The 71,126-nt window shown below is 39.7% G+C and overlaps 5 protein-coding genes across 7 annotated transcripts in view; 1 reads left to right on the forward strand and 4 right to left on the reverse strand.

The window, feature by feature from the left end:
* Positions 1-1,945: 1,945 nt before the first annotated feature.
* drd4a (dopamine receptor D4a) lies at positions 1,946-8,923 on the forward strand. The gene is made up of 4 exons (XM_053514307.1): positions 1,946-2,353; positions 3,565-3,677; positions 4,125-4,717; positions 7,726-8,923. Exons 1-4 carry the CDS (start codon positions 2,105-2,107, stop codon positions 7,926-7,928), a joined length of 1,158 nt encoding a protein of 385 aa, XP_053370282.1. The 5' UTR covers positions 1,946-2,104; the 3' UTR covers positions 7,929-8,923.
* A 3,453-nt stretch (positions 8,924-12,376) lies between these two features.
* On the reverse strand, positions 12,377-28,671 carry deaf1 (DEAF1 transcription factor). 2 transcript variants are annotated; one of them, XR_008356425.1, is made up of 13 exons: positions 27,325-28,671; positions 26,654-26,751; positions 25,289-25,418; positions 24,934-25,080; positions 21,999-22,138; positions 21,482-21,547; positions 20,224-20,262; positions 20,007-20,130; positions 19,438-19,566; positions 16,435-16,673; positions 14,805-14,874; positions 13,381-13,470; positions 12,377-13,108 (listed from the first exon to the last, which is right to left on the reverse strand). XR_008356425.1 is itself a non-coding variant. In XM_053487559.1 (13 exons), the coding sequence occupies exons 1-13, from the start codon at positions 27,578-27,580 to the stop codon at positions 13,004-13,006; spliced, it is 1,629 nt and encodes a 542-aa protein (XP_053343534.1). In that variant the 5' UTR covers positions 27,581-28,469; the 3' UTR covers positions 12,377-13,003. The 2 variants fall into 2 exon arrangements, 1 of the variants encoding a protein (XP_053343534.1); XM_053487559.1 differs by having other exon boundaries at positions 14,809-14,874; positions 27,325-28,469.
* Positions 28,672-29,288: 617 nt separating this feature from the next.
* Positions 29,289-34,449, reverse strand: pgghg (protein-glucosylgalactosylhydroxylysine glucosidase). Its single transcript, XM_053513751.1, has 15 exons — positions 34,320-34,449; positions 34,145-34,203; positions 33,683-33,928; positions 33,343-33,553; positions 32,695-33,136; positions 32,049-32,168; positions 31,797-31,928; positions 31,597-31,708; positions 31,436-31,508; positions 31,220-31,356; positions 30,996-31,129; positions 30,791-30,886; positions 30,224-30,321; positions 29,853-30,076; positions 29,289-29,646 (listed from the first exon to the last, which is right to left on the reverse strand). The coding sequence occupies exons 3-15, from the start codon at positions 33,924-33,926 to the stop codon at positions 29,570-29,572; spliced, it is 2,100 nt and encodes a 699-aa protein (XP_053369726.1). The 5' UTR covers positions 33,927-33,928; positions 34,145-34,203; positions 34,320-34,449; the 3' UTR covers positions 29,289-29,569.
* Positions 34,450-40,055: 5,606 nt separating this feature from the next.
* On the reverse strand, positions 40,056-66,936 carry zmp:0000001167 (protein phosphatase 1 regulatory subunit 12A). Of its 2 annotated transcripts, none has more exons than XM_053482674.1 (25): positions 66,552-66,936; positions 52,493-52,623; positions 51,452-51,570; positions 50,801-50,957; positions 50,572-50,716; positions 50,419-50,493; positions 49,807-49,895; positions 49,087-49,265; positions 48,424-48,533; positions 47,810-48,013; positions 47,106-47,200; positions 46,935-47,024; positions 46,751-46,849; positions 45,530-45,619; positions 45,290-45,380; positions 44,877-44,996; positions 44,551-44,647; positions 44,376-44,461; positions 44,234-44,290; positions 44,114-44,136; positions 43,962-44,025; positions 43,760-43,864; positions 43,614-43,664; positions 42,058-42,108; positions 40,056-41,930 (listed from the first exon to the last, which is right to left on the reverse strand). In XM_053482674.1, exons 1-25 carry the CDS (start codon positions 66,813-66,815, stop codon positions 41,844-41,846), a joined length of 2,679 nt encoding a protein of 892 aa, XP_053338649.1. In that variant the 5' UTR covers positions 66,816-66,936; the 3' UTR covers positions 40,056-41,843. The 2 variants fall into 2 exon arrangements, with proteins under 2 accessions (XP_053338649.1, XP_053338640.1); XM_053482665.1 differs by having other exon boundaries at positions 49,087-49,289.
* A 3,954-nt stretch (positions 66,937-70,890) lies between these two features.
* The window catches only part of pnpla2 (patatin-like phospholipase domain containing 2), a 6,307-nt gene continuing 6,071 nt past the window's right edge, over positions 70,891-71,126 (reverse strand). Inside the window, exon 9 of the mRNA XM_053491084.1 lies at positions 70,891-71,126. This exon is cut by the window's right edge and continues 242 nt beyond it. Within this exon, the coding sequence (XP_053347059.1) occupies positions 71,044-71,126 (83 nt within the window). The 3' untranslated portion in view covers positions 70,891-71,043.

Here is a 71,126-nt window from a genome sequence, read left to right on the forward strand (position 1 = left end):
CAAAACATATCCATGTGTTAGAATGGCCCAGTCAAAGTCCAGATCTAAATCCAATCGAGAATCAGTGGCAAGATCTGAAAACTGCTGTTCACAAACGCTGTCCATCTAATTTGACTAAGCTGAAGCTGTTTTGCAAAGAAGAATGGGCAAGGATTTCAGTCTTTAGATGTCCAAAGCTGTTAGAGACATACCCTAAAAAACTGACAGCTGTAATTGCAGCAAAAGGTGGTTCTACAAAATATTGACTCAGGGGGCTGAACAATTACGCACACCCCACCCCTACAATGTTTGAAATCATGTATGATTTTCGTTCTACTTCTCACGTGTACACCACTTTGTATTGGTCTTTCACATGGAATTCCAATAAAATTGATTCATGTTTGTGGCTGTACTAGACTGAACTAGTCAGAACTAACAGGCGTTATTGGGGATTATCAGTAGTTCTTGCTAACTTCCTGCAAGTATTGCATCCAAACCTTTCTCCAAATTTTTTGTCCCTGAAAACAAGATCATGTAAACACACACCTGATTGTGATCGGATTCACTAGTGGCATGTCATGTTTAAAGACAATTTTTTTTTTACCCAGATAAGACATTTATTTTAACATGTGATTTGTACTAATACATTTTCACTCTTATTTTTACATAATACTGTAAATGTATTTTTACTATATGATTCCTGACATGGTGAGACAGTGGTGTAGGGTTTAGCACCGTGACCTTACATCTCCGGGGTCAAGGGGTTTGATTTCTGCCTCCTGTGTGCATAGAGTAGGCATGTTCTTCCCATTCTTGGTGGGCTTCCTCCGGGTACTCCGGTTTCCTCCCATAGTTCAAAGACATGCAGATAAGGCTGATTGGTGCTCTTAAATTGCCAGTAGTGGGTATGTGTGTGCTCTGTGATGGACTGGCACCCCGTCCAGGTTTACCCAGGCTCCATGCCCCTGTATACTGGATGAAGCAGAATAGACGATGACTGAGTGAGTGAATGATTCATGATGATTTATTTTTCATATGTGATTTGGTTACTATTATTTTATTTCCACATGTGATTTACGTATGATTCATTAATTGTGATATAATAAGTGGTTCACATTATGAATTCATTTTTTTTCATGTGCTTTTTAACACTTTATTAACTTTTACCATATATATTTTGTCATTCATGTATATACATGCTTTTTGCACTATTTCTTTCCTTTTTTAATTTGCCATGCAATGTTTGTTATTTCCAAAATGATGTTTCATAATCAATTTACATGATTTTTGTCCACTTTTTTTTTCAAGTGAATTTTATGATTCACATATTTACTTTGATTTCATTTGACATTTATTTTTATTTTATTAGGGATTGAGGGCATAAACATTTTTTAAGCTTCTTTTCTTACAGCATAAAGCCAGCATTGTGAAGAGTGAAGAAAGGATGTGTGAACCTCTTGGTGCCTAAATAGTCTCCTCGTTAGCACCATCACCTGTGAGCACAGGCTGTGGACTAGTAAAGTACATTCAAATAACACAAAAACAAACCAAATAACCCGCAAGAATCCAGCTAGATGTTAGAATTATATCTTAACCTCCAATGACATAAGGAGGTTAAGAGAGTCTTCTCATGGTGTGTTGGATAAAAACTCCCACACACACCCCCACACACACACTCACCAGGAGCAAAAAGCAGCACCCTGGTGTGAGTGAGTCCTATCGTGGGAGAACAGAGTATGAGCAACTCTGGAGAGAACGAAAAAAGTTCTGCCTGGAGTGTGAAGCTGTGTGTGTGTGTGTGTGTGTGTGTTTGTTTAAAGGCAGATTTTGGACTCTGGGTTTGTGCGTAAGGCGCGCGCTAATGCGCTTAAAAGAACGTCACGCGCGTCAGGCTCAAGCGCAGGTGTGTGTGTGTGTGTGTGTGTGTGAGAGAGAGAGAGAGAGAGAGAGAGTCCCGGTGGGTTGTGTGAGCATGGCGCAGAGGACAGTGTTACGGGACGGGTGCGGGTTCCGGCGGCAGGCGGATGAGAGGGCGGCCCTCAGGCGGAGCTGTGCCCGCGGCGGGGGCTCGTGCTGAAACGGGGACGCGCGCGGCGCTCTGGAGACGCGCCGGATTATTCCAGAAATGCCCCCCAACCTCAGTGCTTCTGCCAACAACCACAGCGCGCAGCTCTCAGCCGCGGACCACAACTTTCCCGCACTCATCTTCGGGATTCTGCTCATCGTCGTGATCATCTGCGGGAACCTGCTCGTGTGTCTCAGCGTATACAGAGAGAAGGCTTTAAAAACCACCACCAATTACTTTATAGTAAGTTTAGCCGTCGCCGACCTGCTCCTCGCCGTGCTGGTCCTGCCCCTGTTCGTCTACACTGAGGTGAGTGAGTGAGTGCAAGAACCCCGGGAATCACCCTGCATCTTACTGTCTGTTATTCTGCACATCTCTCTTTACTGCTAGAATATCCAATCTCCAGTCTGCCTTGAAGCCTTTCCACTAGATGTTGGAGGGATTTGTGTTCATTCAGCCAAAAGGTAAGATTAGTGAGATCAGGCACTGGATGTCGGATGAGGAGGTCAGGTACAGGTACAGAAGTGTTCAATAGGGGTTGAGGTCAGGATTTCTACTGCAGGTCTACTCGAGTGAAGGAAAACAAATGCATCGTACTGAGACATTCTACACAACCTTTCTGAATGCATGTAATGGTACAGAGTCTTTCGCAGATGTAGGGTAGTTCGTTTACTGTATATTACAGGTCCTTTGTTATAGTTTTTTTTTTTGTTGTTGTTGCTTCTGAGCTGTAATCCAATTATCCGTTAACATAAAAGCGTGAGCTTGGGTTCCCTTGGCATGGTTGACGAGAGCAACACCTCCTGCAGAGTGCACCCGAGTCAATTTATTCCCCTTTCCCACCAGTGTTCGGTCAGCATAGCCATCAGTGCACAATGGACGTTGTGTCCAACGTGGTAGGGGTCGAGTGCAGAGCCCAGCAAAACAGATTCGTAACAACAGGCGCGTCCCTCATCCATGGTCGTATACGAGTCTGTATATTTTACACTATACCACTTTGGTTACTTGGTTACTTCTGGTCAAGGTCTTGAATGACATTCTTATTGTGCAATCCACCAGCGTTTGCTCATTATCATACTCCACACTCTGTTGCCAGGAGCTCATGCATTCCACTTGTAGGGCAAATATTGGTCATTGGCATAAGAAAGGAGCGATTACCAATAAAACAATTGAGCCTCTCCATTCCTCATCATTAAAATGCCATTAAACCCTCTGATCTGAGTTTAAAAAAAAACACCCCCCACACCCCCGCTTTTGACGCTGGGGTGTGTATCAGATCCAGAATAGCGCATCAATTTAAGGGGCACGGTGTGTATGTGTGTGTGATTTGTTTGGGATAAAAACATAAAAAATCTAATAAGTATCATAAGATGATTTCAGACACAGTTCTGAAATCATCACAGGGAGAGGAGAAAGGAATAAGGATGGAGTTAGACAAAAGAAGGGATGTGCATCAGCGTAATAGAGGCTGGAGAGGGAGAGAGAGAGAGAGAGAGAAACATTGCTTTTCTGTATTTCAGTTCCAGGATGGAGTTTGGTCCCTGAACATGACCATGTGTGATGGCCTGATGACCATGGACGTGATGCTGTGTACTGCCTCCATATTCAACCTTTGCGCAATTAGCATTGACAGGTAGGCTTGAAAGAGAGACAGAGAGAGAGAGAGAGAGTGACAGAGAGAGGATGAATTTGTAACGTCTCACTTGGTCTTACTCAGTAACTTGGATCAAACAGGTCCAGGCATATGAGGGACATAAATATAACATCAAGACACCCACAAAAATCCTTATAGGGTAGGTTAATGTATTTGTAGAGTGACAGACATTGACTTCGTAGCATGCAGGGGTTACCTGTGGGTGTCTCATTTTAAATCTTTTTGATATTGGCCTTGCTGATGGCTGCAGAGTTAATGTCGTCTGGCCACCGTGCTTGCAAAAAGGCGCCGAAACCAAATAATGTACACAGGTCAAAAGGAACAAAAGCACTGAAATAAAATCCTTTGATGTATTCCTTTTAGAAGAGTTTACCTTTCAGTGCACAAACAGAACTGCTAATACAATCTCTGTTTGGATCCATGCAGGTTTATTGCTGTGTCCATCCCACTCAATTACAACCGCAAACATGTAGACCAGAGGCAGATTGTCCTTCTGTCTGCCACGTGGATCTTGGCGCTAGCCGTGGCCTCGCCTGTGCTGTTTGGCATCAACGATGTGCCAAATCGGGACCACAGCGAGTGCAAGCTTGAGAACAACAACTACGTGATCTATTCCTCTGTCTGCTCTTTCTTCGTGCCCTGCCCCATTATGCTGCTGCTCTACTGCGGAATTTTTCAGGGCCTCCGTAGATGGGAGGAGACAAGGAAATTCAAGTTGAAAAGTAGCGCGCAGGCCTGTCAAACACCTGTGGAAGCACCAGCATCTCTTCCACCACTGGCTTCTCTACCACCACCTCTACCCCCAGTTATACAAAATGACTTCACAGACCTTAATCTGAAAGAGATGGACCAAGACATTGTCCCAGATAGTCCTTATACAATAGAGTGTAAGAATGGGCCTATAGCTTCACTGACTTTCTCGGATAGTGGTTACAATCAAGATCAGAACCAGGAGAAGAAGAGGACGAAGATTAACGGAAGGGAGAGGAAAGCCATGAGGGTGCTTCCTGTTGTGGTGGGTGAGTACAGTAGAATTTTTTCAAATTTATTTTTACCTTAACATTCAGCATGCTGAAAAGAAATTAAGATGACAAATTATAGAACAAAACTAATATCAAGTGTCTTTGTACATGAGGAAAACTTTATTGAGCTTTGGTACAGACTTTTACAAAACCCTGCGTCTGTACTGATAAATAAACACCATTCCGTCAAAAGAAGTTTTTTTAGTTGTGGTCACCTGCCATACATAAATTCCCAAGTCAGTATGGTAGTCCTCGATTCTAGTCAAAGAGCACCTGCAAATTTTTGTACTTTTACACTTATTCATTTAGTTAATAGTGATTGAAATGGATAACTATAGAAACCATAGTTCTATATAGCATGACAATATAATTTAATATCACAATATGTTTTTCTGATGTATCCAGGATATCCTTATACAACTTTATTAAATAATATAATTTTTATATAATTACATACCGACTCACTTCATTTAGCCAGAACATTAACCAGATGAATATAATAACATTGATTATCAATTATATACTAGTAAACTGGTGATAGAGTAATCACGGCTACGCAAGACTCATCCATGCCTGTAGGGACGTAAGTCTGACATGCCTGCCAACCTGGAGAGAAATCCCCACACACAGGTATATGAATGTTCTCTGTAGTTACTGTAACTCACAGAGAAAGAGATACAGTATATAAACACTAATCCACTTCCTGAGTCTACTACATCAAATCCATTTGCATGTTCAATAGTAATAAAAAAAAAACATAGAAAGCTGGGAAATTTAACACTGTCTAGGGGAAATGTAAGAAGACACCGACAAAAAACACTAACAACACTTTCTGAATTCTTGTAGAGTCATGCCTCAAGGGGTCAGAGCTGTTAGGGTGGCACAAGGGGAACCGAAAACCTAGGTGGATTTCATGCTAATGGGTTTAATGTTATGGCTGATTGGTATAGCTTTTTAACTGTAAAATGTAAAAATAAAATGTTATAGATGTTTTATTTATCTATTAAATATTTTTTAAATGAACATGAACAGATCATTATTTTTATTTAATTATAAATAAAGTCTCATCAAATAGTCTTATACAAACCAAAAGTGTATTGCCAAAATGCCTTCGAGAATCATAATATAAAATTTCATCTCTCCCACACCTAATATCAAGTTACATTTTTAAAAGTTTGTGTGACACTTGTCAGAAAAACATTAATAGTCCTTTTTGGTAAGCCACTAATTCACTGAGTATTCTCTTTTATTGTTTATCAGTAATAATTCTTTTTTGCAATATTGGGAAATTAAAGTGGTTCTAGGCAAGTAGTGAGATTGAATTGTTGTGCAGAATTATAAACTCCATTAAAGTTTTGACATAAACCGATCAGCCAAAACACTAAAATCAGTGATTGGCTTTGTGAATAACTGCATATTTCCTTATATTGACACTGGTCAAGGCTTGGGATAAATTTGGTAGCAAGTCAATAGTCAGTTGATGATTTGGCCAATGTTCTGCTGAAAAACTCTGGGTCCTGGAGTCCAACCCTAGCCCTTCCAAAAATGTTTCAGACAAAGTATTCCCTGATGGCAGTAGCCTCTTTCAGCAGGATAATGCACCCCACCGCACTACTGGTTTGAGGAACATGACAAAGAATTCAAGGTGTTGACTTGGCCTCCAATTCTGATTTGGGATCTGCTGCTAACACATTGGTGCCAGATGTCACATCACACTTTCAGAGGTCTTGTGGAGTTCATGCCTTAATGGATCAAGGATGTTTTGGTGACACAAGAGGGACCTACACTATAGTGTATTAGGCAGATGATTTTATTACTATGGCTGATCGGTGTATAATTATCACATGTAAATGTGTACCTAAAGTGTAAGCACTGATGTTGGGTAAGAAGACCCAAGGTGAACTTTGCATGCAAATATGTTCTATAATGCAATTATACTGTACAACATTTTTGTGGCACCTTAAGGGAAGGACCACAAACTGTGTCACAAATGGCCATACAGTACACAAGCTCAGCATAAAATAGCTAGCTAACTCATCTAGGGAAGTTTAATGTGTCGCAGCATGGTAGGTTGTGTCAGAGATCAGCTTAAAAAATTATCAATAAACAACTAGATGTTGGGGAAAGATTTTTGCAAAATCGAAAATCACCCTTAATCCGTTATTGTTTTTAAGCTTGTCTAAAAGTTTCTGATTGCAAAAACAAGACCGCATGCTGTGAAACTGAGTGACTCGTCTGAGCCATGTTGGCTAATCATGTTACTTAAATCCTTCAATCCTATTATGACATAACCTTTGTCCTAGGCTCCACAGAGCCATACGAGGCCAGGACACTCACATTAACAGTAGTTTACACACACACACACACACACAAACACACACACACAAAAGTGTTAAAACACATGATTAAACACATTACTATATTAGTAAGTCAATCTGTATTTCTGTACATTGCCACAGGACAGGAGTAATCCCTTGGACAAGCTCATTTGCAGAAGTACATTTAACAGCCTTCAAAAGGGAATTGGAAAAAAGCGTATTTTCTGAATAGTTTTAATATTGTATTTTTATAAAGAATACTTCTCTTTATGTAAAGCATTGCTCCTGCTGATCCTTCTCCCATCTCCTGACTCTCATCCACCCTCCCCTTTCACTTTAACCTGTCCCTCGTGATGGAGTGATGATGGTCTTCAGCACTTGACAACAAGGACAGTGACAGAGAGCTGGTCCATAATTCATAAACCGAGGACAGATGAGTCACTCTCAGCCACACCCACTTACTAAGAACAACTCTGAAAGAATACAAATCAATTCAGCTTGCTGGAGAATTCTTCAGCCCGACCACCTCATGGAGATGATCTGTAACTATTATGTGATATTAATTTAGCTGTTTCATGGGTAAAGGTTTCCTCCTCCTGTAGAGAACATCTTGTTATGCCTTTAACATGACACGTAATCACAGGCTGTTCTGGCAGCTAAGCTGACGTTCTCTGCTTTTCTTTCCAGGTGCCTTCCTGTTCTGCTGGACTCCGTTCTTCGTGGTGCACACAATGCGTGCTCTGTGTGAGGACTGCAACATTCCCGGCAGTGTCATTAGCATTGTGACATGGTTGGGTTATGTTAACAGTGCCATCAACCCCATCATCTATACTGTTTTCAACACAGAGTTCAGGAAGTTCTTCAGAAATTTTTTACCAAAATGCTACTAGATACATTGCATGATATTGTTCATTTGACCAGCAAGCTCGGGGGCAAGGCCGTGATTGTAAAATAAGACAATGCTTACATCCTGTATATAGTTGAATGTGTACTGTATTTTGTGATCATGTTGCTGTTATATGGTTTTTCTTTACACTTGGACTGAATGGGTGTAACAGCAGAGCTTCACTGGGATACATGGCTACTTTTAATGGCCTTCTTCATTGGCTCATATTGCATGATAAACAAGACCTAATTTTGTTTTATTTCTCAAAATTTTGGCATTTAAATCAAAGCACCCCTCACGAAGAAGATAAATAATTTACTTAAGATAAATAAACAAATGCAGTAAACACAAAATGAGGTAAGCACATTCCTATGTTCACTACGCTCCAGTGTTATAGCTCTTGGCATTTCATTGTCCCCAGACCACCATCTGCCTGCATGAGGCATCAGCTCACATTTTTCTTGGTTCTTGTGAGACCTTTGAACCTGTATTGTCTGGGAGCCGTATACAGAGGTTTGTGGCAATACTCCCATCAATTGAACTCCTATCCTGAAATGTGCAAGTGGTGTGTTGTTGAAAGATTTTGTGTAGAGTTCTCACAGAAAGAGTTGTCGGTTCCTGCAAGTTATCTGCTAACTTTAAGAATCAGTCATTTCACTCTGTGAATGTTCACAGAAATGACTGCAGTGGGTTCTGAGCCACCTCTGCCGGGATCAGAATCGTCATTTACGGACATTTTGGTTCTTTAAAACATGAGCACTATTCACGTTTCACTGCAGCAAAGAGACTCATTTTGTGCTTGAAGTCTTCTGTAAATGTCAATCAGTTTCACGCCTTCATTCACAAGAAATTTTATCACTAGTCTAGACTTCGTTTGAGCGCCCCTTTCAGAAACTTTATCCACCATAGGTGTGGTTGTTTGACTGCATATTTCTATTCAAACCAAGTAACAAAGGTTCCTAATTCTCGCATACACTAATGAACAGCTACTTTTTATTATTTGCAATAAAAATTACACAGAGGTTCACAAAAAGGTTTTCCTGATGTTATTCTTTTCTTATTTTCTCATTATGTCTTCCACTGTCCAGTGTTGCTATTTTAAAAACAGCTATAATGTCTGCAGGGATAAGGTCACCCATTAAACAATGTGAACAGTTTGTGCTGCTTTTAGGTTTTGGATGCTTTTAATGTGAGCAGGACGTCAGTTCTTATTATATCCAGACTAAAACACAACCAAATAAACCTATCTCATATAACCTTGACATAAAAATCTAAGTCAAACAATGACAATTGATATTTAGGTGGCACTTAAAGTGACCAGTCTATTAAACATCATCAAACATCTGGCTTCTGTGTAAACTTGCATACCCCATGGAACAGGATATTGTTCATTTTTACTGGTGTATTTAACAAACCAAAGTGCCGCGATCACTTCCCTGCATGGCGATCATTTATGTAATCGCAGTCAGTGTCACTTGTCTTCTGTGATTTTTCTTTTTTTTTTTAAGTCAAGGAAAATTCAATCAATGAAATCTGCCAGGAAACCAGTCAGTTGCCTTATTCGGAGGCACTGCTACTTTCACTTCAAAAGAAAAGCCCATGTTTCAGGAATCTCCAAAGGACAAAAGTAAACCTTCTGCTCAAAGGCACTGAAGCGTGGATTCAGAGCAGGAAAAAAAAACAGCTTTTTCTCTTGAGAAGTCTGGTATTATAAAAGCACTAAACCACTTGACTTTAATAGCAGAAGGACTAGAAGAATACAAGGCAACAGGAAATGCACTGTGTTACAGTTTAGCATGAAACGATGCATCACACTAAAGCTACAGAGGCTCCCTGGAGCTGGATGAATTTCTAGATGAAGCTGGATGAATTTCTGTCCCTCCTCTTGGATGATTGAACCCATGAAACATCATGTATAGCACTGAACACCAAAGCAGCGAATTCAGTTTCTTTTTTTTTTCTTTTCTTTTTTTTACCCAGAATGTATTGTTTACCCCTCATTCCTAAAAAAATGTGTCCTGGAAAATAACATAAAGCAAGCTAACCTTAGAATTTGCAAATGAAGAACAAAGAGGTAATAAATTATAGCAGGTTCACACTAGTCTCGAGTAAGATTTGACTGGACAACCCTACAGAGTCCCCTGCCACCTAAAGACACTTCCCATCAGTGACTCCTAATGCAGTGACTTTTAAAGCTACAGTATTACACAAGGCAAGGACTGAACTGAAGACGGCACTCCGACAGCATGACCTTGAAATTTACAGTTTCAGTGGTAAATATTTAATTGATAAATAAAAATGCGAGTTGCAGGAAAAGGCTGGTGATATACCAAGCAACTCAATAGAACTTCATATTGAATTAAAACTACTTTCTTAAAAAAAATATTAGTTTTACTTACATGTTATGGCACATGAACTAAACTTGTATTCCGAATGCATTATAGCTAAACATTTATTGTAATAAACTACATTGCTAGAGACATACATCTATCAATCTGTATTTTGGGTCATATAACTCCTCATCGGAAATGTCTCAACACTCCATTTTTTTTTAATTCAGGCTGCATGACGTGGTGAATCTGTCCATTCGAGCGTGTGGCGTTCAACAGCTCTGGATTAATATGGATGAAGCCAGCTGTGTGCCAGTGGATGACACCTCAGAGAAAAGCCCAGCTAATCTTTGCTACGTGCCAGTCTTTAAATAATGACCGTTTCGGTAGGGCTCACATGTAATCACCAGTCATTTTAATAGGAACACCTGTACCCATGCTCGTTCACGCAATTATCCAATCTGCTGATCGTGTGGCAGCAGCACAATGCCTTAAAATCGAGGCAGATGCGGGTCAGGAGCTTCAGTTAATTTTCACATCAAACATCAGAAAAAAAGAAAAGAAATATTTATATCAGTGATTTTCACTATAGCATTACTGTTGGTTTGATGATTTCATGAACTGGAGATCTCTTCGGATTTTTCACATATAAAAGTCACAACAGCTGCTTGAAATAAAGCGGAAATCTGCGTCACTGTACAAATACTTATGGACCTGACTGACTGTGTATCATATTTATTTTTTTATTTCAGGTGAAAAATGAAGAACATACCACTGAACGCTGGAAGCTAAAGGTTAATCGGACATCCAGAAATTTATCAATCCAGCCAGCTTGAAAAAGCAAAACTGATGTTTGCTCAAACAAGTCAGGACTTGGTATAACATTTTGCATGCAATCCCTGACTGGACTTCAGCTTTAATATAAAACATTTTCTATGTTTGAAAACTAGTTTCCCAGCCTCCAAAATGAAATCCATAAATCTATAAAATCTTGTTGTCTAAAACACATTTCGATTTGCCATAAACCATAAGGTCGTGGCAATAAGTAACGTGTATGTGCTGATTTGTTGTTTGATTTCCTCTGTTGTAGACAATCATAGTCATTTGTATGTGTCAAGAGTGTGGAAATGTGTGAAGCTTCACTACCAGAGCTCTGTAAAACAGTGTGCTGGTTCCTATTCATATCAATAATATAATTATTAAAAAGTTTATGTACCCCCACAGAATTTCACTCAAAGAAAAAAAAACCTGCTGCTGTGAACAATAAGAGAAAGCTACTACTGATGTGTTCGAAGATTTTTCCCTCATCTTCAGTGATAATTATGGGTAAATTTGAAGGTCACTATAAAATCTAATATTATACTCAAAGTACTAAACAATGCTTTTAAACTCTTCAAACTTTGCATTTTTTAAACCGATTAAAAAAGATAGATGCCCATTCAACCTATTTCAGCATGAAGATCGCCATATAAGACCTCATGGTGAATTGTGTAGCCTGGTGTAGAGCCAGGTTCCACTTCATTTAGTCACTATCATACTTTAATAATGTATGAACTGGAGTAATCAGAGCAGCCCTAAATGGAGCTTTGAATTTGTTTATATAATTTATATTTGGTTATTTAATTTCAGCAGAGTGAGGAGATTTTTTACAAAAAGCCATATAAGGATAGCAACCAATATATGAGGCACAGCATAATATAACAAATCCACACACACACGCAGTAAATTATCCTTATAAAGTCCTTTCTCTCCCCATCTGATGACTCTTGGTTTTGTGAGGTAGTTTGTAGCTAGTTCTGTTCATCTGTATTGATAGCTTAATTAAACCTGTTATTGTGGCTCAAATGGTTAAGGCTGTGGGGTAGTGATTGGAATGTCAAAGCACCACCGAGTTGCCCTTGCTGGGCCCTTGTGCAAAGCCCTGTATAACCCTATCTGCTTCAGCAGCGCTGTAAGTCGACTGACCCTGCTCTCTGACCCCAGTTTTTTAACTGGGATATTTTTAAACATTCACTGTGCTGTAAAGTACATGTGACATACAATTGAATATTAGTTATTATTATAACTTGTAAAAAGGCGAAATCAATTTACTAAATACTATTCAAATACAGGAGAATTACACTTTCACATATTATACATTTAATTTAAATGCTATCAAATATGCATGATATAAACAAGGTCACATATTCATCATCATCATGTCTCTTCATTAACTACTTCAATATATTTAATCACAGTTGTGTGTGTGTTACATCATGCCTTAAAGACTGATCAGAAATGCAGAAAATGTGCCATGGTCTACAAGACCAGCTCTATCATTTTTAACTCGTCTTGCATAGATGTTTCATTTCAGTCTCTGGCATTTTACTTCTCCAGCCAGGTCTTTGAAAAAATGTGTGCTGCATTATATTGACAAAGGTTTGTTGACAAACACATGTGTTCCAGTTCATCTCAAAGGGATTGAGGTCTGGGTTCTGTGCAGGATACTCACATTCTTTCACACAAACCTTGGCAAACTATGTCTTCACTGCTGGAACAGGTTTGGACCTTTGGATCCAATGAAGGGAAAACTGGAAGCATACATCGCACACACTGCTGTGCGCTTACAAACTTGTGGAAGCAGTTTGTGGAAGAACCACATATAAGCATGATGGTCCACATACTTTTGGCCGTATAGTGTATTTCCACCTTACAGAAGGTAAAGGTGGGCTTATTCCAAGGCGACAGCACATGTCCATCTGTATCAGGGCTAGGCCTTTACTTTCTCTACCTCCATGCTGGCTATGTGAGCCTCATCATGAACTCCCACAGTTACACTGGGCTGAGAGCAACTGTGCTGGTGATCCTTCCAGTCCTACAAAAAACAAAAACAAACAAAAGAAAAACATTATTTTTGCGACAATGTTTTCAATTCCCAAAATTAAGTGAAAAATGAATAAGACACATTGGGAACAGATGTGCTCATTAGATACTGACTGAAGAGCCGAAGCCATATACTGAACAGTAATATGTTTCCTATATCAATTTTAAAAAACTGCAAACAATATAAAAAACTGCAACCTTATCTAAACTTAGTGTGTGTTATGTTGAACTTGATTTATGGATAGGATTAAAGAGGCAAGTTACTTTTTTCTGGCAGAAGTTAGAACAGTAATACACTTTGTGACAGCCTGCGCATTCGTTAGATGCCTCACGTCCACAGTTCACACAGGTATGCTGCAAAAAACAAGGAAAAAATGCAATGACGATAGATTAATTAAATAAGGTCCTAATCAATTTATGATTATGTAATAATACTTGGATATTAAAGGCCTTATATTGTGTATGTTATTTATTATAACACAGGTCAAAGCTTGTCTAAAATGTTAAAGCCACGCCCCTGCAAAGAACAGCAGAGCTGAGAAACAAGCTGGGGGACAGTTTCCCTTATAAGAGATTTGAGGCATGTTTGAGGCTCTGTCAATACAAAAAAGGATAAAAAATAAGTAGCATAGAATGTACTTATGGACATGCACCCTGGAGACCCATCTGAATGTCTTAAATGACTAAAAAGGTGCTTTTGCTTAATACTGTAGTTCCCTCTTAAATTACTGTATCGTGCACCTGATATGGGTTGAGAATACAGCGTTTGACTAGCTAGTAACTCCTTCCTTCCAACCGGGAAAAAAACTAAAGAAAAACACCCTAAACAATTTCTATTCAGAAACTCTTGAAAAAGTGTCTTCACATTTACATGGCTGCACACAGAATAAAAGTAAACAAAGCAGCTACCTTCAATCAGATAATATACAGTACAGATATATTCTCTTATAAAAATAAGCAACACTCATCAAAATTAAGTGGCTAGTGTCTTGTGTTTTTCTCCAGTGTATAGCTTCACACTTGTTCAGTATAACCCTTTACTTACTGACCCTCCACACACACACACACACACACTCTCTAAATGAACTCGCACAACTGTTACAGCTGACAGAACCACATCATGCTCCATAGATCATCTCCCTTCAAGTGGCTTACCTCCAGGCTCCATCTGCAGAAAGAGCAGCAGCACAGACAGAGGAGTTACGCGGCTACCAGGCCATTACATGATTTCATTTTCACACCTACCGAGTCCACAGATTTAAGAAAAAAATTCTTTCACAAGTGAAACATAAGAAGCGAAACGAAGGAGAAATACCAACGTCTAAATTGTCACTCAAGCAATAAAATATTTCTGTACAGACAAATATTTGGGTTTTGAAGCAACCACTCAGTTTTGTAAAGAGTCTCAAACATGCTAGTGTTTTAAAGTGTCAACCCAGTTTTCATGTCTAAAAATTCTTGTCATGAATGCATTTTATCTGTTATGCAGATGTGTAATGCAGCTGTTTTCATAGGTACCTTTCATATGATCAAACACTCAATTTTTCACCCTTTTACAAGTTTCTTAACTAGTCTTGTCCAAACTGGAGTTCGAAAGAAATTAAGCCGAGACAGACCGAGCGAGAAAGATAGTGATAGATTGAGACAGAGAGAGAGAGAGAAAGAGAGAGAGACAGCAGCACACCCACTTGCCTTGATGATAATTTCAGTAATCTTCCCCTCTGTGTCATCAGTAAGCGACAGTTCACTGGAAAAAGACTGAAGGAGAACACTTATGATTGATCTACTTAATGATGATAGAGAGATAAAAAGATGAGTAAAACAGTAAGTAAAGTAAATTAAAGATGATCATATCTAGTGAAATGGTCTTAGAATAGATTATTTGTGACCATCACACCCATACAGTATGTGCCAAAAAATTGGAAGCACACGATAGTCAAGAACGTCCTTGCATGTGGAAGCATTTTAAATTTTCCTTCACTGAACCTAAGAGGCCCAAACCTGTTCTTTAATTCCCGTGCACAAATACATGGCTTTATAAAGACGTGGTTTACCAGTTTTGAACTCCTGCATGGGACCCTGACCTCAAACCCACAGAACATTTTGAATTGAAACTCGAATCAGTGTCTATTCCCTCTTATGCTCTTGTACCTGAAACAACACAAATCCCGACAGGCACGCTCCAAAATCTAGTGAAAAGCCATCCCTTAAGAGTAAAAGTTATTAGAATAGCAAAGAGACAGCTATATCTGGAATGTAATGTTCAGGGACATAGGGGTTTGATGGTCACACTTTTTACTCCTTGTCTGTTGAGCTCCACACATAGCAAGTTGTGGTTTGCTGACTGTTTGAATACCGTTCTATCACAGCTAGCATCCCATGGCTTTTTTATTGGATCAGACCAGACAGACCAGTGTTTTGGCCCCACAGCTAGAGATGAATCTTGCATGTCAATGGTTCGGTTGCCAGTTTACTCCTATATAATTCATAATCAATGTGATTCAATTCACCTGGTGGCGGTGTTGGTGTTGTGAAATGCTGTTAAATATGAAAGAAACTGGTCTATGTAAAAAATCCTGGTTTCGAAACTTGGGTCTGAAATTAAAAGAGATTTTTTTTTTTTAATTCCTATGGATCCAGACTTCTGGGCCACACTGTATCTAGTGACATTGTAGATTATGCATAAATTATTGTTAAATATCATTATATTATTACTTAAAAATACTTACTGTTTGATTTTACATTACAGCTGCAATAAAGACAAATTATTATTGGTCTCAGCCAGCACAGATCATCATAGACATAATCTAAATAAATCAGATTACAGCATGCTTTGCACCTAAGGCCTGTTTGTCAAGTTGTCTCGAGCACTTCTCAACAGTTTCTGTATATAATTGAAACGATGGTGATTGTTCTGCACCAGTTTAGTACAATAAGTACACCACAGAATAACTCCTGAATACTTTGTGACTCTCACTAAGGTAAAATAAGACTCTAGTAAAGTGAGACAGCTACTTAGCCTGTGGTGTGTGGGCAGGAGGTGTAACATTTCTGCTGCTATGTTTAAGCTGCTTTGTAAAGAGAGAAGGAGTTATTTTAGGGTAGAATTAAAGCCCTTGTTCAAACAATATGTTCTAAAGAAATAGCTAGCTGCTGAAATACTCCATTTTATCGCTATTACTTTCCTACTGCCTTAAATGAATCATGCATCAATGATGATTAACGTGTAAACTATGATGATGTCATTTCACTGATCTGGGACCAGTTTTGCTCTTATACTGTCTGCAACATAACCAATCAAAGTTTTGGTCGACTCACATCCTTCCCGCTGCAGTTGCTTTTCTCCAGGTTGGTTAGACTGGCCTGTTTGGCCTGGGCGATAAATGCTTTGAGCTGCTGGACGGTGTTGTGTAGCGTGTTGGCCATCTCTTCTAGGTACAGCCAGGTGCGCTGCTCGCTCATCTCCAAGCCGTTAGACACCCCAGCTGCAGCGGGAGCTTTAGCCTGTAGTATCGGCTGCTGAGGGATGACAGTCAGAGCCGGCAATGTGGTCAGCACTGACAAACAAAAGCAGGAGCAAAGAAGAAAAAAATTAGGCATGGGAACTAGCACTAAGAATTAAGGTGCTCCACTGTCCATTTAACAGTGAAATGTAGGCTGGATAAGACAACAAATAGAACTGTCATGCCAGTGAAGGCTCTAGTAAAGCACTCTGGTTGAAAAAGTGCAAAAGCCTAGCTAGCTTGACCTTGGTACCACCTGTCCCAGCTTCCACCAGTGATTAATGGCAACCATGGCATAATGTTACTTTAGCTTTTTGTATTTAAGCTTGTATGTTCTTATATGTGTATGTGCAACCTTGTACAGTGTAAAAATGGCCACAGAGACATCTAAACCGACATGAGTTTATAATAATTAGTGCTCATTAAGGACACAGGTGTCCTGGAGTTATGATCAAACGACTTTATACGCCAGAGATCTCAAAACCCACTTCATCTTCCAGAACCAGAGCTGGCCACGCATAACTAATGTACAGGGCTTAAACTGCCAGGGTAACAGAGGACGCTCTAACAGATCCCCATCTTCACACACTACATTACAACTAAATTGTGACAAAAAATGAATTAAAGTTATAGGTCGTAAGGTTTAATCCTCTATACTTCTTTGTTTCTGACAGTTTTGTAATAGTAACTCAGACAGAGTGTAGCATTAGAACTGATTGGACCTCATACATACTGTGCACTTTATTAGGAACACCTACTCATTTCATTCAATGATCTGATTTAGTGCCCGACGTCACTAATGCTCCTGTGGCAGAATGAACACAAATCTCCACAGCCATGATTAAAAACCAAGTGAAAACTTATATCACCTGCAAATGTTAATGTAATACAGAAGATCTCGCTAAGGGGGTTTAGTTCTAGCCAGAAGAGTATCATATGTCTGATCTCTTGGCAGGTCCCAAAGATTGCATTTTATCACCTATCTCGGCAAGTATAAGTGCCAAGTTTTTTTTTTTCTCTGAATACTCTCAAAGCAACAGGTTGCCACAGGGAACCATATTATGGACTGACGTTGGGTTTGAAGACCTTTTCTTGTGTAAGGACACCTAAAAATACCACATCCTCATCAATATGTGACAAAAAGAAGAAAAAGGACAGAATTTCTGTGCTCAAAGAAGGACTGAGAGGGAGTGTCTGTCAGTGGGGGAAAGAAATAAAGCACACAATCTCCAGAGGAGGTATGCTGTTCGAAATGCCCTTGGCTTATCTGTCTAATGGACTGTTAAGAGCTCAAGGCACAGATGGCTGCACTGGTATAAAAATGATGGACAGAAAACAAAACCAACAAATACTCTATCCACGTAGTGTCCTATTAAAATATCAAGACAGTACAATCAATAAAAAAGAATATATTATTATTTATTTGCCATTTAATTTAAACCACTTGCTTTTGACAACCGAATTAAATCAGAGTCCCCCTGTTTGTTGTGCTATTTAAATACAAATAGCCATTATTACCCAGTTAATACAAAAGAAAATTGTATAATAGTGACCAATTGTGCTTGTCTAATAATCTCAAGGACCCATCAATGACAACTTAACATAATTTAGAATTTGCATCACTTATATCATCAGTTACACTAATAAAACTAGACACAATACCTGGAGAAATTGTGAAGTAGGGGCTGAAAGACTTTTTCTGGGTAAAAAGGTAAAAACGGTTTAATCTTTCTCTACACAGTTTCCAAGATATATGAATTTATACATGCTGCGAATTCAGTAAGTGTGTGTAAACATGGTTTAAAAATCTTAATATGGCTTTAATGTGAATAAAGTAAAACCTCCAGCACATAACACTCAGATTTCTGCGAACGCATATTTAGGGGTTTCTCACTCTGAGTGGTTCGATGATTAAAGGTCCAGGTCTGAGCCTAATAGAGCAGGAGAGAGCTTCATGGTTTCATCACCCCTTACAGTGTTCCGGCTTTCAGAGGAACTCTACACTTGGCACTGATGAGGCACCTGCCTCAAGAGCCACTCTCTTTGACCAAGTCGAGCCTCCAGCCACTCTGATCTTAGAGACGAGGATGAGTAGAGGAAGGAGAAATATGAATGTGTGTTAAGAGAATATTTGAATGTTTGGATGATCTGCAAACTTTAGGCTGGTCACTAGGACGTGACAACAGCTTGAAAATAGTAAATTAAATGTGACAAACAGGTTCCCTTTGGTTACCAAAGTAAAGGTAAGGGTTGAGTTTAAGTCTAGCATAGGTTTAAGTTTTTTTATCAATAATAATTTACCTACTTGCTGTTAAAAAAACAACAACTACAGACTATTAAAGAATGTCTTTTAGTTGAATGATGTTCTTTTACTCTGCAGATGTTTTTTCAACAGACTATAAGTGAAAGCTACACTGTAGTGAGAAAACACCACATCAATCCCTTAAAAAATCGACAAAGACTGAAATATGTCACATCCGACCAGCTGAGTAAAAAATCCAAAAAGAGACTTGTTATGAATGACGGGGAAATTGCTGCCATGTTCTGCAGCTAAACGTAACCTGCAATTACAGCTATCAGGATGTGACCAGGCACTTTATTTTCCCTGCCAGCGTTAGACGTCAAACCAGGACAGCTGGAGTCAAAGCATATCTCAGCTCTAATGACAGACGGGTACTTGTGCACATTACCCCTGACTGCCCTCGTCTGGTCTGAGGAATACCACGTTCCTGCACACTCTATTAGGAGAACTAGTTTATAGAGAAAATAATAAGAGAAGGTGTGAGTGGTAGTGTGTATGAAAATGTCAGTGACCAACCTGCTGTGCTGCTGAAGACATCTGAAGTGGCAGGGCAGTCGGAAATGAGGGTCGTCGCGTCTCCAGTTGCCGTTCGATCAAAGGTTAAGGTGCCAGCAGTGGTGAGCTGACCTGATGGGGTCACTGTGACTGGGGAGACAACCTTTCACTTTAACTAGAAAGCAGTGTGTCTGTACCTAACGAAAAAATGCTTAGATGGCTAATATTCTAGTATAATCATTATCTTTACTGTATACAGCTACTGAACTAGAGCATGACCGTTGCTGATTTAATTAATATCACATGAGAGAGAGTTTTGTTTGGTTGATTATCAGCATGGCTGTGATGCAGTCGTAGACAAGGTGGCCCAGCCTTACTTATATCTAGCACAAAAGCATGCCTTCGAGTGTGAAATTGCCTTCATACAATATTAAAAGCAAACACCATTAATAATAACAATTTTAATTAGATATATAATTATATATGATGCGCATCAAATATGAAGCAATAGTCACACAATATTTGTGTACCTGAACTATGTGAACTAATACATTAAATATAAGGAAGACGTTTTCTATTAAAACACGTACATGCTGCCCCAGGTGCTAGAGTAAGGTTCTTGGTTGGCGGTGCGTCCTTTTTCTCTGGAGTTGTTGGACGCTCACTTTCTTTCTTCCTCCTTTTGTAAGGGACAAAGAGTCGCACAGGTCCAGTCTAAAGTAGAGAATATAGATACACAATTAACTCTGGTAACAAAGCACAGCATTAAAGCAACATGGTCTAAATCAGCCAGTGTTTTGACGTTACCATAGATATGCTTTCACCTCCGAATGATCCATCCTTGTTCTGAAGACAGAGAGAGAGTGAAAACACAAAACTGAGATCTCAATCGATGCCTTACCATTGTTACATTGAAATAAATCACTACACGGAAGAGATTGGCCTATCAACTGCATCATAATTTATGATTTAAAAAAAAAAAACAGCAAGCTGTGTCACTTTCAAAATATATCTAATCATGCATTTGTAATACTCTACATCACATTCTACAGCATCTTTGGGCTATACTACAAAGTGTTCCAAAAAAGGAATAATAAACAGCACAAAGTCACAATCTCTTTACACTTGCATCCAATCTTAATTGTAAGAAAACAACACAAGTGTCAGTAAATAATAAAATAAATATAAAATACAGAATTGTGCATGATCATGTGTAGTCAAATGGAAGTTGCCGCTGCAGAAAGGTAAACTTATAGTCCTGCATTATGCAAAGAAAACAACTACAAAAAATTTTAATTAGTAGAATTGGGTTAAGAACTATCCAACACTTGTTTAAACCTGGCAACAAAAAAAATCACTGTAGAGTTCATGTTAATTCTTGGTAAAACATCAGCAGTAGAAATCATAGCTAAAAAGTGAGACCATTTCCACACACACACAGCTGGGACTAAAACAGCTGTGTGGATAAATGATAAATCACTTGTTAATGGGACTAATTGGCAATAAAAAATTTTTAAAAATTTAGTTTGCTAGGAAGCATAAAGATTGAACTTTCTAACAACGAAAAATGTTCATGTGTTCTGATAAGTCCATCCTATTCCAGTGTGATGGCTGTGTCAGGGTAAGAAAGGAAGCGCATGAAGCGATGCACACATAGTGTACCCACTGTACTGTACAAGCCTCTGGAGGCAGTGTTATGATCTAGGGTTGTTCAGTTACTCAGGTGTAGGCTCAGCAGCGTTATGTGGCAATAAAATAAAGTCAGCTGATGATCTAAATGTACTGAATGAGCAGGCTATCGCATCTTCTGTATGGGGGGTTTTCTTTCTTGATGGCACAGGGATATTTTAAGACTCAATCTGGGATCATAAAAAATTATTTTCACACATGACCTGACCATCATACTGTGCACCAATTTTATTTTTATTTATTTTAAGCAGGCGGTGTAGTTTAACTCCCACTGACATTGCGAACCCAGAGCTTCAGCATCTTTAAAACAAAACTGTATGATTTATTATTTTTTTTTATAAATGGACAGAGGATAAAAAAATGTGGTGCTACTAACCACAGCTAGATCATCACAGCAGGCCACACATGTACATGAGGCAGCATGGGGGTTAAGGATGTGCTCCTGTAAAAACAATGAACACGTCATTTCAAAAATATATTACATTACTGTATATTATACTGATTTACTATAGGTGTCACATTCTGTCAAATAATATTATTACACAGAATCATGATTTCTGGGACAAGAAAAACATTCCATAGCATTTTGTAAGTATTTTGTGTATTTTAAGAGATGAGGTTTATAACAGGAGGAAGATTATCAGAAGATTCTCTCACTGTTTGACATTACTTAGCCTTTTTTACCTCTTATAATGTTTAAATTAGTCCTAAAAGCACACCTATTAATTTTGCAGAAGTCATCCACACAAACCTACATGAACATTTACAGACTAAAGACTGATATGTGAGGTAAGTTTCTTCACTAATATCATAGTCATACATTACTAATGAATTATAGTGTACTAGACAGTGAATAAGTCAAGGATTCAGACTAGTTTCTGTAAGGATCTGACCTGTATAAGGCATTGCAAGGGTCTCCCAGCATAACGAATGCTCCTCTTCCAGTCCTTACTGCTGGCTCTTCCAGCCAACCCTTCAAACTCGGTTGGTGTGTACCAGCTATTGTTGTATTTAATGCACCGTCCTTTGCCACCTGAGAACAGGGTGTGCATTTAAAAACACATGTGTGAATCACAACCAGAGCTATAGGGTGTGCTGCGACGTGTCCGCAAGTGTGAGACGCCATTTCAAGACTACTTTCAGCAGGTCCCTGTAGATTTCACCTGATGACTCAGAAGTGTAAATGGTCAAGGTCACACAAGTGGCCATTTGCTGTAAAGAGGGAAAAAGGTGTGGGGAAATTTTCAATAAGAACACAGTTTTCTTTGGATGAGGGGCGTTCAAGACAAACCGGTCATCTCGTAAGTGCACTCTAAGTATGGAGAGCGGCACAGAAGATTGCTAATCTGCGGTGAGTTAAAAAAAACAACAACATTTTGACATGGAAAGCCAGGATTTTCTTGATTGCACTGTCACCTGTGACCAAACTTGGGTGCATAATGTCACCCCGAATAGAAATGTGTGCCAAAACAGTCGAAGTGTACAGACTCACAGCCTCCCAAAAAATTCTGAGCAATTGCATCTGCAGGTAAAGTTATGGCTAGTATTTGTCTTTGGGAAAATGTAGCATTATTATTCATGTGAAGTTTCTGCCCCATAGTAATTCAGTTCAATTACAGTGCATCCGGAAAATATGGAGTTTGCCTAAAGGCACCTAAAGAACACGCAGACCCTGAGAAACAAAATTCTCAGGTCTAATGAGACTCTTTGGTCATACCATATAGGCCTGATTGGTGGATTGCTGCAGAGATTGTTGTCCTTCCGTAAGTTTCTTCTCCCTCTGGACCTCTGGAGCTCTGACAGAGTGACCATCGGGTTCTTGGTCACCTCCCTGACTAAGGCTCTTCTCCCCCGATCACTCAGTTTAGATGGCCAGCCAGCTCTAGGAAGAGTCCTGGTGGTTTCAAACTTCTTCCACTTATGGATGATGGAGGCCACTGTGCTCATTCGGACCTTTAAAGCAGTAAAAATTTCTCTGTAACCTTCCCCAGATTTGTGCCTCGAGACAATCCTGTCTCATAGTTCTACAGACAATTCCTTTGACTTCATGCTTGGTTTGTGCTCTGACATGAACTGTCAACTGTGGGACCTTATATAGACAGGTATGTGCCTTTCCAAATCAGGTCCAATCAACTGAATTTACCACAGGTGGACTCCAATCAAGCTGCAGAAACATCTCAAGGATGATCAGGGGAAACAGGATGCACCTGAGCTCAATTTTGCAAATGCTGTGAATACTTATGTACATGTGCTTTCTCAATTTTTTTTTTTTATTAATTTGCAAAAATCTCAAGTAAACTTTTTTATGTTGTCATTATGGAGTGTTGTGTGTAGAATTCTGAGAATTTAGAATAAGGCTGTGACAAAAGTGATGTGCTGTGAATACTTTCCGGATGCACTGTATATTAAATTTTATTTGTATAGCGCTTTTAACAATTGACACTGTCACAAAGCAGCTTTACATAATCAAAAGAATTATTGATGTTTGTATGAAACGTGAATGTGTATTAATAAAAATGATAAGATTGTCCCTGGTGAGCAAGCCGAGGACGGCGACAGTGGCAAGGAAAAACTCCCTGAGATGGCAATAGAAAGAAACCTTGAGAGGAATTGGACTCAACAGGGAGCCCATCCTCATTTGGGTGAAAAAAGATAGCAGGGATTGATCTGCATCATACTGTGTGTTAAAAGGCTGTAAGTTCAGTATAACAGGAGATATCGTTAAGTTAATAGGGAGTCCAGTTCGTTATTGGAGGCTCAGATAAAAACTGTAGGAAAAAAAAACTGTAGTCCTGAACTAGCGAGTGACTGCAGTCACAAGTCCTCAGAGAACAGCTGTCAGCATCAGTCGAAGCGAGGACCGTCTTTATGGAAAAGTGGGACCGTCCCCAGTCACCACACACCAAGCAGATATGAACAGTAAATAAAACTGTCAAGTTCCACAAGATGTGCATAACACATTAGGGGGGAAAATGGCATAAATTGATCACCAAAGGCATTCACAAACTCATACTGCCCACCGCACATTACAGAAACTCGGCTGGGAGTTAATGCCACATCTCTGACCTTACTCCAAGCTATTGTCACATGTTTGGGCCAAACAAGTTCCTGGGAGGCCAGCATTTCAGATGTGAAGCAGGCGGTCCAGTTATGGCATACTGAGAAAACTTTTTACCTTGATGGTATCCAAGCACTAGTAAAACACTGGCATAAGTGGGATTATATAGAGAAATAAAGATAGTTTTTACTTTCATAACTGTGTTCTGTTATTCTGCACAATCAAAAGTCCCAGTTTGACTTGAATGACCCTTGTAGAATATTATATGCGAATATGCAGTATGCTTTATAAGAAAAACCTAACTAGCATAGCAATGTGAAAGATTCTTGTTCTATTTTTTGTTATATAAGGGAGAAATTGTAACTAATATATTTCACTATATATCCTGAACACTCTCCGGTATGGGAAAACCTAAAGTTACAGCTGTTCCAAAGCCTGTTGGAGACTACTTCTGCTCAATCATAGCATAAATTACACCATGTAATTGTGTAAATTGTTAGTAGAGAAATGATGTATTGTATTCAAATGAGTGCATGAAAACAAACCTGTGGTTTGCCTTACAGCCTGTTACAGTTGTCCCTAATCTGACCAATCAGATTTGAGAATTTAACAGTAACGTTATATGAAGTAACAAAACAGTCCTTTAAAGTATAACGCTAAATATAAAAATACATTAGATACAGTAATGAGCTGATGTTGGAGGTATGGAGGTTATTAGACTGTCAGAGAAGATTGTAATGCTTTGGTTCCCCCTTGTGGCCAGAACCTACCTGATCCTAATCTGTTCTTGTAGAGGACACCACTGGTGTTCCTGCAGCGCACGGGCAGCTCGTTGTCATACACAGAAGGATCCCAGTTATACTTGTTCAAATCTTTCTCATGGCTCGGAGTCAGTGGTGTGGAGGGAGTCTGAGACCCTAGAATAGAGCATAAAATAATTTTAAGCTTGGTGCCTTAATTTCAAAAGCAAAAAATATGCAGAGTTCATCTATGACTACAATGTCAGCATGACATTTACTGTGGCAGATTTTAATTAATCTGTAATATAAAATGGCATCAGTGAGTTACCACATTTTACAGGACAGGATTTTCCTGGAATAGGTGATCAGGCCGACAAACACACACCTGGCGTCATGGGTGTCGTTGTGGCTTTTAAGCCGGTGGCGTCCACTATACTCCCATCCGTGTGCACAACAATTAGAGTTGCCTTCTGAGTGCTTAGACTGTCCCCAATTTGCAAAGTGGTTCTACCGGTCTGCATCCACAAAACACAGCGGAGACACAATGAACATCTTATACTTTCAGAGACTTCACAACAGCAGCATTCAACCAATAACAATATCATTCAATTGGTGACAGCATGCAATTGCATTAGCAGTTTTGCCTTTTATCTTTTATTTTGTGAAACTAAAATGTGCATTTACTCTGACACCACTGACACATCTGAGCAGTAGTTATTAACAGTAGACTCAACAATGAGGTGTGAATGTGGCCCTTTAAAAGTTATTACCACAGCCACATGCATAGTTTGTAGGAGGGGCGTTCAAGTCAAACCGGGACATGTGATGAAATTTATCGTGAATGAAGGCATGAAATTGATTGACATTTACAAAAATTTTCAAGGACAACATAGTGATAAGATACATAGCTGCAGCAAAACATTTAAATGGTGCAAACGTTTTAAAAACAGCTCTGGTGTACTGAAAAAACTTTGGTGATGTTCAAACACTAGTGAAATACTGGGATAAGTTTTTTGGTATAGTAGGGGATTATATAGAGAAATATGCCACCTATTTATTAGAATGATTTATTCTTGAAATGTGCACCAACAGAACACATTAAGCCCGTGTTGGCATTATTTATGCCAATCAAACAGGGTTATAACTAAATATAAGATATTTGGATAATTACATCAAAGTTATCTGGAATTATTATATACAAAAAATATAAACATATTAAAATATGTTATTAATTATAATGATTGACTTGTACAATAGTCAGCCACTACTGTAGGAAAATCGTAAATATTACAGATCCCTGGAGAATCATTTCTGGGAATAACTAAAGCCTACGGTAGAAACTACCCCAGCAAACATGCTCACATCTGTCCACTAAGACCCCACTGTAAACAACCCCACTGTGAACAACCGCACTGAGCCACTGGGGATTTGTTCACTGGCACAACATGGACAATGATATACTGTGGATATCCTACAATGGGCCAATATGGATAAAGAATGAAATTAAAAAAAAATAAATTGGGTGTGTATAGCTGCTTTGCGACAATGACAATTGTTAAAAGCGCTATACAAATAAAATTGAATTGAAAATTGAATAAAGAAAGGCCACAAATGGGATTCATAGTGTGGCCATGCCCATAGAACCCGCACGTTTGGGGTATTTTGGGATTTGTACACGTAACCGGTCACCATGCTGGCCCTATAAGGGCATGTTTATCTGAAATTGCTTTAAATCTGATGAAACACACACAAGCACATGTTCAGGGATGGAAGCTGCCGTGGCAACGGATGTTGAGAAGACGTTGTCATCTGTAGTCTGGACATCTCCGACTGTAACAGTTGTGACCTCTGTGAAGACAAGGAGGAAAGGAATTATTCCTAGCTGTTTTTTTTTTTTTGTTTGTTTGTTGTTGTTGTTTTTTTTTTTTTTTTTTGGGGGGGGGGTATTTTTTGAAGGTATAAAAAAAATAAATAAATAAAAATAGCTAAATTAATTGCCATCCATACTGACAAGTTCATAGTAAATGGGGTAGAATATAAACAAGACTAAAGTTTATATTAAACTTGGCATGAAGTTTGATACTTTTTAGAGGAGGGGGATTGATTCACATTCATTAATCAGTCCTAAGTTTTAGGGTAGGTGAGACACTTTTTCACCTTCTTTCACTGAACTTGTGTGTGTGTGTGTGAGAGAGAGAGATAGTTGAGGCGCTCAGTGGCTGCTGTTTCAAAGGTGGCTGATAAAAAAAAAAAAAAAAAAAACAACTCCAAGCTAGTAAACATGCCTAGCTCGGTTGCTAGGTGTGTTTAGTGCTAGCATAGTGCTAGCTTGCTAAACAAAGCCAGTGTTGTGGATGAGTGTCTGTATTTGCTCTCTTAGAGTCGTTGTTAACGGGACACTCGCACTGTATGTAAACCAACCCGCATACGGCGCTTCGGCCTCGTCAGTGTTCGGCAGGGACTCGGCTATGGCGATGTTGGCTGCTTCCGCCATGCCAGGCATCGTGCTCACTTCGGCTTCGTCCGGCTCGCTTTCGGAGCGCTCCCCCTCCTCCTCCTCCTCCTCCTCCTCTTCGTCCTCCTCCTCCTCCTCCTCTACTTCCTCTAGTCCCCCGGCCTTCTCCTCCTCCGCTGCGGCTAACCCGAGCCGTTTCACCGCCGCCTCGCTTGCGTCCATCTCATTCAGCACAGCGGCGCCCGACTGTAGCCGAACACAGCCGAAGACTCGGGCCCAACTCGGCCGCCGGCTCCGCCTCGCGCACTGCACTACTGCAACACAATGAGCAGCTCCGTGATGCCACACTACACGCTACACTCCGCTCACCTACTCAGGTCAATGCTTTGACACGACTGAAAAGGATAAATAAAGGGAAATGGCTGCCAACTTTCTTTATACGGGACGCTCGTCAGGACAGGAAGGAGACGCGGCGGAAATGCACGAAAAAACACGAAGTGACGCGAGTAACGTCGAACAGGCCGAGCATCTGTTTACAGCCCAGTGTGAAGAAAGTGTGTGTGTGTGTGAGAGAGAGAGAGAGAAAGATGTACTGTATATTATTTATTTATTTTACACACATAATACGTATGTATATACACGTGTTTATATATATGCACTGTGGTATAGCAATTAGCACTGTGGCCTTTCCAGGTTTGAGTTTGTATGTTCTCCCTGTGCTTGGTGGGTTTCCTCTGGGTACACAAGTTTCCTCCCACAGTCCAAAGGCATGTAGATTAGGCTAACTGGCATTTCCAAATTGCCCATAGTGTCTGACTGCACACGTGTGCTTGTAAAAATTCAAATCAAATTCAAATTTTATTTGTCACATACACAGTACGATATTTATACGACCGCCCATGACCTCAAGAAATAAGAGCTTTTAGATAAGAAATAAATATAAATACATTTAACTAGGAAAAATAAAAATATTCTATACAAATAAGGACATTCTGTACAATATAGCAAAATATAAAAATTTAGTGTAAATAAATAAAAAAAATACGAAAAATGACTGGGGGTGGGCAAATATGCATGAAAAGTGTCTTATTATAGTGACCTTTGCAATGATCCAAAAATAAAAATATAAATATGGAAGTATAAGTGTGCATCATAAAAATCATAAAAATAGGAATAAATACAATGTCACTACCATTGGCATCCACAGATGGTCGACATTTGGACTACAAAGGTTTCTAGATTGATGGATATAGTCATGTTTAAAAGTTATTTTAGAAGATAAGCCAGTTACATCATAAAGATTTGTACACTAGTTGTAGCACTAATAGGGGTATTGTAGATATGTTATTGTATGTAGCTGCTTTGGACAATCTAGAATGTGTATAAAATCAATATATAATGAATTAATTAAATTTTATTTGTATAGCACTTTTAACAATTGTCATTGTCGCAAAGCAGCTTTACACAATCATAAGAATTATGGAAGTTTGTATGAAATTTTGGTGTATGAATCAAAATGATCAAATTGTGAGACCTGATGAGCAAACCAAGGGGTGACGGCGACAGTGGCAAAGAAAAACTCCCTGAGATGGCAACAGGAAGAAAACCTTGAGAGGAACCAGACTCAACAGGGAACCCATCCTCATTGGGTGAGAACGGAAAGCAGGGATTGTTCTTAAGTCATACTGAACATATTCTTTGTTGTTCAATACATCCTGTGCCATTAAAATGCTATCTATTGTAGATTACAGTATCAGCCCAGTTATTCTTTGTGCATACACTTCCTTGTATGACAACCATAATGTGCATGGGGCCAATAGTTCATTAAATGATTGGATTAATTCTAAAATTTATGTGATTGTTGAATTAAACACCAAAAGGGGCAACTACAAACTTGTGACCTGTGTTTCATGCACAGGGAATGTGAAGTAAAACCTGTCTCATGACACTAACTAATGCCTGACAGAACAGGAGCTGTTTTTAACACAAGGCGATGATCATCACTCACGATTTTGCAATTTCTTTTTAATAGCTCACCACTGATCAAATACATTAAGAAAATGAAACAATTTATTTTATTTCCAGAAGGCTTCACAAACAAAACAAAAAAAATACAGGAAATAAACAATTACAAAATGTAAAAAAAAAAGCATATCTAGCAGCATAATTATATTATAAAGATAATATCCCTTCTGGCTCCTTAATTCTGGATCAAAATGGCCAGCAGTATGAGGTAGTGCTTTGTTTTTGGATCTTGCCAGGTTGCCATGGAAATACCACAGATTGTCCTGCAGTTAAAATATAAAAACATATTTTGTGCATAATAAATAAATGCAAATGGCATCCTTATACAGTAGGTATACACAAAATGGAACAATCGCACATAAAGCATATTTGTTGATATTGAAACAGCACAAGTAACTTTAGTTAGAACAGATTGTCTTTTATTATTACTGTTGTTGTTTACCTGATATAAGTGATTATCTTCACTGACCTGGATTAAGAGGGATTATGTCTCCAGAGTTCTGCAGCACAATCTCCAGAGGACAAGGCTGATCATTGCCAGAATCCTTTGCCTGCTCCTTCACAACAACACTGACTTCCTGTTTATGTAGCACCCAGTCCAGCTTATTTCCAATGTAACTGATGCCTTTCAGAGTGAGCATAGACACTTCATTAGGTAGTAGTGGAGAAAAAGTCAGACAATCCTGTTGGACCCTGCGAAGGGCAAGAAAGAAATATCAGTCACCACAACACCTCAGACATTAATGTGAATGCACACAACACTCATGTGGAGGACATTTGCATGTTCAAGAGTTAGTATTCTGTACACATGTATGCGTTTCTGTGTATTTATGCACTCACCTGAAACCAGTATACCCAAACAACACAGCCTGCAGAAATCCTCCCATGCCTGTGAGGAAGTTGACTGCTCCAGAACCATCAGATGATTCACTCCACACCTGCAAACACAACTACTTATGAAAATGCATCTGAAAATTATGCAATAAAAATCATTTTAACTCCAGAAAATATTTGCACCCCGCAGTTCTGGTTGGTGGTAGTTTAATTATTTAAGACCTCTGTATATCTCAGAAAAATGTTTGCCTTTATACCCTTATCCCGTTTCTATAGTGTATTCAGAATATTGCGTGCATGAAAAATCCCATTGTAATCAGTCACAATTATGGGGAAAACCAAATAGCTCTCAGAAAGAAAGATGTTTGCTGGCTGCACAAGCTGTGTACTGTATTGTGTATAAAATAAATAAATAGGGCAATATGAAAAACAAAATATAGTAAGAAGATAAAGAAAAATGATATGACATGAAGTGACAGGAACATGCAGGGTGGCTTCTGAGGTCGTTTTGGGTGTTAAAATCCATTAGACGGCACCTCTGTAACAACTTTGTACAATAATTCTTTAACGTACCTGGAAGGGGCCCTGTATGTTTTTGTAGCACTTTTGCAGAAGCTCTTGTGCTTTTTCAGCTTCACCAAGCTCCAACCATCCCACTGTAAACATACTCTATTGGTTGCAAACACAATTACACACATTTTCAATGATGCCATATCAAAACAACTAATATCTGTTTTACAAATCCTAATAAAAAATGTATATATCGAGACATTCTTACCCAAGTCATAGCAGGACCGAGCGGGTCTGTGACAGCCTCATAATATTCCAGATCATTCCGCCTGACCTCTAGGCTCATGGGCAATCCAAGTGGGAATCCTATCAGAATTGTATCTGCCTGCTTCACTTCACTTCCTGTAAGGTAAATATGCAGAACATGTCTTATTAATATTCGAATATCAATATAGCAATTCCAAATGAGGAAGAAAGAGCTTAATTGCTCACCCTTTTTGTACCCTTCAAATTCTGGGTGAAATTTAAGACCAGGGTCGAAAGGAATTTTTATCTTATCAGCTACTTCCTGCCATTCCGTGGGTGCAGAATGCTGGAGCAATCTAGCCAGGTGCACAGCAAACTGCAGACTGAAGGACAGATATAACATGAGAAACCCTTAAAGCAGTTATATCTATCATAGTAGAACAAACCATGTACCACACTTACCTGTACTTGGCAATAGTGTTAGTATACACCGAGTTGTTTACGTTATTGTTGTACTCATCAGGAGGCATCACTCCTAAATGACACATGCAAACGAATAACCATCTCTCTTTTCAAGAAATCTCTCAAGCAAAAATGTATGCACCTTATGTCACTGCACATACCTTTGAGGTGATAGTGCTGGTCATCGGGGTCCCAGACAACTCGAGACACCCAGTAATCAGCTATACCCCACAACACTTTACTGGCACCTCCCTCTTTAAACAATTTAATGTCCTTTCAAAAGACGAGAACAATGACTGATTTTGAAGATGTTTGTCTAGCATGCACTTTTGGGGTTATTTACCGTGAGAGATATGAGCACCTGGGTTAGATAGAGGTACTGACGGAAGGCAAGAGCTACAGCTCCATTAATATGGATCTCCTGCTTTCCGTAACTGTCCATCGGACACACCTCTTGACCGGATACTGCACTCTCCCACGGGAACTTCAAACCCTGGTAAGAGATTCAGAATAAAATCATGTACAAACATATGATACATCGAATCCTGTGCAATCACAATAATATAAAGCCAAGCAAATGGCTAAGTGGGTTTACACCAACTCTAATTCCTACCTTGTAGCCCTGCTCCTTGGCATTGACCTGGGCACCTTCTAGTGTTCGTATTCTGTACTCCAAGACAGCTCTGGCCAGGTTTGGGTGAAAGAGAGCAATGTTAGGATACATCCATGTGTCCTAGACACAGATAGTCAACAATCAGTTATATAGAATTAGCTCATATTAGCACAAACAATGAACTATTTTGGTACTGGGATTTTACTAAATCATTAAAATATACAGCTTTAGAAGAATTAAAGCATATGTTGGAAGGATTTTCAGTATGAATAATTAGAAAACCGTCTTTCTTCATTAACATTAACACGTCTTTATGATTAATGCAGCAGTTCTTAGATACAAATTAACAGTGTCCAAGTGATTATCCTCAGAAGAAATGATAAATTCTGGACATTTTTTAGAAATGTAGATTATTAGGATATCCATTCCATTGGTGCACTTTATGCCCAAAACATGTGTGATGTCTCAAAAAGAGGTTCAAGTGAACGGTAACTACCACTCTTTACCAATATCTGTATGACCTTCTGAACTGAATTGCGTTGATGTCATAGTATTGGCTGATTTGCATGTTAATAATACAATGTTACTAAAAGCAGTCAGTCAGTTAACACCATTACTGACTTTTACTATATTTTAAGTACCATACCTGATCCCAGAAAATATGTCCCCAGTAGTCCTGTCCTTGTCCATGTCCCCCGTTAGATAGTCCCCCAGGACTAATTCCCCCAAATGGTGTAGGTGTCTCCGTCAGAGACGGGAGTGCGCTGAGAAGGTAGAACATGCAACCAATCACAGCCCGACTCAAAGTCTCTGGTCCGGCCACCTCCACACTGCTGGCCTGCCATAGCTTCGCCCACGCCCTTACATGGGAAGCCTGCAGGTCGGCGTTTTCGATGAGCTCCAAACCAGTGTCGAAACAAGACTGGGCCATCTCACTGCTTTCTGCTACTGCAACCAGGAAGCTCCAACTAGACTGGCTCTGGTCAGGATGCAACGTGACACTGGAGATTACTGGGGTCCAGATAAGATGCACAAATGGACGAATTACTCCAGGGACTTCTGCTGAGAAGGTTTGCCCAAATATGTGCCTGTTGTTAAGAAACAGAGCTTGTCTGTCATAAACTGAAGCAGTAATCAACAATACTGAAACTCTACTGTGAAGACGAATTGTTGCTGTGGTGTATTAATGTGTGTATTTAGGATTTTGTAAGGATTTCAAATCAATGCTCTGGGTCTAAAACTGTTTGTGCTTCAGATACCAAAATACACATCTCTAAGTTTTGCATAAACATACCTTCCTCCTCTATAGTCAGGAGCCGCCTCAAAGGCAATGTCTTGACTTTGAGGAGTGAAAGAATCATCAAGCTTGACGGTGATTGCTTCCTTAGAGCTCACCAGGCGCTTCAGCAGCACTTCCATGACCAGCAGGTTGGGATATTGTCGATGAGCATAGAACACCTGAGTCGCTTCTACGTAAGTGGTAACTACTGAGTGAGTGAATATACCTTCAAGAGAAGAAAAGACATTATCCACAGTCATTATAATAGTTTTTATAGCTGTTGCATGTTATCTAAACTAACAAGAAGGCAATTACAGCAAGGTTGACATAAGCGGGTACAACATTCCGACTATACCAGCGTGGGTGTCCAAACTGTACGTATGCTTCCCCTTCTCCACGTACATCCTGACTGCAAGCGGGCATGGTAGATCAGCTCGGTGACAGGCTCCAACTTCTCCATTATAGACTCCACCCTTATGCATAATTTTCCCAAAAACTCTCCATCCCAGAGTCCCGTTAGTCAAAGGCGGCAGAAAACGATGGTCAGAGGGTAACAAGTCAGATGAAAATACATAAGGGTCATCAGAGTCAGGGTTCATGTCTGGAAAGCAGAAGTACAGAGTGTGAATACATACGCTTTAGCTGTGCGTAAATATTCACCCCCCTTGAACTTTTCATCATTTTGTATTATTACGACCAAATACGATTATAAATCGTGACTGTACACAAAATAGCCGTTAACAACAAAGTGCCTTTTTATGAACAGCAAACATGAGGCTGAAATCAGATGAGCCAAAATAAGAGATCAAATAATTACTTGAATGACGTTGTGAATGACGTGTCACGTGACCTCAGTGCAAACACACCAAGCTGAAACTTTACAAAGTAAAAAAGTTTTGATTAAGTACTAACAACTGTTTTGCTGAGAAAATGTATTTAATTAAACAATATGTACACTTTACTAAAGTAAGTGATAAAATTTGTATACATACCGTTTCAGAGTAACACGTCTAATGGCATGGCCACGTATTTAAACAATAATAATAATAATACATAAATAAGGTGGCGTAATTTAGCGAACTAGTGGAGCTTGAAAGCGACTATTCACTCAACCAAAAAAGTGAGATACCAAACTAGAGATAAATGTTATAAAAGCAAAACCCTTTCTTAGTAAATCGTTCACGTCTGTGTGTCACGTCTGTGAAGAGGAAGTTAAACTTACTACAGAACTGCGGCTCAGCGGGGGCGGGGCGGGGGCGGGGCCTCGCCTCTTCAGTCACTGATCTGGGATCAGCTCCTGAGTCTGATGTTTCTATCTTCGTCAGCATCAGGAAAACTTCAAAAACTGTTTTAAAATCAGTTAAGCGGTAACGGCTGTCAAGACAGTCAGCTGTCCTGCAGTGAATAATCAGATGACACTCAGGTGACAAGGGTATAAGTCGTTTTGTTTGTTTTTTGCTAATGTAAGTTAAATCCTAAATCACACGACCCAAAAAAGTGATTCATTTGTGATAAATGAGTTTTGAAGAAAAGCTATTACTTACAGCATTAGACGACCAAGATAAAAAAAAGTCATATTACAGTTTATTATAATTTGTTTTAAAAAGTGTATTAAAACAATGGTCTCAGTGGTCAGCACTGTCGCCTTGCACCGCCTGGATCTGGGTTTGATGCCCACCTTGTTTCTGTGTGCATGTAGTTTGCATGTTCTCCTTGTGCTTTGTGGGTTTCCTCTGGGTGGTTCCGTTTCCTCCGACAAAGACATGCAGTCTAGGCTAATTGGTGTTCCTAAACTGCCTGAGTATGTGCTTGTGCCTTACAATGGATTGGTACCCTGTTCCCTGGCACCCTGGTACCCTGGTACCCTGGCCTTTGACCCTGCCCTAAAGTGCTAATTGACAGCAGGACAGTGCAAATGAAAATACAATCTCTTCATGCATTGTCCAAGAAAATAAGTGCTGTGATTGTGTTTAAGGCTAACACAGTCTATGCGGGTAAGTACTGCCTCGGCGGGCAAATACATATAAAGGAAAGATCTTTTCATATTCATATCTTGCATTACTTGATAAACCCTACCCATGCAGGTTAATTCATTAATTTTTCATACTACTTATCACTTGGATGGGGTTCCAACCATCAACCTGTCACAAGGCACAAGCACGCACTCACTCATACACCATATAATAAACTATATATAGACATACAGTAGTAAATTTTTACATATTTATATATAAGCATATAGAGTATGTCTTTGGAACTCACAGGAAACTCATTAGCATGTGAAGAACATGCAAACTCCAAGCACATAGACCAAAGGTAACCTTCAAACTCACAGCCCTGGAAGTGTGAGAAAACAATTTCTGCCACTGAGCCATCCAGTTGAGAAAGTTTTCCAAGTTTAAATTTTATTTAAATGAAGCTTACCATGATGCAGTCAAATCTCCATGTACCTCAATGTAAAGTGCATTATTATGAATCTCAAATTAAAGCTTAGTACAGTAAGGTTATTGTAGAAAGTAAGGATCCCTCATGGAACAATTAAAAAAAGAAAAGAAACAGATGCTGTTATCTGTTTTTTTTTTTTTTTTAAAGTATTAATCTGTGTAACACTGTGATTTTTGAGGTCAGTTACATAAAAAGTTCAGGTAGACGTTGTTCAAGACTAAAATTCTACACTAACATTTAAGTGTTATTGTGTGTAGCAGTTTCCTTAAATGTTAAATACACACTGATGAGAACATGATTTGTTTTCTTTCACAATCCAACGGTGTGATAGCATCTACTTGTAAATTTCCCAAATGGTCTTGCACTTGGCCTTGAGATTTTAGCTTGAAGCCCGTTTCTTTATATGAAGGGGGAAAAGAGGCAACATTTTTGATTTTATGAGTTGATGTAATAGGTGGTATGACTGATGCTAGGTATCACAATATACACAATGTATTGTATTATTGTCAGGATTGTATTTCTTTTCTTGTTTAACAGGAAAATGAACACTCAAACAAGAAAATAAATACAAACCCGACAATAATACAATATATTGTATGTGCATATACTGTACATTTCAACAATGTAGTAAAAATGCATTGCTAACTACACTTCCTGGCCAAAAAAGTCACCACTTGAATTTACTAAGCAAATAGCAAATAGTTAATAGCCTTCCATTGGGTAATTACTGCAGTGATTAATATGGATTAGTTGCTACAAGTTATTTATTTCTAACTGATGCAATGAATAACTTCTCATGTAATAACATTCATGTCAGACAAATATATATTGTGGTCAAATTATTCAAATTATTGGTCTGCATCAAGAAAAGAAAATAACTAAGGAGTTGCTGAAACTTCTAAAATTAGGTTACGGAAAATGCATTAATAAAACCTTGGGAGGATAGCGGTGAACCATCTACCTTTGAAAAAGAAATGTGGTTGGTGAAACATCTTGAATGAGCGTGATGGGTATCACTTAAACAACTGGCGAAATCAAATTGTTAAAAAGAAACAAATCATGGCTATGTTAAATTGTGAATGTAAGAGAATTTTAACATGCACAGTGTGAAGAGAACTTAAGGGATTGGGACTAAACAGCTGTGCAGCCTACTGTACAATCCTGTGGGGGTAGTGTTATGATCTGGGGTTGTTTCAGATGGTCATGTTTAGGTTCATCACAGTGGTTTAGGGAGCATGAGACAACGTTTTCACACATGGATTGGAAACCAAAGAGTCAAAACCTTAACTGAACTGAGAATCTTTGGGATTCATTAATCATCAATACAAGAGCTTGCAGAGAAATGAATGTGACTCTGGACAAATATTGCATAAGCTCATCAGACTGACACAAAGCCATAATTCAAGCCAAAGGCTGTCCAATGAAATATTAGATTGTGCAACATTTTATTGTGAGGCAGTATACAGTATGCTTTATAGAATATATTACATTTGGTCCCCTGTTTGTATACTCACAAAGTCTATTAAAACAGGAATCCTTAACTTCAAGTTCTACCAAGGGTGGCATGGTGATGTAGTGGTTAGCACTGTTGCCTTGCACATCCATGGTCCGGGTTCGATTCCCAACCAGGCTCGATTCCCGTCTCTGCGTGCATGGAGTTTGCACATTCTCCCTGTGCTTGGTGGGTTTCCTCTCACATTGGCGTTCCCAAATTGCCTCTAATGTGTGTGTGTGTGTGTGTGCCCTGCGATGGACTGTCCAGGGTGTCCAATAAAATATTAGATTGTGCAACATTTTATTGCAAAGCAGTATACAGTATGCTTTATAGAATATATTACATTTGGTATACAGCCCCTCTCTGTATACTTATGAAGTCTATTAAAACAGGAATCCTTAACTTCAAGTTTCTGAATAACCTACTGTAAATAAGTTCTACCCCTGCCTCGTGTCCTTAGCCTCCTGGGATGGGCTCCAGAGGTAAATTGGGCATTAGTCATGTCCAGATAGGCTTTGAGAAAGTCTCTGGTTAAAGCCGTCGTACTTACTGTTGATGGCACTCGTGTGTCACATGGTCCCAACACACTGGTGGAGGTAAAAATCAATGCACTGCCTTAAATTCTATTAAAACCTAAAGCACCGCTATGCTGATTGTTCCTCAGTAAGTGATAAAGTGGTACCGGCTGTGTAATGGATTTCACACTTTTCCATGGTGCAACTAATTTTCTTGCACTGAATATTATCTATAATTAAAGAGAACTGTGAGAAAAGGTTATGAGTAAATACAGCCCCAGCTGTGTTAAGACTGCAGGCAACACAAAACTACACACTGCTATACTGTACAGCCCTAAACCAACAGAACTTCTTGAGGTCACCAGATTCAATGGACCTGATTTCTGTAGCAGTGTAAAGCTTAAAGAACTATGTGAATGACCACGGCCCTTACACTTGTAGACCTCTAGATGGGGTTACAGCACAGTTTGGTTCGGCCTGGAAGCATGCCAGAGGTCGGAACTCCAAACCCTGGGAAAAGAGCAGCTTTGCCCTTATAAGGCTGCAATCCGTCCCCTCTGCTTTTTCCTTTATTGCTCTCTTCCTCTCCTTTCCTCCCTCCCTCTCTTTCCTTCTCAGACCTTAGAGATATTTACAGCAAGTCCAGCTCGGCGTACCTTATTAGGAACTGCGCTTGCTGTCAGCAGCTACATTGTGTCCTTGTAGGACAGTGGGCAGACTACCAGCGTGTGAATAGATGGGACAAACAGATGATGGTAGAGAAGATGAAGGTAGCATTCTCCCAAAGGTCATTCAGTTTTTTAGGCACGTCTATAAACATCCACATGCATGTAAAATCGATCAGAGGTAGTGCTCCTCTTTGGTGAAACAAAAGACACATTGACACGAGTCAACAGCAAAAGTGAAAATTGGCCGCTTAAGAAGATTCACAAGAACCGAAAGAAAAGACTGGTTCACTTTTCTTTTCCATTTCTAGTCAATCAGAAGCCTGGACACATTAGTGCCTGCACTGAGTTCATCTACATTCCACTTTATGCCTTGCTCTTTTGAAAGACACACTCTCTCACACACACTATGGGAATGTTGCGCCCATTACCCCAGCTGTTCCTTCCCTAAGGATGCAGGACATCTGTGGGCAGGCAAGCAGCAAGTAAACAATTGGAAGAGATGAACTAATAGATCCAATGACTAACACTCATACAGACAGATAAGGAGCAATCAATGGTTGTCCATTTGGCTTATGCAAGGTTTCTTCAAATCCAACTGTGCATCAGAGGAAGAAGAAGAAAAAAAAAGGGGTAACTCTCAGTCCTGAAAACCTCATACTATGCAGAATTTGACTTTTTCCTTACCACCCACATCCAGCTATTCATCAGCTAATTAAGAAGCCCTTAATGAGTAGGTTCAGGTATTGAGCGTTGGGAAAATGTCAAACCGAACAGGGCTGGAGGTCTCACAGCCTAAAAACACAATGAAGAAGAAATTGGAATTACACTAAAGGAGGCCTTTTAATGTACTTTAAGTTATTTTTAAATATTTAAATTGATCTCTGATGTGCAAGCAAAAAATTAAGTAAAAATAAAATATTCCCTCCATTCTATCATTGAACAAGACAATTAAATATTCCTTCTTATGTGAACCCACTTATTTTAAAAAGTCCCTAATACTGTATGTCGTTTGTTTGCTCCGTCCACCCGTGCTCAGCTCTGCTGGTGCGGACGGGGTTAGGCAGTACTGCATTAACATAGAAACTGAAACAGCATGTTTGGAAAAAGAGTGAAACAGAGGGAGTATGAGGCATGACAAAATGCAAGCATATGAGGGGTACAGTATATCGGCTGGAACATTAGTGAGATTCGTCGGATTTTATCAAGTCGAAATCAAAATTGTGGTCGATATTACAATAGGTCTTGGTCGTTATAATTTTTTCTGCTCTTTACACTGACTGTAAGGTTTGTCACCTGAAATGTCAGTATAATGTAGGTAATCGAGGAAAAATTCCACAACCCTGTGCAAAAATGCATTCCACAGTTTAGCTGAGCCTCGTATGAAGCTTCTGCAGGAAGAATTAAACATAAGTCTTTTAATATAGATTCAACAAATTTAGTAGCAAAAAATTTCCATCTTAAAAACTTTTTTATTTACTTACAGTAAAAGTAATCAGGCTGCACTGACTGGCTCCTTGTTTTTATTCCCAAACAGACTAAGATGAGGGAGAAGGGCAAGCGAAGGTGCATGAGGGCATGGCTATAAAAAGTCTGACATGAAGCTCATTAGGCCTTTATCTCTATATTGGTGTGAAATTAACAACACACATAATGGTTTCTTCCATTTTCAGCATTAAAAGCAGCATATTAGCAGCACACATCAGTCTTAATTGATGAAGTGTGCGGTTATACAAGTACATACTGATATACTTCTTACTAGCTCTTCACGTGAGCAGGTATGGGTCTCTAGTAGGTCTTAACTTTAACACGAGCCAGGGAGCATTGGATTTGACCAATTCTAGCCTTGGAAGTTGCAAAGTACAGCTTAGAATCACAAGACTGGTTGCTTGTAATTCTAGAAAAGTTATTGTTTGCGCATCTATGACTTGCAGAGCTTAAATCTGTCCAATCAGGTGTGGCCTGCATCACATTGAGGAAGTTCGAGGAATCTAAATATGTTTATTTGTTTAATTTTTTTTAAAGATTTTGTATTAATGGTCAGCATTAAAGTGTTTATACTAAACACAATCAGTCCGGCTCAGACCAAAGCTTTCTAAAAGGCCTTTTACTCTGTGTCTTTATGCTATTGCATCAAAGATTTTAAATATGTTCGCTATAATTTCCAGGTCAATTGTATCACTAAGAAAAAAATGCCTATTGCACTTGGAACGAAAATAAGAGCAATCAGTGAAGGCTTTGATTTGTAGTATGCAATATTTCCACGGATAAAAAGCTAAACTTATTGTTCAATATTTCATTCTTAAGACGTACTGTAAGACCATCCTGTCACCACTCCTAAACAACCAAACACAGGAATTTAAGAACTATTGAGAGGAAAAACAGAAAGACAAAATGAAGAATCACATCTTAAAATACTTCACACTAAGCTAGAAATACACACAACCTTTTATTAAGTGCTGGAAAATCATTTTATATATATTAAAAACACATGGTTATCATGTTACTTTCGGCATTATTATTTTAAGGGAGTAATATTTGTCCATTTATATAATAAACAAAGTTACCATCCTCATCGCCGCACGACAGGTGTGAGGAACTGATGCAAACGAAAAACACATGAAAAACAATATTCTATTTCTTCACCTTTATAACAACGTGTAGGAAAATACACAATGCATAGCATGACAGGCTTTGTGCACAACAGGAAAGTGGGCTTACACCACTGTCGTTGTCTGTGTGCACATGTGTGTGTGTGGGTGTGTGAAGTGTACTGGTCTCGTTATTGACCGTAGTGCTGTGTGGCTGTACTTTCAGCCATGTTGGGTAACAAAGTGGTCATAGAATTGGCAACTCGTATAAGAAGACACTAAATCGGCATGTGTGTTTGTGAAGTGTATGCAAAGTGCAAAACTACTGCAGACCTGAAGGAGCCTGAGAGGTGTGGAATGTCTGTGGCACTCGTGCGAATGCTGTGTACGCCTTCTGTGTGTGTCTGTGCGTGTGCGCCAAGTGTGTGCATACAACATTTCCAACTCGTCTCCGGAACATGGGGCAAACAGAGTTCATAATGATCATGCATGTGCCGAGGGGCAGCTTACAGTTCATGCATGCACACACACACACACACACATACATACACACACACATACTCAGACAGGTAGGGATCAGGTCAAAATGCAGTTTGCTTAAACGGTGCACATTTCAAAACAAAACAAAAAAGTGACGTGCTCTATCATCTTTTCGTTCTCTTTCTCACACACGACTAATTCTTTGGCACAGGATGTGAGGATGGGGTGGTAGGGGGAGGGGTGGATTGTCTCTCTCTGAGCCTCTGTATGTTTTCTGTTCTCCCTCTCGTTCCTTCGTTCACTTGCTCTCTCTCTCTCTTATTGTCTATTTCGAGAGCTTGCTGATCACTCGGATGAGCGCTCCGTTTTCGTCCTTCAGCCTCTGGTTATCCGCTTTAAGGTCCCCCAACACCTAAAAACAAAAATACACACACACAGATGTTGGATCTCATGTGGAAAGTGACTGCAGGAGGTAAAGTAATAAGAATAATAATAATAATAATAATAAAAGTTATACTATATTATTATAATATTCCTACTTTCAGCTCTTCCTCTAACTCTGCCGCACGTCTTTCCAACATCACTTTCTCCTGAGAGAGACGGGAAAAATTTTTAAATGAGAGATCATTCATTAAAACTCGATCATAGGAACTGATTTACCAAAGATTATCTCTTTACCAGGTGCATTATCTCTTTACCAAACTGCAAAGGTGATGAGAGATTAAAAAAAAAGAAAGAAGAAAAGACTAGCTCTGATCACATGGCTGCTACAGTATTTGTTACAGTATTTTCACTGCAACATCAGTAATAGAAAAAAAGCACACAAGTCTGGTTTGAAAACAAATTCAGACTAATGACTATGCCCGGACCATGTGATCATAAAGCTGTTACCAGAATCTTTCACGCTCATGACTCACTGCCAGATGGTTAAATTAATTTCGGCTCTTAAAACAAGGTATTAAAAATTTCAAACACTATATGTATGTTTTTTAAACTATTAAACGACTCTGCTGTGTTTAGTTAGCATATCTATTGATTCATCGTCCTGCGTTTTTAATGTATAGTTTACCATGACTGTCGTCAAGAATGTAAAACGCTTCCAGGAAAGCACTATCTGGCCTCTTCGCAATGAAAAATAAGGAAGCTGCTGAAATTACTGGGATTGATTTAAGAACTTCTTAACACCATATTAACACCTGGAACACACTGGGAATTTTGGTTGGAAATATTTCAAACAATAAAAAATAATATTAATTATAATAATAAATTCAAAAAAGAGACAGTAGAAATCAGAGCTATAATTAATAATGACAATAAGCATTTCCATACACACACACACACACAATGAAATGAGAAATCACAGATGTGTGGACATAAAAAAATAAAAAATAAAAAATGGGTTGCTTCAGTTGCTCAGGTCTAGGCTCAGCAACATTACGTGATCATTATATGAAGTTAGCTGATGACCTGTATGTACTGAATGACCTGGTTATCACATCTACAGAGTTCTTCTTCCTTGATGGCACATGGATAGTCCAGATAAACTTAATGTGTCACTATATTGCACATCATACTGCTAAAGACGGCTGAACACAACCAAATAAAAATGTCAAAGTCTATACAGAAACAGATAAGCCTTGGTCCTATCATTAGAACATCACAGTGATGCTGCAGTGATCTGGAGCCGGTAGTCCAAGAGAACACGACTGTCAGGAATAGGTTGAATACTTTCTCTCAACTACTAATTAAAACAGAATGAGCTCATAATGGGCATCATGTGCATCATGTACCACCCTGAAACTGCATGAGCAACATCTTAAAAAAGTATAGTCGGATGGCTTATGACACTCGCACAAAGCATGTGATAGTTGGTTCTGGGAACTAAATATGAGGGGAAACAAAAAAGAAAAAAAAAAAGAAAAAAAAAGAGACTGGACTCAAGTACTATTACCCTTAATCTATGTCATGTAATTTTGTGCTAAATTATCCGTGGCACCAGGGTTTCAAAACAAAACCAACATTTTGTTCCAATGTACATACGGAGCAATGATAACACGACTGACTTGATCAGAGAGCAGAATAAACAAATACGCACCTTTTTCTCCAACTCCAAAAGAGCGGAGCAGTCACTGAACCTCTCCTGCCTCTGTACAACACAAACACACTTAATCTTACAAATTCCTGAGACATGGATACAACATGAGGATTAGAAATGTGCAGTGTATCCAAGCGCTTGTTTACCTGAGTCGCTTTCTCCAGCTCCATCCTAGTCAGAGATACAGTCCTAAGTGTGTCCTGGAGTTGAGACTGCAGGTGAGTGTTCTCCCTGGACAACTTCTCAAACAACTAACACACACACAAACAAAAAGACACCAAAGAGTTATTCATAAATCCAATAAAATAAAAGGCTTAATTTCCCTGAAGAAAAAAAACAAAGCTATACCCTTTTATAATCTTTAACGTCTTGTCCTCCTGCCACGAGACAGTCATTGAGAGCTAAATGAGACCTGAGAGAGTCAGACCAAAAAGTATATAAATGTCAGACTGACCGTTGTTCATGCAAATATATCAAAAGGTTAAATGTCAAAGGCATACCTGCTGCTTAAATATCTGTTTGTCTGGAAGAGTGAGAGAAAGAGATCAGCGTGTGACATACACATATCAACAGTGAAGAAGAAAAGTTAAACAGTGATTTAGAGATCCTATCACTCAAACCTGTGGGTCCGGCCCACCGCTGCTCTCCTCCTCTGCGCCCGCCTCGTTATCTTCGCTCTACGCAAAGAGGTCAAACTGTCACACCTCCATCACGGCACTCATTCATTTAAAACATCAACACAAAACTCTCTCTCTCTCTCACCTCTCCTAATCTTTCTCTCCTCCGAGCTCTCGCTCTCCTCCTCTCCCTTGCTCGTTCCTCAATATCGGCCAAAGTGTCCTCTGCATCTATATCACACACACACACAATGTAAAAGAAGGTAAATGTAAATCTGGATTACTCAGAGGCGCAAGAGTCAGTAGGCGGTAAAGGTCACCTTTCCTGTCGGCAGGACGAGGCGCCCCGGGAGGGTGAGTGAGTCCCAGCAGGTCTGACTTCTGCAGGTTTGCAATACGAGATCTCCAACTCACCTCCTATATAAAGAAACACAAATATACACCGAAAAATGCACACGTGTACACACACATATACAAGAGATATTAGAAGAAAATTTACCAATACAAAACGTACTGAAAATATCATGAGGCATAGTAAAAAACAAACAAACAAATAAGAATCTGGATCTGGCATCATTGTCATGCATTTAGGCCCAACATGCCCTGAGCTATCTTAGATCTCAGGTCAACAATCTCAACCTCTCACCCCTTCCTCTGCCTTCTTCTGCTTCGCCTCTTTTTCCTCTTCCTCCTTAGTCTTTTCTTTTCCCTTGCTTTCCGTCTTTATTGTCTTCTCTGCTTCCTGGAGGTCGGTAAGTGTAACACCCTGGAGACAAAACATAATCATCATCACACATGCAAATATTAACACTTACCTTCTATCTTTCTGTCTATTTATCAACTTCACACTTGAGTGCTTGAGTGTGATCAGTGAAAAAAAAAAAAAATCTGTTGAAGCCTTTCCCCTTTAGATGGTCTGTGTGTGTGTGTGAATTTATATGCAGACACACACATACACACACTGTGTGTGTGTGTGTGCATATATATATATATATATATATATATATAGGGAGAGAGAGAGGGGTTAGGTCATAGGTCACCAGTTTAACAGCAACGAACCTGAGTAGAGCGCCTGGACTGACGTGCATGTCTGGAACGAGCTTTCCTCTGAGCCTCGGCCTCTTCGTCACGTACTGGGGTCAGATATGATCTGCACCCACGCAAACACACACAAACAAAAGGCCTTAATAAGACGGCGTACACAGAAAGTGTGTTTACAGTTCTGTTAAATGAGGTTGAAAATGCAGACAAAAATGTATTCCTTAGACAGATTAGGAACTCCAGCTCTATTCTGCTGACCTCCGCCTCTGCTTGTTCTCCTGCTCGCCTGTTGTTGTAGTTGTTGTCGTGGAGACCGGGTCCTTCTTTTCGGACTCTTCCTGAGCTAACCTGTATGACGTCAAGAACGTGCTGTTAGTGAAATAAACACTGTACAGTTTATTCCACAGTAACTCTATGGTGTTCAAGTGACTACATAGAAACATTTCCTGTACATGTAGGCATTCAGTAGAAACCCTTAGCAGTGCCCCCGACCCCTTCCAATAAAAAAACTACTTTTTTGAAATTAAAGCTGGCCAGTTATTAAGAAAAAAAGAAAAACAAACAACAAACAGGGTTTCAAGTTTGCCATTCTGCAAAAAACAAATGTATGGGGTGAGTCAGAAATTATCCGCACTCCAGTTATATTACAGTAAAACGTCTGTCTCATCAGCGCTTTCTGTTGAAGGCTACTGTCTCCCCAGTCGCTGCTGTGCTGGTGTAAACATGTTCAAAATTTCATTAATCATCATTACTGGTAATGAGACATACAAGCTTGTGGGTAAACAGCAGAGTGAGTACGGAACATCCTCAATCGCCGACCAAGAAAAAGTTCAAATATTAACCATCATCTGGAAAATTAATGCTTACACAGTTTTCAGAGATTCTCAAGGGCCAGTATTGGAACATGATGGAAAAAAAAGTTTATCAATCAGCAATGCTTGTTACAGAGAGATGCTTATTGAAGAGCTGCAGCCTAAACTTCAGATTAAACACAGAGGACTGCTATCCAAGGACGTTGTGATCTTGCATGTCAATGCATTACCACACAAAACTTAGGTTTGAGATGATATAGCATCCTCCCTATAGTACTGATCTTTCTCCATCCTTTCACCTGTTTGGTCCATTGAAAGCAGCCCTACGAGGAGAAATATTCACCTCTGGTGAAGAGGTGAAGACAGCGGTGCATAGCCGCATGCAGCTCAGTCTAAAACATTCTTTAATGCAGGAATATGAAAACTTGTTGGAAGATGGACAAAGTGTTGAAAATCAAGGAGAATACGTAATATATATATATATATATATATATATATATATATATATATATATGTATTTGTCTTTTCCAACCGCTAATTAAAATAAATTCTACAGTAGTGCGGATAACTTTCGACCTACAATAATAAAATATTTCCCCAAACTGACAAACTGCTGTTGCATTTATACCCAAATATTGCTAGTGTACACATACACGCTCGAACACACCTCTGAGCCACTATATTGTTGAGGCGGCTGAGTCCAGATGTTCCCTGTGTGGTGACGGAGGTCACTGAAGAGTCATCGAGTTTCCTTCCATAAGATGAGCTAAAGTCAGAGTTATACACAGAGTTATAAGCAGATCATACATGTGCTCATGGTGTGTGTGTGTGTGTGTGTGTGTGTTACTAACCTGCGAGGTAAAGAAGGGTTCTGTTGTGCCGGCTCACTGCCTGACTGGCTGTTCAGCCTCCGTGTGTAAGAGGAGCTCCTGCTCAACCAGCTGCGCACAAATCAAAGAACACGTCTTGTACCAGTTAAAAATAAAACCATGATGTATTTGCTGTGTCTCCGGCGTACAGACCTGCTGGGGTTGTCGGAGACGGTACTGGTGCTGCTGTCGCCGACGCTGAACAGGCGCCTGGACGGAGTCGGTTGCACTCGGGCTAACCTGGGCTCCTGCACAGAGAACACGTGTTTATGTTGGTGCGGGAATGAATTCTCTCTGGATGAAGTAGCTGAGTCGCTGGCTGTCTACCAACAAAGTGTGAACACTCACCTTTTTATCGAAGCACCACAAATTAAAAAAAGTAAAAGGATATTCACTCGTACATGTGCTTATGTAAAAAAAAAAACAACAACAACAAATGAATAGTAATTCTGATGCTTATTCTCAGAATGAACCGGTCAAACCACCACCAAAGGGTAAAAATGCATACAAAATTTGTAACTTGATCTTTCTTTCCTGTTTCACTGCCTGAACATGTTCAAGCTCAAAAACATCAGCAGTATGGTAAAGAAGTGAAATGACAGCTGCGAAGGTTTGTACAACAACAGCAAACATGTCTATTTTAGCTGGAACCCTACTGACAGACATTAACCACGTTAAAATGTTTTGAGTACAGAAATAAAAAAAATTGTGTGGCACACAAGAAAACGCCTACTAGCACTCTTAGCCAGAATAGCCAGACAAAGTACGGTTAACGTAGCTACCAGCAGGGGGTGCTTGATAAAACACCAAAAAATAAAGAGAAGTATGCATGAAAGTGTGCGCGCGTGCGGTGTTACCTTTGTGTCAATGTCTGAGGTGAGTCTCGGACTGGAAGCCGAGCGGGACATCCCGGCGCTTGAGGTGCTTTCTGTGCCCCGTGGGTTTTCAGTGGCCGTATCAGACACGCCTGAGGGTCCCAGAGTTACTGAGCTGCCAGCTTTGCGCAGAGACGTCCTCCATGAACCCGGGGCTTCGCTCACTGCAGGCCGTGTCGGCTCCGGCTAAACACACACATACACGCACAAAATTCCCTTAACATACAATAAAAAGTACTACTCTACCACTGAGAGCAAAACTTGAAAATCTAAATGGTATAACCTTTAAAAATACGTGTAATTAATAATAAGTAATGAAAAGCACGCTTGTGGGTGGATACCAAGTCATCAGGATAGCTTGTAATATAACAGTGCAAAATCAAAACTGAACATATTCTTATTTCCTTATCTGTCTTAAAAGTCCCACTAATACATGTGACTTATACTATACTAAAAATAATCAAAGCTAGATTATTTAAAGGGATAAATAACATTCAAGCCACCATGTCCTGACAGAATGATCTCATGCGTAAGTGCATTTCAGATCATGCGGTGCTGTTTGTATGGGTTTACAGTACAAGGCTTTTGTAAAGCACCTTTTTATTTTGGTTTGTTGTGCTGCTTGTTGTTGTCGTGGTCGTTAAAGAAGTAGCATTGTTGCGCTTGTTGTTTAAGTTGTTGATCAACTCCCTGGTTTTTGCCTTTTCTGAAAAAGAAAATGCTTCACAATTGAATCTCGAACATAATCACAATCATCATCATTAACATCATCATCAACATGAAAAACACCAACCCTGTGCTCTGACACATGACCATTTTAACAGTACAAGTGAAATATACAATTGTTTCCTTTTCTAATTGCTCAAGTGAGGTATTATGTTGCACTAGAAAATAAAAATATTTTCTGAAAGGTACGAGAGAAAGGTTGGGGTTGGACACACGGTTGAGACGCCGGAGGAGGAAATAGAACGAGCAGGTGAGACGCCGGAATATGAAAGAGGACAGGTGGGTAAGACGCCGAGGGGAAGAAGACACACGGGTGAGACTTCAAAGTGCGGAGAAAAGATAGACGGGTGGGACGCCGAGGGGAAGAGGACAGGCAGGTGAAACTCCGAGGGCAGGGTGAGAAAAGGCAGGTGAGACGCTGGGGGGGAGGGGGCAGGCAGTACTGAGGGCTCTAAACGGCGATGACCATACACACAATGATGATGCCCAAGTCAGAGACTGTTTCCATAAAATGCGGTGCTCGCAGGGCTCACCTGATTCAGCGTCGCTCTCCGACTCGCTCTCCTCCTCCGAGCTGGAGCTGCTGGATGCTTTGGACGGGGCACCTGAACGGCTCTGGGTGTTTGACTCCTCCTCCTCTTCCTCCGTGGGTGGAGTCTGGAGGGTGGGTGGAGGGTGCTTCTCTCTCTCGTGCAATGTGATCTTCTCCTTGCTGCTCATACGAGAGATGGACGTCCTGCAGGGGCGGCCCAACGCAGCCAGCCAGGCACGAGTGACATGCAAACCAGCCAATCGGTGCGAGCAACAGAACAGGTGAAGCGAATGAGTGTGCAGGCAGTTTGGCTGCGGTGTGAAAGGTATTGGCACCCCGAGTTCTGATTTGGTGCGTTAACCAGAAAAATGGTCAATATTCTTAAAAAGTATATATACATTTCAGAATGGGGGATCCAATACCTTTAAGAATGTGTGTTTCATCAACATTCTCACATAAAATTAAAACAATACTGAAATTATTAATCTGTACTTTTAAACACAAATGAGACTTCTATTGCTAGGACGCTATTCTCCGGCTCAGTCCAAATTTCATTCGATATCCCTGAGGCCCACCATTATACTCATCTTCGTGTTGGTGTTTATGTTTACACATGCAATTCAAATATTGCGTCCTGTTTTTGTGAGGCCAGAGCTGGTGGGTGAAATAACATGCAAGACCGCATCTGAGTCACACTCCACATGTGCATGTGTGCGTTTACCTGCGAGGACGGACGGGTGCCATCGAGATGGGTGGACTGGTTTCGATAACCGATAGTGGGATCTTCATCTTCTGTTTCGCTGTACGCATCTGAAGATTAACACATGACACCAGGTTAACGCAGCAATCAAACCTGTTAAAATCCCTCCACCTCATCCCTGTGTAAAACCCCTGATAATCTGTCAAAATAATTAATAAAACCAAACATGCAGCAGCCATACGGTAAGCCTTTTTTACACAAATAAGTGCCAGAGTATAGCAAAAGGTAATATAATAAACAGAGTCTGACACTCTATTGTGTGACGTCCTTATATGGTTCCTTATTTGAGGAGTGCTGCCCTACAATAACTCTCTATGCTCTGTGTATGTGTGTGTCTGAGAAAGAGAGAGAGAGAGAGAGAGAGAGAGAGAGAGAGAAAGAAAGCGCAAGTGTGCACGCATGTGCCTGTTATAACAAACTGCTGGCTTTCAGAGTGTGTTCCAGCCCAGATAACCTTTTCTTGAAAGAGTGAAAGTGGTCTTTGAACATAAACCAGAGAGCGAGGTGATAAGATAGCACTTCCCATGTGGAACATACCACACTGCACAAACACGGACACACAAACACACTTACGGCATTTTGCTTCTTTTGCAGCTCCTCCAACTTTTCCACCAGATTCTCATCGGCGACGTCAATAGCAGTTTGACCCTTAAAAAAACGACTTACATCAGACAGAAACTTACGGCAGAGTAAAGGAAAGACAAAAATGATTTCTGATGTGTTTACCACATTATTGACAGCATTCATGTCACACATGTGATCCGCGAGGAGACTGCACGCCTCCTCCTGCCCCCAGTGAGCAGCAGCATGCAGAGCCGTCCAGCCATCACAGTCCCGACTGTCCACGTCCAGCTTACACTTCAGTAACACCCTGCGCGCGCACACACACACATTGTTTTCCTGTAGGCAGAAAAACTAAAAGTGCTCGGTGATCCGTGGCACAGCAAACACTCACTTGAGCACTTCGATGTAGCCTTTAGCTGCGGCTACGTGCAGCGGCGTGGCCTTAGTGTTTGGATGAGGCACCAGGGAACCACTTCCTGCTAAAACAGCCATGACGTCTTGCATCATCACTCTCTCCTCCTCTCTCCTTGCCTGCTCCACGTCCACACCTGACGCACATAGGGTTTGGTTTACACTGTTTATAATAGAGTTTTTATCTACATGTACTTTACCTTTTCAGGAACACTATTCAAGAATGTTTTCCCACTAAAGTTTTAGGATTTGTTTATTATTAATACTGGTATTCTTTTGAAGCCTGACAAGCGTCCAGTAAACATCACAAAACAGTAGGCCCGAGGTCATAACAGAGACAATATTTATATATATATCTGACTGATAAGTGAAGAAGTCTTGGAGGTAATTCACAAACAATGATGTCCTAAAGAGGGGATATTTTTTGGAACATAAAGTGTTATAATGACTGTTATAACTATAAAGCTCTACAGTTGAAGCCATATTGCATAGAGTGTGTCTGTATCTTCCAGAGATGTAACGGAGATCAGTTTTTTCATTATTGTTTTCCTCTTTTTTGCACATCTGTTCATGGTAAAGCGTCTCCCATTCAGTTCGTACTGCTTTTATCCTCCCTTTGCACCCGCCTCACCCTGTTTTTTGATCTCTGCCTTCAGCAGCCTTTCCATGGCATCATCTGTGGCCACATCCAATGGAAGTTCGCCTTCGCTGTTCACAGCTCCGACCTGTGCGCCGTGCTCGATAAGGTATCTGCAACACACACAGTTTTGAATTATTATTATTATTTTTTTTTAGAAGCACATGTTTGAATGTCTGTTCCATCAGGGTATAAAAACCTCCATAGATTTGATACTCTGGTCATTCAGGTCGTCAGCTGACTTCATTTTATTGCCACATAATGCTGCTAAGACTAGACCGGACTATGTGAAGCAACCCCAGATTATAACACCGCCTGCAGGGGTTTACACTATGCATGATGGGTGCATCCAATCTCCCTAGCAAATTTAAAGTGTGTCTTACTTATTAGTCTTATATTATAATAGAAGACTAATATAATAATATAATATTATTATACTTTTACTTAGTCTCACTAACAAGTGTTTATGGCCAAACGGCTGTTTAGTCCCAATCCTGCAAGTTCTCATGTGGAAATGCTCTTATTTTCACTATTGAACACAGCTGTGATTTATACAGTCTGTTTTTTTGCAGTTGACAGTTAAGCAAGGCACTTATTTTACCAAAATCTTAACAATATATTTTTTCTTGCCTGATACCACCGAGAGCCAATTCAAAGTGTTGGCTGTGTTTTAAAAGAGGTGCTGTGCCACCTTTAGATAGCCAGCCAGCCAAGCAAGAGAACAGTTATTTGTCTAAAATAATCACTGCAACGGGGTAGATGAATATGACCTGTATGCATCGACAAACACATTTATTTTAACATCCCTTTATTAAATACAAGTTACTTACTACGGAAATCTAAAACTACTCATCACAAGCGGTTTGAAAGGGGTCAGGGATTCAGATTGTCCCCCCCGCCCCCCAAATGTATACTCAACACTACCCATAAAGCCTTCTGCGTCAGAACACAAATAAACATCAATACAAAGTATAAACAGGCCTTAATATTTGTCACATATACACACACTTCACACACACACAGATAGAAACTGACTTGGTGATCTGGATGAAGCCACAGGAAGCAGCTGCATGGAGGGGGGTCCAGCCCTCGTTGTCCCCTCGGTTCACTTCACTCCCGCTTTCTACAAGAAACTGCACCATCTCTGCGTTTTCATCGATGCAAGCCTGCAGGAATAAAAATGCGTACGTCATTTTTGATACATCATCATCATATATATTTGGACACATACACACACACACACACACACACACACAATCAAATTCATATGACATGATGGTATAATTTAAAATTGTATTTGTATATCACTTTTATCTTTATTTATTTTAGATGGGATTTATCAGGAAAACTGGGATAAGGAATGTTAGGAATTTCTAATCGAAATGATTTCACTCAGATTAAAGAATACACGTCAATGTAACATAGCTAAAAAAAAATTTTTTTTAAGTACTTATGTTTATTTTTCTACGTGTTATTGCTGTTTGTTTGTCCATGTTTCTGTTAGACTCAAATGTGCTCATGAATTTCGGGGAAACTATTTGGGGTGTTTTATTTTTGTTTTGTTTTTACACAGGGTACACAGGCTCTTTGTGTTACCATGACGATGTTGATGGGCCATTTGTGATGAAAAGGTGTGCATGTGAGTATTTAAAAAGGTGTACAAGTATGACATTAGCTGCAAGTTATTTTAGTTATGCCATGTTAGTTTCGCTGCTGCATAAGAAGAAACAAGAAGGCCAAGAGCAACAGCACAGAGAATTCATTTAGCAGACAGTGGGGGAGGCTACACAATATTTGACCCACGGTTATTAGTGGAGGCCCCTTCTGCAACATGGAATGTTCTCCTGACAGATACGCAGCAGTTAAGACTGGTTCAGTGCTTCACACAGGTCGGAAAGCCGAGCTATTCAAAAGCGCTAAGGCTTGCACATTTTCTTAACCGGCAATTTAACATGGTAACAATCAATAATAAATACTTTATTAATAATTAATTATATTTTTTGCAGTTAAAGTTTTATTTATAACATTCTAGAATCATAATCATAACAAATCAGTTATGAGACAAATTAGCCAAGCACAAATAATTTAGACAAACAGAAGGCTGTCGAAAAACACTGCTTGTCTTAGTTGTAAAAAAAAAAAAAAAGGTCCAATACAACACATCACCTGAACTACAAACGCCCTCTTGTGGTGTAGATGTTAATTGGCACATGAGAAATACTATGCAAAACAAACAGCATCAGTCAACATATTTTTTAATTGTTGAAATTCTTAATGACAATTAAACTAATGTTAGCTGTTCAAGACCAGAGCAGCGGTAGACATCTGATTTAATTACATTTAATGACATTAATTAAATTTACTTGCACTAACTTTAATTGTCGAATTTATCTCAAACACCTACATTTCTTACAGGTTTTGGAATATTAAAACTAGGAAAGTATCTTATAAGCATTAAAATGCAGCATAACATTGATTTATACTACTACTACTAATAATAATAATAATAATAATAATAAGTCTAGCAATAATGCAGTTGTGGCCCAGTCACCTCATGGTTCAAGGTTCTGAGCATGCCTAGATGCTCGTCTGTTCACAGCGCATGTAAAGACTGATATTATACTGTATGTTTCTATATCCTTCCTGGTAGGAAACCAGGTGACAAGAAAACATTTCCCAACCCATCACATGACCACCATGAGCAGAACATGCAAGGCAGTTGGGAACCCCTTGGCGTCAATCAAATATCATTTAAATGCTACAGAGTAATCTTGCTGACCATGTGCAGTCCTTAATGCCCATAACTGACCCATTTTATAATAGGTGATGCCATGTTTATAAGGTACAAGGTCCCCCAAAAAGATTGAATGATTATAAGAGCAGATGCGTTTTCTAGCCACTTAATTGGAATAAAGAAAAAATTGTTGGACTAGACGAGTAATTTTTGCTTTCATTTCTGATCGGTAAACTGCACAAGAACAAATCTCTCTCCTACAGTATCTGTGTTTATTTAACTCCACTGGGTCTCTGGCGGAAGAAGAGTCACTGGTTGGCTGCCCATTTTCTATGATTTGTCAGAAAAGATGACGAATGTTAAAAGAAAAAAAACTTTGCATGTAGTGAAACAGGACAATTTGCTGTATGAACGTGCTGACAAATCTGCTGCAACAATGTGATGGATCATGTCGACATGGACCAGAATCTCAAATTGCACGTTTCTGACGCCTCATGGAATCTGTGGCGTGAGGAAATGGCACGGGTTCTCCCTACTGTTGTTATTCATTCTTCGATACTGCTCATTCGTTCTGGAGGCTATCCCAGGTACATTCGGGGCACAAGGCAGGTTACACCCAGCACAGGGTGCCAATCTATTACAGGACAAAACATGCAGGGCTAACATGCACACACCACACACTCATACATCTGTCTTTGGGACTGTGGATGGAGGCCGGAGTACTCAGAGGAAATCCACCAAGCACGGGGAGAATCAACCAACCGAGTAAGCAGGAATCAACCCTCCATCCTGGAGGTGCGAGGCCACAGTGCTAACCACTTCATCACCAAGACACTTCCCTAATGTTTAATACCAAGATATAGTTTTAATAATGCATGTTTTTATGTAAAATCTTGAATTTGTTTACAACATTTGAACACAATCGCACGATGAAAGTGACCCTTTCATTTCATGTTTTGTATCTATCTATCTATCTATCTATCTATCTATCTATCTATCTATCTCTCTCCCTCTCTCTATATGGACTAGAATTCCCTAATTGTCACCTTTGTGCATGCGCTCCATACCTCTCTGTGACTATGCTGGTGACTGGCTTATGCTTCTTTGATTATTTCATCTTGTTGCACCGCAACCTTCTCAAAATATTTGCATAACACTAGCTGATATAAACACAATGATTTGCATTTTCTTTGTCCAGACAGTGTGCTGTAGGACCCGGAATCTAGAGGTACTTCTCATAAAACTTCAGGCTAGTTAATGAATGCTTTGTGGCCCAAATGTATGCGGACAATGTGCCAATAACACCTCTATTTGGCTCTTCTCCAAACTGTTGCCACAAAGCTGGAAGCACACATTTGTATAGAATAGCTTTGACTGCTGATAGTAAGTGGAGCAAACCGTTCCAGCACGACAGTGCCCCTGTGGACAAAGCAAGATCAACAAAAGACACCAGCGAACATCTTCGGGATGAGCTGGAACGCTGAATGCACCCCCCCAGATCGAGAAAAAGTATTTAACTAGCCATCCTATATTTATGACAAAAAAAGAAAAGTCCCCTCAGATCGACTGAGGCTTTCGAAGAAGGAAAACATGACTACAAAGACGACGAGGGCTAAAACAGTAAAAGAGTGTACATTCGAGGAAGTTAAACAGACCCGGAGCTGGAGCGGATGCTCTGCTGTTTCCTCGCTTCCTGTTTGGGGCTTTAAAACGCCTGTACGGTTTTGATTGCTCCTCAACGTACACAGACGATTAAGTCAAAACAAGGCTTCTTGGTTTCCTCTTTCTTGCGTACCATGTGTTAAGATCCAGTCAGAGGATTTCTTATACACACACACATTGTTATGCTAAACTAGACATCTTTCATAAAACAGTAGTGCTTTAACAGTAATATTTACAGGAGCACTGGTGAGTCAGAGAAAAAGGAAGGAAAAAAAAAAGGTAAGACAGAGGACTAAGGGACATGAAGCTTCACTAGTTTTTAATCATTTAAAGTAAAAAATATAAACCATCAATTGCCAGAGTTGCACCCTGGTATAAACCCTGATAAATATTTTCCCCCGATGTCCATGACATGATTGTATCATCCAGTCAGAATGCACAGTGTATTCTTTGTAGAGGTGGAAATATCTGAACAAGGGCATGGGCAGGTCACTCAGTGTACTTGTTTCAATCGTGTGTGTGTGTGTGTGTGTGTGTGTGTGTGTGTGTGTGTGTGTGTGTGTGTGTGTGTGTGTGTATATGAAGCGCAGCGTGAATGGCCTTTACTTTTGACAACAGGCGTTTGTGCTGCCTGAAGAATCTTTTCCATCCCCTCAGTGCAAACTGAAGGACGAGTCCACAATTCTTTTCCATCCCAAAATAATCAAATAAAAAGTCTAAAAAGTATCGGAGTTCTGAAGAGAACAAAAGGGGGGTAGAACCAGGAGGAGTAAAGGAGAAAGACAGAAAATGGACGAGAGAGACTCTGGAGAGAAGAGACGGAAAAATTTAAGAGAGAGTGTACTCCTCTATTTAATCTTTGTTGCCAGGCAACAAGAAAATAACATGGCAGAGAGGAATAGATAGTAAAGAAAAGCAGGGGACAAAGTACCAACATAAAGTATGTCACATTCTCTCTCTTGCTCACTCTCACATTCTCTCTCTCTCTTTCACACTCACACACACGTACATGTAAACAGCCAAAGATGCACTTGCAACAAATATTCAATGAACTGCAGAACTTAATCAATAACTGATACGGTTACGCATCTGCGTAGACTAAATATGGTAACAGGCCGCTGCCAGCCTGAGTGCGCTTCCACCTTCATGCAGTGGCATGCCAGTAAAATCATTTCCTCATAGCACTCAGAATGCTTTCATCTCCTCCTACGTTCATTAGAACCAAACAGGTTCATCACGCAACTCGCATACAGACGGTGACCCGAGCTATGCTGTCAGCTCCGTCCACGTTACTGCGATACAGACGCTACAGAGCAGACCATCAGCTTTAATTTAAGGGTATGGCAGTCCACGCTGTACAAATTATAGCCCTCCTTATGCACCGTCTTCCAGTTTTGGACGTCCAAAAGTAACTGGACGAGTCGCGGCTCTGATTCAGCAGTTCATGTGGGAGGAAGCTCGTAAAAAGTGCTGCATTTGATTCCAGATGTGGCATTTGTATATGGAGTTTGTTAGTCATCTTGGAGGAATGCCAATATAAGTACAGGAGGTCAGCAAAAGAATTTAAAATATATATAAGGTGAACTGGGGTTGCAAACTTCGCACACTATTCTTATCCCCGTTGACTGGACACGCTAACAACGAATAATCGATTTATCGTCAGTTATTACGGTTATGTTAATAGCAGTAGTTTTAAATAGTCTTGACAAATTGGTTTTATAGAACAAATTGATGAAACCTAACAGTTTAAACATAATAATAATAATAATAATAGTAATAATAATAATAATAATAATAATAATGATGATAATGACAAGCGGTGTAACAGACCGCAAAGTTTAACCTGCGTAAAAAACACCACAGGTTTTTTGGATCGTTACATTTTTTGGTCATTCCTTTGAGTAAAATATGCAACTTATTATTATTATTTTTTATTTTTTTTTGCATATACACAAAGAATTGCCAGGTCACACTGTTTAAAGTGCTAGGTACCAGAGATGGGTAAAAATTATGTAAAAAAAAAAACAAAAAAAATAATTTTAAACGCATTTTTATTTGTGATGGTAAAAAGACAGGTGGTGCCCTCTAAACTAGTTACACATTAGCAGGTAGCGTAGCATCCCATGTTCTAGGAGTTGAATAAAGCTTCATCGTTGTTACTCAACGTTTTATAATTGTAACAAAATTTGAAAATATTACATCAAATCAGGATTTTTTTTATGAAATACAAGAATTATGATAAAAGTCGAATCGGCACCCGGGTATTACGATAATATTGTATCGGGTGATTACTGTTGATTTGCATACTACTACTAGGAAGTGCTGAAAAACCACCAAAAAAAAAAAAAAAAAAGGTAAAAAAATATCGGCACTAAACCGCATGCTGTTATTCATGTAAATAGCCTTTTTCACTAAGATTAATTAGAAAGATAGCCCAGTTGCCAAATAATAATAAAAATAAATATCTGGCAACTCTGCTCAGCCTTGCAATTGACTGGGTCTTTCCCAGAACAATACCTTCTTCCTTTTAAACTCTGGACCACGACTGCGCCCCCTTTTGGTGTATAAATTAAGAGATATGTTAGCTATTATCCAAAACAAACATCATCGTTTAATACGTTTTTTATTGGTTAAATTCTTAACGTCAGTTAATCAATTAATGATTAATCATTAACATCTCTAAAGTGAACTGTTTTACAAAGTACACCAGCATGACCTCCAAGAGTAAACGTAACAAAGGAAAGAAATATTTAAGTAAATAAATGGTGCAGGTTGCTTTACCAATGCATTAGATAACATTTTTTAGCAAGTTTGGGTCTCATTCATTCATTCATTATTTTTTTTTTTTAAATATTATATTATGCGAGTTGTGTTGTGATGTTTAAACTTTTACCCTCATCTTTTTTAGCCCTTCACCATTCCTGTTCATGTTGACAAATCTCCAGGATGTACAGTATAGAGGATAAACCGACTGACAGGAAACCCATGCAAACAACTGTTCCAGATCAAAAAAACAGTTTTCCTTATTTGTTTCTTCAGACATTTATTCCACTTGTGTTAAGGTCATAGCTTTGGCTCTAATCTAATCTTCCTCGTTATTTGCACAAAAATATGAGATAAAAACCAATTAGTTGGCTCACAATACGTCATGCACATATTTACACTATCAGGAACAGGAAGATGATCTTCACTGTCCATCAAAAACAAGGGGGCGGGAAGTAAACAGTAAGGTATGAGGTATGAAACTGTACTGTAAGCAAAAGAAAACAAGAGGTTACTGAAGGAGAATTATACTGAATCACGTTTTCTATGGGAATTCCGGGACTTTTTATTCTAAACAATAACAGAACAGTCATGAGAGTAAAAAAAACTACATTTATTTCTCTATATAATACCCTGATACATTAATACACTTTTCCCAGCGTTTTACTACTTCTTATGCCAGAGCAATGATCAAACTGCATGCTTCACGTCTGAAACGCTGGCCTCCTAAGAACTCCTTTAACAGCCTAAACATGTGGAAACGGCTTGGAGCGATGTCAGAACTGTGCAATGGATGTGGCGATAGTTCACAGTTAAGTTCCTGTAATGTGAATAGTTGTGTGTACAGTTCCCACACACAGATGCATCATTTCTGCAAGTTGGTGACAAGTTATCCCTCCATTTTCAACATTCACAGGAATGGCTCCAGTGGGCTCCGAGTCACCTGCTGGAATTCACAGACGTATGATCTTCTTTAAAAGGTTTGCACCATTCAAGTGTTTTGCTGCAAGTCAGTGTCCCATCACTGTACTGTACTAGAAGTTTTCTGTATATCTTAATCGATTTTATGCCTTCATTCACTAGAAATTTCATCATAAGTCCCAGTTTGACTTGAACGCCCCTGAGCACAAATGGAAAACATTTATTTGAAAGCACAGACTGAGACGTTCAAGCTTTGTTTAAAACGTTTTTCACTAGTACTCGGTTGTGTTGTAACACTACAGGTAGTAGTAAGCAAACCCATGTGATACACAAAATGGTGATTTATGAGGCTGGTAAGGCGTTTTCACATTAGGCAACAATTGCTGCCCTCTCCCCACTCCAGCCGTGGCAGTATGCACCTACTTGGCTTGTGACCTGCCATTAACCACAAAAGAGGAAATAAAAAGAAATTTAACTTTCGCACTATGCCTAATATTGTTGATATTTGTGAGAAAATTTCGAGAACAACGCTCGAGTGCCTTCCTGCTGCATCAGCTATGGCTGTATAAGTCAAGGGATGAGTCTGGTACATGCTATGAAGTAGTGCACAATGGGATTTCAGAGAAGAGCGATGGCACTGATGACTTCTACACTAATGTACGATTGATTGTCTTCCATATCTGATTCGATCCACACCCATGTCACTGTACTGAGCCCAAGACCACCTCTTTAAGTGGATTTGGGAACAGTTCCCGAGCCTGGAACAATTGTGTTCTCAATTATCAAAATGAAATAGACTTTGGGTGAAGTGTTCCCGGAAACGATCCCGGGGCCCTAATGTAAAAAAAATCCCTAAACTTCTCCTCTGCAGCAGAGGTAAGGTTTGGTCTTGCTTTCTTGTGATGGTCTTTATGAGAATCAGTTTCATCATGGTGCTTAATGGGTTTTGCAAATGCAAGAAAAACACTTCTTGCAAGAACTATTCCAGAACAGCTGACCTTTGTGTATTAAAATAACAACTGACTTAATTACCGAATTCCATACGTTATTTCATAGTTTTGAAAAACAATTCTGTATTGTTCTAGAAGGTAGAAAATAAAGTACTAAACAAAACAAAAAACAAAAACACAAAATCAGAAGGTGTGTCTTAACTTTTGACTAGTGTTGTTATAATTATAAATAAATAAATAAATAAATAAATAAAAACAAACAAGATGTACTTGGGCCCAAGTATAATTTCAGACATTTGTCGACTTTTAAAAAATAATGATGCCATCCTTAATCGATCAACAAATGAAAAGGACATGCTGAGGGACGGACATGAATTGCAGAGATACACTGGGTGAAAGAGGAGCGAGAGAAGAGTTCTCTGAAGATGTGACATGTTGCATATTACCACACAGGTTCACTCTTTCATTGTTTAATTGTTCTCCGACTTTGATAGAAGCTTCTAATTCTATGAGAGAGAGCAACAACTATGTTGTGGTGTTCGCTACGAGACTATATGTAACGACTCTTCAGGCTATGGAGGCTAGAAAGACAGACTAACTCAATAATGTAAGACCACAAATTTTCATGCATTTACCCTCCAGATATGAATATTTTAAAGTGTTTATACAGAATACAGCATGAGGAAAAGAGAGATCCAACATATTAACCCTCCTCTGCATCCAATTTGAACTTTCTGCACCAAACTAAAAAAAAAAAAAATCAAAGTTCAACTATAATTTAATTTACATTTAACGCCTTTAATTAGATTTATACCAGTGTTTTTCATCTGCTTGTCAGGTTGAATCTGACCTGAGAAACAGAGTGAAAGCGTAGCACCTGGCTGCCTGTCTGTGAATATGGATAAAGCATTGGCAGCACCGGAGGCATTGCCATATGAGCAGGTCGTTGGAGCTCGTCTTTGAGAATCCCAGAAGATTAAGTGCTCTGACAAACAGTGCCATCTTTGTACACAAAAGTGTGTTTGTTTGTTTTTTCCCTCCATGTCATACTTCTAACATATGTGTAGATAAAGGGAAGGGGTTAGTAGGTTGGATCTCAAATGTAAAATGACAAATAAATAAAAGATATTGGTTAAGGTCATGTGTATTTGTTGTTTGTTATATGTAGGGGACCACTCTTAGGCTGGCGTGTAATGTCCGCTGTTCCGCTGTTTTCTTTGCATCCCGAACAATTCTTCTCACAGCAGTGGGTGAAATATTTTGTGGTCTACCTGATCATGGCTTAGTATCAACAGAACCTCTCGTATTCCACCTCTTTATCAGAGTATGAACAGTACTGACTGGCATTGTCGAGTGGCGAGATATTTTTTATATTCTTTTCCTGCAAGTCAGTGCATCACCTCATGATCTGAGAAACTCCCAGACTATTTACGCACAGACACTAATTACAATTACAATGAGTCACAGGTGTGGAAACTTCCACTTAATAGGCATTTAAACCAGTTACATTTTCCAAATAAATGCCAATATTTAAGAATTCTTTTAGGGTATGCAAACTTTTGAGCACAATTGAGTGTGTTTGTGTACTGTATACACTTTTCTTCTTGGCTATGCAATGCACTTTTTTCGATAAACACATCTCTGTCTGGAACTGAGATAAAAGTGTAGTCTGATGGTAAAATGCAAAACAGGTTTGCAGGCCTGCGCATCATCAGGGATAACGCGCAGGATTGTACAGTGACTTCAGCCACGTGTTACAAATCAGAGCTTTATTTAATATTTATGAGAATAACCAGGTACAACCACTTCATGAATAATAATTGGTGGTGAACAGAACTATAGACATTAAAAGAAGCTCTGAGCTTTAGGGTTTTAACCCTCAGCAGTTCCATGGTTCACTCCTTCCAAGTGACCTGAACACAGCTTCCAACCGGGAATAGTAAAGGCCGTCTCCCTCGTTGGTGCACGCTCTGGAGTCTTTGTACACAGCGTTCTGTGAGGATTTATGCTTTAAGAATGCTCTACAGGGAAAGTAAATTTGTTCCTGATTTTCATTACGGTAACTAGATTAGAGCCGGTGCAGGCCTTGCTCCAGCTTCCTGTGTGGCAGAATTCCCACTATGTTCATTCATAGGACGGCACGGCTAATTAGCGTTTCCTCTTCTAGCGAACGCACTCCGGAGCATTACACACTGAGAAAGTTTTGAAAAAATAAATGAACCCTTACGGAAACGTTACATGAACCTAATCATTCTTTCCCTTTCGCTGTGCTCTTTAGTCTGGCGAATATTACGGTTAGGATGTTTCTGGCCCGTTTACCGTTCCGTCTGAGCGAGGATTAATCTCCTTCAGAACATTACAAGTGCAACTTTCCTACATTTCTAGGTAATAAATATTGCATTTATAGAGTATAAAGTTATATTACAGTCTGGCTGGGCTATTGTGTGTATGCCTTTAAGACAGGACCTATAAATTCTCAAGCTGCTGGTTAAATCGTTCGTGTTTGTGTACTGCCCAGAAATTACTCATGCAACAAATATATGAAAGAGAAATTAATATGAAGGGTTTGAACATTCTGGTTAATTATGCTTCTGGTGAAACTGGTTTCCAGAACAACAGCTTTCTGAAGAAGCTTTTACAGTATACCGAGTGTAATCAGAGGCTCATCTCAGTCTCTTGGTGGACGTAAGCCGTGTTTAGATTAGGAGGACTCCTGGGATGGGAACTGTCTCTGGAAGAGAGAGTACAGTGTGTGCTGTGTGCGTGTGTATGTGTGTGTGTGAGCCCAGAATAAGTAGAAAACTCTGTGACAGGATGTGATACTGATTTTGTCCAGAGCAGAGCTGAGAGAAGATCACTCTCCTTTCCATCTTCTCTCTCTCTCTCTCTCTCTCTCTCTCTCTCTCACACACACACACCTTAGTCACTCTTGCTTAAACCAAACATTCACAAAGACTTCTGCTATCTTAGAGTAAAGTGTGTGTTGTAGCACTGACACTCCTCTGGGATGCCAGCATCATATCCCCACGATATCCAAGTGATGTATCCATCTTTCCCGACTCCTCCTTGCACCACTCATGTCTAGACCACACATGGCCTTTTCACAAATGAAATCTGTGCTCGTGTCTCATAAAAGCCACAAACTAAGCAGTACTGACACTACTTTTTCCTAACCCCGTCCTCCCGACTGGCTCAGACCTCCATGCTGACAACTTGTTCCGTACAGCTAGCTTTATCCATGCTGTCCAGCCATGACATCACCGCAACTAAAACCAGAGCTCTGTTCCAGCTCAATACACCATTACCACTACATCAGCGCCGCACAATCCTCCGTTTGTTAGCTGTTATTCAAATACTGGCCTTTGCAATAGTGGAACAATCTTAAAATGAGTTGGATGGTTAGAGGTCACTGATGAACCACATGATTAAACTCTTGTATGTGATGCAGCAAATAATGACTATTTTGACCATGTTTTGCTCTTACAGCAGTCCAACTCTCCAGCTGACAAGATGTACAACAGTAACAATGACATCTTGGCAACTGGTGGATCGCTGACTAGCCAAGCTAAGTCTTTCTGGAATTCTGAGCCCCCTATTGTCGCTCTGCATGACTTCTATGGTGGATTTCTCATTAATATCTCATTGGTGCCCAAATGAAAGAAGAGCCAATAAGGCGACCTGAACATTATTTCTCCTGCTTAAGTTTCTTCTGCTGTCCTCCCGCTAAGCTGCATTCAAACACATTTTTCATTTTCCAACCTTCTACCCGCCTCATTGGAGCATTGACGCTAATTCATCTGTTTAAAGTCAGAAATCAAATAAATACTTACTGAAGGCTGGAGGCAAATTGGAATTTTAAAGTTGTCTGGTTAGTGTTTTATTTATTTATTTAGGGATACTTCATTGTCACCCTGTATTTAGCAATTTAAAATATAAACATTTCAAGCACTGCTTAAAAACCTTAAATCATTGTGTTATTTCTTGTTTTTTACTTTTCACTATGCGTGCTGCCATCTTGAAGTGACCTCATGGTCCCGCAATTTCCCCCACAATTTTCCAGGTAGAAATTACATGTTGGAGAGCCATTCAAACAGATTTCTCCTATTAGAAATTTAGAAGCATTCCACTTCCCACTTGGTCACAAATGTAATGATGTCATTTCTCACTTCAGTTGTGAGGGGTGCGAGGTTGTAATGCAAGTGTTTCAGAGCAGGTAAAGCTCATAAACAGCTACACAGTTTTACAGTCACAGGCTGAGTGACTACTGCTTCCACATTAAAGTTTAGCACCCCTAGCGGAAAACTAAATCCAACACTTCGATGCAGCAAGGAAATAGAATTTCCAGTTCTTTACCCCCAGTGGATATAACATCGTAAGTGTTTCGAATTGCTAGCTGATGAGGTCATACAGTCATAGCATATATAAAGCACATGCAAAATGAACAAGATAAGCTCCACACAACGGGAGCTATTCCCTATTTGGGAATTCTAATTAGCCTAATCTGCATGTCTTTGGACTGTGACCCCATAAAGCACAGGGAGAATATGAGAACTCAACACACACAGACCCGAGGTGGAAATCGAACCCTTGACCTTGGAGGTGTAAGGTCACAGTGCTAAGCACTTCGCCATGTTGTTATTGTTGATCTTTTGGCTGCTCCTGGCAAGGGGTCACCACAGTGGAATATCCAGTCGGCACCACAACTTGGCACAGGTTTTACGCCGGATGTCCTTCCTGACGCAACCATCCCATTTTATCCAGGCTTGAGACCGGAACTGCATCCAGTGGCTGGGGGGGTTTGGACACTGGCTAGGAATCGAACCTGAGCCTTCCGCATGTCAGGCGAAACACCACTTCGCCATACCGCCTAATAAATGATTTATATACATATATTACTCAGATGTCCACTAGGGGCACTAAACAACTAAGTGGTCCATCTCTACAAACAACTCGCTAAAGTTAGTCATACGTCAGATAGCTCTGATCACTGCTGAAGATCACTTTCTCAAAAATAAAGTTTAGTATGATCACTGTTAAACATTTTAAACAAGTGCTAAGTTTGTATACCAACTCATTTAAAGTCAATACTGATTTAGCATGAATTTATGTCGCTTTATAAACACCACCAGGGGAAGGAACAAGTAATTAACATTTCAAGTTATGCATTTTATTAATTGCATTTTGCGAATCACAATTTGCAGCCTCGCCTTGAACACAGCGCTAGTCCTCCCTGTGACGTCAGGGAGGCACTCAAGCAGACATCTAACAGGAATAACAAGAAATGAACACCAGCCTAGAAAGCAGCACCAGGATTTCTGAGCACAACAGAAGTATTCAAGGTGAAACTAATATAAGATGCTTTATGGTGGACTTCTCACTTAATTACAAGTTTGACTGCTTTGTATGGCAAATAAACAGTCTATACATACACATTAAATGCTTTTATTTAATCATACACAAGAAGGTTTGGTAAAGCTTGTTTAATTTTGAGAGGGCAGGGACAAGAGGAAGAGACTAGCTTCTAAGCTATGCCACAGCTATTCTTGTCAAACGCCCAAAAAAGAAACAGCTCTCCTGAAGAAAACTCCCAACTTAAGTATTTGTCGTTTTATATAATTTTTTTTTTAGCTAGAACATGTCGAAAATAGTTTTTTTTTTTTTTATTGTTCGTGAGGGGGAAAATTAAAAATAAAAAAAAGGAGTGAAAGCCTGGTTTGTGTGGAAGTCGAGTAAAGCTCGAGTGTGAGCAGGAATGCGCTGAGGGTGGATCAGGACTTCACTGCTTAACCTTTAAACACTCACACACATATACATACTGTATCTACACATACTGCAGTGGCTTTTCTCTCAATACTAATACAGCGCAGCGACGTTCAACAAGTGTTTGTTTCTCAAAACTCATTGCTACCACACACAAACACACACACACACACACAAACACACTTTTGGAAACACAGTAGCCTCCAGCTCGCGCCATGTCCCGCAGTGAGAAGGAGCAACTTTGTGTCAGTGAAGGAGGAAATGCATTAGTGTGTGTGTGTGTGTGTGAAGTTGTGGTGCTAACCTGGTGCAGCGCTGTGAGCCCGTCCACGTTTGCGTGGTTGATGTCCGCTCCCTGCCTCAGCAGCTCGGCCACCTCGTCCCGGTCCCCGGCCGAGCAGGCGGCCATAAACACTGCGCCCTGAGCGAAGCGCACTTTGGCCGACTTCAGAGCCCGAATGCGCGCCTCCGCGCCGGTCATGTCCGTCTCCGAACCCTGCCACCGCCGCAGCTGATCCTGCCGCCGCTGCTTCGCAGCTTCGGACCTGGAACGGTCAGTGGCCGCCATCTTCCTCCGTCTCTCCCGGCAAATTCAATTTATTCAGCGCTCAGTGGGCGGGAGAGAGGGAGAGAGAAGAGATGTGGACGGCTCCGAGGACGGGACACACTCTCTCACTCTCTGACACACACACACACACACACACACCAAAGGCCCTGAATCTGCTCGAGACATGAGTGTTCCCCCTTCCGGAGACGTGAACGCACTACAAACGCTGTCTCGAGTACACCACACAAGCTACATACAAGTCTCTTGTTACTGTCCTGCATGTGTTTATACAGCTATCTAATCAGCCAGTCGTGTGACGGAATGAGTTTACAGGTCAAGAGTCGATATCCACTGTAGATCAAACATCTTGAAAAAAAAATAGGTGTGATCTTCATGACTTTGACCGTGTCAAGATTATTTTCCAGGGGATTTGTTGTTGGAGGCTCAGGTAGACTGGACTCCATTTTAACTTAAAGACATCAACTGTTATATTGAACTTCCAGTCTCCTAACACACATTATGATAGCAGATCAATCGCTGCTATTTGTTTCACCCAAATCAGGATGGGTTCACTTTTGAGTCTGGTTTCTCTCAAGGTTTCTTCTTATTGTCATCTCAGGGAGTTTTTCCTTGCCACTGTCACAGATACCTTTGGCTTGCTCAATCTTATCATTTTGATTCATACACATTCACATTTCATACAAACTTCCATAATTTATTTTGATTGTGTAAAGCTGCTTTACAACAATTACAATTGTTAAAAGCGCTATACAATTACATACATACATTTATACATTTACATATACATTCAGTCGGTTAAGGCTGTGGGTTACTGGGTTACTGATCGGAAGGTCGGGGGTTCGAGCCCCAACATCGCCAAGCTGCCACTGTTGAGCCCTTGAGCAAGGCCCTTACCCTATCTGCTCCAGGGGCGCTGCAAGATGGCTGACCCTGCGCTCTGACCCCAGTTTCCTAATTGGGATATGCAAAAATGGGGCAGTGGTGGCTCAGAGGGCTAAGGCACTGAGTTACTGATCGGAAGATCAGCGGTTCGCTCCACCAGGTTGCCACTGTTGGGCCCTTAAACAAGGCCCTTAACCCTAACTGCTCTAGGGGCGCCGTATCATAGCTGACCCTGCGCTCTGACCCCAGTTACGCTGTGATATGCGAGGAAGGAATTTCACTGTGCTGTAATGTATATGTGAAAAATAAAGGCTTAACTTAACAAATAAAATTGAATTGATTGCTTGTTCCAGCATTTAAGAAACTTTTACAGTAAGTTCCTGGGGTAGCAAGGTGGTGTAATGATTAGCACTGTGGCCTTGCACCTCCAGGGTCAGGAGTTTGATTCCTGCCTCATGTCTGTGTGCGTGGAGTTCTCCCCATGCTTGGTGGATTTCCAGTTTTCTCACACAATCCAAAGACCAGATTAGGCTAATTAGCGTTCCCAAATCTTCAAGTGTGTGTGCCCTGCGATAAATTAGCACCCTGTCCAGGGTGTAACCCGCCTCATGCCCCAAGTCTCCTGAGATAGGCCTGTACACAGGATAAGTGGTAAAGGAGATGAATAAATGATCTAGAATTTTCAAGCACAGCAGTGTGTAGAGTAGTGCTAAAATGCTAAAACAAACATCATGTCAGAGGAGGATCTGCAAACTTAAAACACATTGTTGAAGACAAAGTTCGTAGAAGAATGAACAGACTGGTTTGACCTGATAGGACATCTATAATAATTTAAATAATTACTCTTTACCACAGTTCTAAGCAGAATGGCATTACAGGACATGCACAAGACATCAAGGCTTAGCTATATGATCAGAAGACAACTCCTGTCAGCCAAAAACAGGAATCTGGGTTTATCATCGGCACACACTCTTCCAAAATGAACATAAAAAAAAATCATACCTATTTTTGTTTATTTAATAATTTTTTTAATTTTTAGCACAAAAAGTTACACTACAATCATACTGCACTAAAAAGTAAACTTCATTTATTTAACATAAAATGAACAGAAGCACTGTCCTTTGGAAAGCAGGAATATACAGTACAGCAGAAATATACAGCTGACAATTACATTGCACTGAAGTGACACATGGTCCCAACCCATCATCATCCAGTCAGTCACGGTCCCAACCTATCATCATCCAGAGACAAGGAACCCAACATTCTCGTACATAATACTTTCTTTAATCTATCATTATAGGTATGATAGTCAACTGGTTTAAATTCTTACTTGTACAAATAACCTAACAATATATAGAACATAATTTTAAAAAGCACCCTTTAAGCAATGGTCTCAGCACAAGTGTATAAAGTGACCAGAAAAACCCGATCAGAAAACTGACCTCTGCTCCAGAATGCTTGTGTTTGGAAGTGCATCCTGTCACTCATTTTATACACAGACTACTCAATGGGCCAAAAAATGTCCTGGATATCAGGATTTACATACATGGGTGGGAATGTAAAAATGAAATGAAATAAAATAAAAAATAAATTGATGATGATCTTACCTAGTACACAAATAACCATGCTTATTTTATAAAACCTCATGTCTCTTCATTTGTCCTAGACATGTCCATAATCATTCTCTGATTTCTCTAATTTATTAAACAAAGATACCTGCATATACCAAAAAGATTTATTTTAAACTTACAGTCCTGTAAGTCGTATCCAGTATGTGCTGTGTGAAACCATGTGTGCTGTGTCATCACACAGTATTTGATCAAGACAGAAAAAATATTACAAATACAGTGAAATGTTATGCTAGTCAAACCGGGACTTTCGATTGTACTTATCCCAGAGTTTCACTAGTGCTTGCATAATATCATGGTATTACGTTTTCTCAGTATGTCGGAGCTATAATCAGACAGCCTGCTTTACATCTGAAGCTCCTTTAATACAAGTGCATTATCAGTGAATCATATTAATGGAGTTTTTACACTCATACTTGTTGTTATTTCGCACTTGAGTTGACAGACTATGACATGACGCACTACGAGTTGCTGTTCTAATATGTGTATTTTTTATATATTAATATAGTTTATGACCTACAGTATATGTGCTTTTTCAAATCTTCTATTCCAGATCCCTTCTTTGCTGATTTTGGAGCGTGATTGTGGTGATTTGTGCTCATTTAGCTACAAGAGCATTAATGAGGTCAGGCACTGATGTTGGGTGAGAAGGTCTGGTGTGAGTTTGGCGTTCCAGTTCATTCCTATGATGTGCAGTCTGGTTGGTGTCAAGGCTCTGCACAAGACACTCCAGTTCTTCCAGTCTAACCTTGGCTAACTATATTTTCAAGGACATTGTCATGCGCAGTTTTCACAAATGCATCTTTAGACTGATTACAACAGACAGTTCAGTTTGAGGTATGTGTTTTATAACTGCGTAAAGTCCAGATAAGAAGCGCACAACATTTGGCACATATTTTAAACCATTAATCAAAAACTAACTTTTAATCATTGATATAATTAACTGACAGTAATGCTCCTTTAACTGTTTTTTGCTGGTGTCATGTCCTCGGGTTCAAACAACATTTGTGTGAAGGCCAATGCCAATGCTGGATTTTGTGCACAAAAACAAATGAACAGATTTAAGGAGTTTGAAGTATGAAGTTTTGATAACGTATACATATAATCTGTATTAGGACAAATTTTTAATTAAGGTTTAAAATCTCCCCCCCCCCCCCTCCCCCCCCAACACTGCCTGGTTTCTAAGGCATGAAGGCCTGATTTATAATGATCTTTCACTAGTGTCAGGTAGATTATGTTCTTGACAGCACGGAAATGAAATAAATGCTGCCAAAATGACAGGACAAGCTGATGACATCCCCCAGTGCCCCCACCCCTTGTTAAGGTCGGAAATTTAAAGGCATCATTAATCCACCTATGATTTTCCCCCTGGAATCCAGAGGACATCACTTGTCTAAATTTATAAGATAAATAATAAGGTTACAACAAAAAATGTTAAGAACACAAACACTAATTTTTTCTCATACTATTAATTTACAAAATGTAGAATCACATAAAACCCATAGAGGGCCTGTTTCTGTTCATCTTAACGAGTTAGATAAATAAATAACCAATATTTTCCTTAAATATCCTTTTAGGATATTTATAAAACATTCCTTGTTCCTTGTAATTTGTTGTGTTGAGTATGTTAAAGTTATGTTTCCTTGAATGCCTGGGCTTTACGATGATCATATGATATCACATTTTTCCCAATTTAAAAAAATGCATTATGACATGGATCAGTCCTCCATTTGATTGCTTTGTGAAATCAAGGTGGCATTAGCGGCCCCCACAGGACGCATAGTCAAACCTTCATCCATGT

The sequence above is a fragment of the Clarias gariepinus genome, chromosome 2, assembly GCF_024256425.1.
Source record: "Clarias gariepinus isolate MV-2021 ecotype Netherlands chromosome 2, CGAR_prim_01v2, whole genome shotgun sequence".
Classification (NCBI taxonomy): domain Eukaryota; kingdom Metazoa; phylum Chordata; class Actinopteri; order Siluriformes; family Clariidae; genus Clarias; species Clarias gariepinus.

Bases quoted from the DNA above. Each gene is read 5' to 3' on its own strand.
- drd4a (XM_053514307.1), top strand. From the start codon at position 2,105: ATGCCCCCCAACCTCAGTGCTTCTGCCAACAACCACAGCGCGCAGCTC. The intron at 3,678-4,124 runs GTAGGCTTGAAA...GGATCCATGCAG, and splicing joins TGCGCAATTAGCATTGACAG to GTTTATTGCTGTGTCCATCC. The intron at 4,718-7,725 runs GTGAGTACAGTA...TTTTCTTTCCAG, and splicing joins GGTGCTTCCTGTTGTGGTGG to GTGCCTTCCTGTTCTGCTGG.
- deaf1 (XM_053487559.1), bottom strand. From the start codon at position 27,580: ATGGACGCAAGCGAGGCGGCGGTGAAACGGCTCGGGTTAGCCGCAGCG. The intron at 22,139-24,933 runs GTAGGTTCTGGC...CCCTGTTCTCAG, and splicing joins CAAGAACAGATTAGGATCAG to GTGGCAAAGGACGGTGCATT. The intron at 13,109-13,380 runs GTAACTTGCCTC...TGTTTTTTGTAG, and splicing joins CTAACTTCTGCCAGAAAAAA to GACTGGAAGGATCACCAGCA.
- pgghg (XM_053513751.1), bottom strand. From the start codon at position 33,926: ATGAACCCTGACTCTGATGACCCTTATGTATTTTCATCTGACTTGTTA. The intron at 30,322-30,790 runs GTACGTTAAAGA...TTGTGTTTGCAG, and splicing joins ACATACAGGGCCCCTTCCAG to GTGTGGAGTGAATCATCTGA. The intron at 30,077-30,223 runs GTGAGTGCATAA...TGCCCTTCGCAG, and splicing joins TTTGGGTATACTGGTTTCAG to GGTCCAACAGGATTGTCTGA.
- zmp:0000001167 (XM_053482665.1), bottom strand. From the start codon at position 66,815: ATGGCGGCCACTGACCGTTCCAGGTCCGAAGCTGCGAAGCAGCGGCGG. The intron at 47,025-47,105 runs GTCTGTACGCCG...ATTTGTGCGCAG, and splicing joins GTCTCCGACAACCCCAGCAG to CTGGTTGAGCAGGAGCTCCT. The intron at 43,865-43,961 runs GTATAGCTTTGT...TGTGTGTGTTAG, and splicing joins ACGTTAAAGATTATAAAAGG to TTGTTTGAGAAGTTGTCCAG.